The sequence below is a fragment of the Oryzias latipes genome, chromosome 2 (genome assembly GCF_002234675.1).
Source record: "Oryzias latipes chromosome 2, ASM223467v1".
NCBI lineage: Eukaryota > Metazoa > Chordata > Actinopteri > Beloniformes > Adrianichthyidae > Oryzias > Oryzias latipes.
The window spans coordinates 12,125,539-12,186,486 of NC_019860.2; the positions used below are offsets into that span (position 1 = coordinate 12,125,539).

General features: G+C 41.9%; 1 protein-coding gene and 1 long non-coding RNA gene across 2 annotated transcripts; one reads left to right on the plus strand and one right to left on the minus strand.

Annotated features, from left to right (window-relative positions):
* Positions 1–20,197: 20,197 nt before the first annotated feature.
* Positions 20,198–59,537, minus strand: LOC105358171 (gastrula zinc finger protein XlCGF57.1-like). The gene is made up of 2 exons (XM_023964686.1): positions 59,081–59,537; positions 20,198–21,911 (listed from the first exon to the last, which is right to left on the minus strand). Exons 1-2 carry the CDS (start codon positions 59,247–59,249, stop codon positions 20,563–20,565), a joined length of 1,518 nt encoding a protein of 505 aa, XP_023820454.1. The 5' UTR covers positions 59,250–59,537; the 3' UTR covers positions 20,198–20,562.
* Positions 47,490–47,782, plus strand: LOC111949010. Its single transcript, XR_002875029.1, has 2 exons — positions 47,490–47,610; positions 47,738–47,782. It is a non-coding gene; the product is annotated as an uncharacterized LOC111949010 (long non-coding RNA).
* Positions 59,538–60,948: the final 1,411 nt, after the last annotated feature.

Sequence of the window (60,948 nt, forward strand, 5' to 3'; positions counted from 1 at the left end):
TAAAAATCATTTTGTGAGTCAAAAGTGCCAAAATGTGCCAAAATGCATTTTTGCTGGATTTCTAACAGTTTTGACGTTAAAACTTGCAAGGTGACATTGAACTACAAACACAGATCACAAGATGTTCTTTTGAGGGGATTCTGGGCTCAAAATTCCTTGTGTGAGTCAATAGTGCCGAAACTCTGAAATAAAGCATCTTTCTGACTGTTTTAAAAAAGTGTTGTTTTATTTATCAACTTATGACATGTAACTCTCATCAAAGTGTTTTTCTAAGTCAGTTGATGATGCTAATAGCTAAGCCAGCACCTTTAGACATACTAACGTAGTTAACATTAGCATTTTACTTAATGTGTTTTTCTAAAAGTGTTTGGGATGCTAATCGCAATGTTAACATTTTAGCCACATTAGCATACCTAGCAAGAATAGCATTAGAATTTTAGTTAATGTGTTCTAAGAGAGTGGATGATGTTTATCGCAATGCTAGCACTTTTAGCCATATAAGCACAGCTAGTATAAATATTAATAGTATTTTAGTTAATGTGTTCTGAGAGAGAGGATGATGTTAATCGCTATGTAGCACTTTTAGCCACATAAGCATAGCAACGACAATTAGCATAATATGCATTTGCGCAATGTTTTTTTCTGAGAAAGTTGATCATAATCATCGCAACCCATACACTTTTAGCCACATTAACATAGCTAGCATAGTTAGCATGATCAGCATAGCCAGCATAGTTAGCATGATTAGCAATTGGAGCAATGTGTTTTTCTGAGAGAGGTGATGATGCTAATCGCAATTCAAGCACTTTCGCCACATTAGCATAGGTAGAGTAAATAGCATTAGAATTTTAGTAAATATGTTCTGAGAGAGTGGATGATGTTTATCGCAATGCTAGCACTTTAAGCCATATTAGTATAGCTAGCATAAATGGCAATAGCATTTTAGTTAATGTATTCTGAGAGTGGATGATGTTAATCGCTATGCTAGCACTTTTGGCCACATTAACATAGCTAGCATAGTTAGCATGATCAGCATAGCCAGCATAAATAGCATGATTAAGAATTTGAGCAAGGTGTTTTGTTAAGAGAGGTGTGATGCTAATCGCAATGCTAGCACTTTCGCCATATTAATATAGCTAGGATAAATAGCAATAGCATTTTAGTTAATGTGTTCTGAGTGAGTGGATAATTTTTATCGCAATGCTAGCACTTTAAGCCATATTACTATAGCTAGCATAAAAAGCAATAGCATTTTAGTTAATGTGTTCTGAGAAAGGATGATGTTTAATGCTAAGCTAGCCCTTTTAGCCACATTAGCATATCAAGCACAGTTAGCATGTTATGCATTTGGAGGAATGTGTTTTTCTGAGAAAGTTGATCATAATCATCGCAACCCCTGCACTTTTAGCCACATTAACATAGCTAGCATAGTGAGCATGATCAGCATAGCCAGCATAGTTAGCATGATTAGCAATTGGAGCAATGTGTTTTTCTAAGAGAAGTGATGATGCTTATCGCAGTGCTAGCACTTTCGCCATATCAGCATAGCTAGCATAAATAGCAATAGCATTTTAGTTAATGTGTTCTGAGTGAGTGGATGATATTTATAGCAATGCTAGCACTTTAAGCCATATTAGTATAGCTAGCATAAATAGCAATAGCATTTTGGTTAATGTGTTCTGAGAGTGGATGATGTTTAACGCTATGCTAGCACTTTAGGGCACATTTATATAGCTAGCATAGTTAGCATGATCAGCATAGCCAATATAGTTAAAATCATTAACAATTGAAGCAAAGGCTGTGTCCGAATTACCGCCCTAACCACTATATAGTGCACTATATAGTGCGGTCGCCATTTTGTAGTGCTGTCCGAATCTACAGTTCAAAAATCATGTGCACTAGAAATTTCCCCGAATTCTCTACGAAAAACCAGTGTGGATCGATGCAAAGAGTGACAGGAGAGTCTGTTAAGCTTACCTGAGTTTAAAATATTGTTCACAAAATGTAACATCGTCGTTGTTTTTGCAATTTGTTTAATAAATGCATGAACAAAAATGAATTATTTACATGCATTATTTAAATCTGAGCCATTTTTAACAATCTCAAAAGAATTTTCATATAAATATCAAATGTACATATTTACATTTTCGTTTTATGTTAACATTTATTTTTATACATCTTAACAATAATCCTGGTCTTCTAGAGTCATGTATGTCACAGTTGGAGCTGAAAGGAAAGCAGAGATCTGTCCTCGCAGACGGACGCCACTTTACCCGTCCTACTGGTTCCTGGTGTGGCTCAACATCTGTGGCTCCCAGCAGTCCCCTTCCCTGATGCACAGATTGTGCAGAACTGAAATGCAGGCAATGATTTTCATTGCAAAGGTTGGTTTTACTTCCAGTGCCGCCAGAAGTATTGCTCTCCTCCTCATCTTCATAATGCCAAATCCTCTCTCCACCACAGAGCATGCCTTGGCGTGGTGCTGGTTGTAACGGGCCTGAAACGCATTCCTCATGGGTTCCCTGTAGGGTGTCAGCAGCGTGATGGGATGTGCAATGAGGGATACCCACCATCACCCAAAAGGATCCTTCAGGTGGGTAATGTTTTATTTACATAAATTGGGCTTTTTACGTAGAACCTGTGAACTGTGGACTGATCCTTGATTCCCAACAAAAATATCTCTAAATTTGGCATTAGTCACATACAGCCTGCAGTTGAATGGAATAAAAAAGCTTCCTGTTAAAATAACAAGCTGCATTTTCTTTTAGGACCTTTATTCTTATGTGGCAGCCATCAATGCTCCCTACGACCTTTTGGAAGGTGGAAGACTCAGCGAGCTGCTAAAAAACCAGAGTTGACTAATGGCAGTTCATTCCCACTGGATGCTGGGTGACCCTGCTCATCAGCTGGAGGATGCGGTCTGCCGTCCTGTGGACAACGTCGCTCGCAGTGGACCGTGGCATGTCAAAGGCTCTGGTTACCACACCGTAAGATGTGCCACACGCCAGCCAGAAAAAAAAACACAAAGACCTCAGTCTCCTGTACACCCCCCAGAGTGTGAGGAAACCGAAGCTGCTCTACCAGATGCTCAATGGTCCTGCGGGTCAACCGATCTGCGGTTCTGCCGGTCTGGTCTTGCGTGGGACTGACCGTCAGCGTGAAGGGCCACGACAGACACCTTTATGTTGGCAAAGCAGTAGAGACGTGGAAGACCCTGTAAAATAGAAAAATAATTATTTCATTGAGAAAATTAAATCTGATTTTTTTGAATTTTACATTTTATTCTAATGTCTTACATTTTAGTTTATGACGTATTTATAAATGCTGGAAAATCTCGTGTTTTTTTTTTTTTGGCTGGGTTTTTGGATTTTTATATAAATATTTAAAAATTAAAGTATTTTTGTTTTAAACAAGTGATATGGATTGACTCTGAATAAAAAATACTAAACTTTGATCTCACAAGTGTTTCATGTAGTTAGACTATACAGTTCATAGTCCAGTGTTGAAAAATAATGTTAAACTCTTACCCAGCAGACTGTGTAACCTTGAGCACAATTAGAAACAAATGCTTAAATTGAACTAATAAAAAAACTTTAAGTTTAACTCACAAGTTGTTCATGTCTGGCCAGGGCATCCAGAGGAAATCTTCTGAGACGTCTGCTTCTCCTCCTTGCTGTCCTGTAATGCTGCATATCTGCTCGTTTCTGGTTTGATCTCACGAAAAACGGTTGAATCATTGCCAGGAACACGGACAGATTCATATATAAAGCTATTTTCAGTAACGTAGAAGATAAAACTACAGAAAAAAAATGCTTCGTCGCAAGAGCCCGTAAATCGTTCAGCGGCACAAAAATAAATATTGCCATGGACTAATGACTTGAGGGTTTATTTATCAACTAATACATAAAAGCTACACCAATGTGTTTGTAATTTTATTATTTATAAATCAGCCACGTTTTCCATGATCAGAACACAGCAGATTCATAAATAGTCTTCATAAAATGTTTATATTTATTATATTTTTACTTTGACAAATGGGTGGCATTCTCGGCGTTAAATAGAAGTAGTTCCCCTCCAGACCAGGTGGTGGCGGTAATGCGCCACTTTGTTTTCGTGCGGAGCGCCATTTGAAAACACCCGAAAGAGAAAACTAGTGAGCACGGGTGTCCGAATTGCTTTGAAAATTCAGAGAACTATATAGAGAACTATATAGTGCCGCACAATATAGGGTTTTAGTAGTTAGGGGTTAGGGCGGTAATTCGGACACAGCCAATGTGTTTTTCTAAGAGGGGTGATGATGCTTAATGCTAAGCTAGCACTTTTAGCCACATTAGCATATCAAGCACAGTTAGCATATTATGCATTTGGAGCAATGTGTTTTTCTGAGAAAGTTGTTCATAATCATCGCAACCCCTGCACTTTTAGCCACATTAACATAGCTAGCATAGTCAACATGATCAGCATAGCCAGCATAGTTAGCATGATTAAAAATTGAAGCAATGTGTTTTTCTAAGAGAGGTGTGATGCTAATCGCAATGATAGCACTTTCGCCATATTAGTATAGCTAGCATAAATAGCAATAGCATTTTAGTTAATGTGTTCTGAGTGAGTGGATGATGTTTATCGCAATGCTAGCACTTTTAGCCACATTAGCATAGCTAGCACAGTTAGCATAATATGCAGTTGGAGTAATTTGTTTGGAAAAAGTTGATCATGCTGAACGCAATGCTAGCACTTTTAGCCATATTACCATAGCTAGCATAATTAGCATTAGCATTTTAGTTTGTGTTCTGAGAGAGTGGATGATGTTGATCACTATGCTAGCATTATTAGCCATATTAGCATAGCTAGCATAGTTAGCATTAGCATTTTAGTTAATGTGTTCTGAAAGGGTGGATGATATTTATTGCTATGCTGGCACTTTTATTCACATTAGCATAGCTAGCACAGTTAGCATAATATGCATTTGGAGCAATGTTTTTTTATGAGAAAGTTGATCATGCTTATCGCAATGCAAGCACTTTTAGCCACATTAGCATAGCTAGCATAGTTAGTATAATTAGCATAGCTAGCATAGTTAGCATTAGCATTTCAGTTAATATGTTCTGAGAAAGCAGATGTTAATCGCTATGGTAGCACTTTTAGCCACATTAGCATAGCTAACACAGTTAGCATAATCTGCATTTGGAGCAATGTTTTTTTCTGAGGAAGTTGATCATGCTGATCGCAATGCTAGCACTTTTTGCCACATTAGCATAGCTAGCATAGTTAGCATAATTAGTATAGCTAGCATAGGTAGTATGTGTTGTGTTTCTTTGAGAGGGTTGATGTTGATCATAATGCTAGCACTTCTTGCCACATTAGCATAGCTAGCATAGTTAGCACAATTAGCGTTAATTTGGTAGGGCTTTTTTTTTTAAGTGTCTATTTCTATAATCACCCCCCTCCCCCTTTTCATGTTGTTGTTACAGACACCATTGTTACCTGTTTCTTATTGGAAACCTGCAATCCTACCCTGCATCTGCAAAAGGGGAGATTCCCCAACAGTGCACTGGTATAAGTATATATATATATATATATATATATATATAGAAGGAAAAAGAAATCCGTCGCTTTGAGATTTCTTTTTTTTAATTTATTTATTTATTTATTTATTTATTTATTTATTTATTTTAGATTTCTTCTATGTGTGTTCTTAAAGTCGGGAGAATGACCAGAGAATGCGAAAGGAGTTTTTATTGTCCCTAACAAAGAGCTCTAAACAAAATAAAACAGATCGATCTGGGTTCCCAAATCCAAAGCCTGCAAAACGTAAGAAATTACATGCAAATTTACATGCAGCTGCCTGGGAACAACGGAACTTCCTTGAGTGTCGACTTTTGGTCAGGATCTCCTCCCCCTGAAGCATGATGGCGGCCGAATCTCCGCCTCTGGCTGCTCGGATTGGCTGACAGAGAAGCCGACCTACTTCCTTCAGTCCATACTTGGAATCACAGCATCTGTTGTCCGTTCCGCCTGTCTGGTGGGGGGGGGGGGGGGGGGTGTCAGCAATCAACTGAATCCCCATCTGGCCCACCAGCAAATGGACAGGAGATATCCTGCTGATATGTGCGTGATAAGTCCGCTCGATGTTTTACATGCAAAGGTTCCCAGGACTAGAGTCCTTTGATCAGATAGTGAAACTCTGACCAGTTCAATTTCCTAATCTTACAGGAAGATCTGCAGTCTCTTCAAAGGGGTCTACAAGAGAAGGTTTGCCTGCTAGAGCCATAAACCACAAAAGGAATGTCACAGAAGAATAAGCTTTTAGGGTTCAAAGGGAGTTTAAAACACACACCAAGAAATTGAGATTAAAACATCAATATTATAGAAAATAAAACATAACATTTGTTTCTTCAATATATATATATATATATATATATATATATATATATATATATATATATATATATATATATATATATATAAATAAAAGGGTTCAGAGAGTAAATCCTTTCTCTCATATTATATCGCAAAGCCTCCGGACGGGCATTTCAAGGACGGAACTTTCTTGTTCGACGCTCTACACCATCTGTAGTTTCCTGAAACTATCTCCCTAGGCTTTGTTTGCAGCTGCACCATAGCCTCGGGCAAATACAGCAAAAAAGCGACCGTAAAAGTCGAGCGAGGAAAGTGGTGTTTCTTTGTTTTTTTTAATTTAATTTTTATTTAGTTTTTTTTTTTTGGTACCTATAGGTGGACTTTATTTTTGCGAATCAAACTTGTGGCACTAAGTTCGTTTCATTTTTTTTTCTTGAAATGTCATTTTTTCTTTTTTTTTTTACAGTGCTCAGGTCACCAAAGTGCCCGTGGAGCAGGTTAACGAAACCGTCGTATGCAGTACTGAGGGGATCTACCCATTACCCAAACTGTCCTGGTCCACCGAGCATCTGACCAACAGCACTTAAAATGCCAAACCCACCATCCGGCAGACTTCACTGCTGCTCTACAACATCTGTAGCTTTCTGTTGCGTGTTTGCCCGAATGCCCTCTTACATTCACACCCCAAATGGAGACGGGATTTGGTAGTGGTTAGAAATATACAATTTATTAAAAACTTAACACAAGTTCCATAAAAGAGATGTTTACAGTATACTTGGACAGTTGGACTGCGCTTCAACACTGAATGAGGGTGGCTGCCTCCAAGGACTCCTCAACCCCACTGCACTGGTGGGTAGCCAACTAACAATGCCAAGGGACATCGCCAATCCAACCCTCGGCAGGAGTACCTGCTCAGGGCCCAAATACTCAAACACACACCACAAGTGTTGAACCTTTCCTGCGCGATTACTTCTCTTTTCCGACCGTAGTCAGAAACACATGGGAGATTTCCTCTGGGTTCTCTTTTCCGTTCTGAACCCTCAGCCTCCAGAGTGGGTTAAGAAAGACTTCAAAACTTTTGGGGGAGACACCTTATTTTTAATTTACTGTTCTCTGACAGTCCCCTGCTCCGCGCTCAGACCCCCTCTCTCTCCTTACACACACACACACACACACGCAAGCACGCGCGCGCTCACACACACACACCGTCCCCATCATACACGCCCCCCAAAGACATAAACGGCTTCTAGCCTGTTTCATAGCAACGGTGTCCCGCTTCATTAGTTACCGTTTGCGTCCGGACCGGACATAACAGCGGTTTCCAACTACGGTCTGAAGCCTGAGGCTGAAAGGTAACATGCTGACAGCAAAATCAGCGCACAAAAAGCACCTTAATAAGTCATGTGATCTCAGTTGGTGGTGTCCTGAATTGATGTCACTGAGGTACGACTCGCATTTACTGGGGAATATCCGATTTGTCTGCTTACATGGCACATGCAAATGCACGTATCCGATTCGTTTCCGATTTATTTCCACATATGAGAGAGGCCTGTATCCGATCTGAGAAAAACAGAATCCATGCGCTTTTGTCCTGCTTACACGTTCACCGATCATATCCGATCTGTGCCATGTGAGAGGAAAAAAACGGAATTGGGTCACTTGAACCATGCAGTGTAAAGGCGGCCTAAAAGGACACAAAGACAGTTTAAAATGGATAAAACAAGGGTGTCAAGATTAAAAAATTAAAAACAATGACTAATAACAGTAGAAGCAAAACAGCAGTGGCAACTCTGCTGGAAAAAGACAAATAAGATAGTTTTCCCTGGGACAAACACATGTTTACAAACACTTATGTTACCTCTCATGCCCCAGGGTCAGAACTCATGCCACCACCTGTTCATATAAATACAATTTAAAATGTTGCAACCTCAAATGCTGACAAACTTTAGTAAAAGGACTCAAAAGCTTAAAAACTTTGGTAAAAAAAGGTCCACATGTCAAGCTCACCCACCAAAGTCAAACCAGGAAACCACCATCTAGCTGGGACTCCCACAGCTGCTATTTATCAGCCTCATGGGCCAATCACAGCTCAACAGACAGGTGCTGGTCATGAATGGTACACTATGAGGAACAAACTACCACCCACAGCCCTGCCTGTCACACGTGGTGTGAGGCACTTTGATGCTTCTGTGCAGTCAGGTCGCTAAGTAAAGTACTGATTTGGGAGGATCATTGGCTAATATTATTTTGCTTACCAGTAAGCGAAGGCGGCGCGGAGAAGGTGTACAATGGCATCTATTAGGAACAGTGCTACGCCTACGGAAACTGGTTCGATCCGTCCAACGGAGCCTCCTCCATCCAGTTGGACTTTGAACGCACACACCATCGGCGAGTCCTAGGTTCGACTGACAGAGAATGTTACAGCAGACTACGACTACACCCACTCACAAAAAAGACGAGAAAGCGACGAGGGAGGTGGAAGGTGAATTGCTGAGGGGAACACTTGGGCCGCGAAACAACAGCGTGGCACTGAGTTCCGGGTTTCGTTTCGCAGCAGCTCCTGTTACGAAAGTGCACGTTAGAGGTAAGATCTATAGCCCAAGCCCGAGTCAGAACCCGACCCGGCCCGAAATTTGGGGACTAAAATGACAACTCTTTAGGCTCGGGTCGGGCCGGGCTTCTCTCTCGCTGACTTTTTTATTAAATATACATTTTGTTAGCAGCTTAGCTTGTCCCCCCCCTTGTGCTGTGTTTCTTTGGTGTGACTGTGGTTGTCAGGGAGGTGACGCAGCGACGGAAGGAGGCGTTGCCTTGGGGCGCTCAGGGATGACGCAGGTGCGCGGGAGAGGGAAAATGGAGGGGCTGTTTTGCTGCATGTCTGCATGTGAATGAGAACGTGTTTGGAGACGTTGTGCTGTAAAAGTTGATCCGACCAAAGAAAATAAATGGCTACAGGCCTATTCCGAAGCAACGGTGTCCCGCTGAATTTGTTACCGTTTAAGTCCCGACCGGACTGGAGATCATAACAGCGGTTTCCGACTACGGTCCGAAGCCTGATGCTGAAGGTAACAGTATATAAAAATGTAGACTAAAACGATGTGTGGATACTAAACTAAGAATACTTGTTATAAATAAAAAATTTGGTTAAAATAGAGAATGCGCTGTAAGGTAATTGCCATATAACTACTACTAAACAGGAAGCGCAGCTGCAGTATTTCTCCGGGTAATTAGCAAGTGCGCATCAAGATCTCTCTTTCACTCTTTTTGTCTGGCCTCTTATTCTGCATTTATCATGATCATAAAAATATGTAGGTTAATTTAACCTCAAGAAATCTTGGGTTTTTGCCAAAAATACTATGGGATAAATTGAAATTTCGGGTTTGCTTCGAGCTCGGGCCTGCAAATCAAGTAAATTGGTCGGGCTGGGTTGGGCTTTAATGCCTGCGGGCCTGGGTCGGGTCGGGCTGGATTTTCTAGGCCCGATCTTACCTCTAGTGCACGTGGAGCAGGTTCGGAGGGGATCTACTCGGAACCTGAACTGACCTAACAAACTCTGACTTTCTGAATGAACTTGGAACTCCTCTCCCATCTCTCATCCCTCTCACTCAATGTTATAATGATGGGTGATTTTAATGTTCACTTTGACAATAGCCTTCCTCTCACCAGAGACTTCAGCTCATGTTTGGACAGCTTTAACTTCACCCTGCATGTCAGTTCTCCTACTCACTCTAAAGGACATATTTTGGATTTAGTTTGCTGCTCTGGATTAACCCCCACTAACTGCTCTGCTGGGTCATTATCACTATAAAGTGCCTTTGGTGTCCCCATGATTATTACTCTTTCATAAACTAAACTAAGCAGAATAACTAAACTCTGACTTCTTACCATAACTGACCCAAGACTTGCACACAAATCAGTCAAATAATGTGGTTCTTAAATTGTGATTTCTTTAGTTTATGCAATTTTTTTTCTTTGGATGTATGCAATTTTGGTATGTCCCACATGGTGTTTTGCTAACTTCAGGGTGTGTAATAAATGGTTAAATTATGCTAAATTAAAAAAAAAAAATTGGTACACATTTCATGTCACAGCACAGTACTTCAGGCAAATTAGCATTTGGAGCAATGTGTTTTTCTGAGAGAGGTGATGATGCTAATTGCAATGCTAGCAGTTTTTGCCATATTAGCATAGCTAGAATAACTTGCATTAGCATTTTAGTTAATGTGTTCTGAGAGAGTGGATGATGAGAATCGCTATGCTAGCACATTTAGCCACATTAGCATAGCTAACATTTTTAGCATTAGCATTTTAGTTAATGTGTCCTGAGAGAGTGGATGATGTTAATCGCTATTGTAGGAAATAATCTGTCGCTTTGAGATTACTTTCCTTGCGTGTTCAAAAAAGTCGAGGGGAAGAAACCACGGGACTCCACTGGATTAAGTTTAACAAATTTATTCCCTAACAATATTTCTAAAAACAGTAAAACAAAACAAAACAGATCATCTGGGTTCTCAAAGTTTCAGAGCTTGCACAGCGCCAAAATTACCAACGTCTTAACATGCCAGCCTGTTGAGAACAAGGGAATTTCCTCCGTCCAGCTGTTTTAACATGTCGGTTTCAGTCTCCTCCTCTGTAACACAGCATGGCGTCCAGACTCTTCCTCTGGACGCTCGGATTGGCTGGCATGGAGCCTGCCTACCTCCGTCAGTCCATATTTGGAATTACAGCATTTGTTCCTGGCTTCCTGCTTCCAACGTCCAGGGGGGTTATTTCACAGACGGACATCTGTCTGACCACTAACTGTGTCCCCATGGGGGTCCAGCACAGTCGCCTGGATCCTTCTCCGCAGGCAGTCAGTTCCAACTCTTTGTCCTTCTCATGTGAGTTGGCACTTTCAGGGGTTCCCATGATTTGAATTGAACCCTGGAGATAATTTAATTCTGGTACATGTCAGATCTACCGTTAAGCTTCCAGATGGTCTTAGAAGATCAAAGACTGTTTTCTCCTGAGGGGTATGAGTTCGAAGCTGCAGCATCAAAACCTCTTTACATATGCAATTTTCAGGAAGTCCCTTTGAAATTCAAAGGAACCACACACAGTAAACCTGAAGGAAACCTTCAATGAAATAAAGATAAGATAAAAGCCTAGGAGAAATGAGGACCACAAAAATATAAAATTCCTTCACTATGCTAGCACTTTTAGCAACAGTAGAATAGCTAACATTGTTAGCATTTTAGTTAATGTGTTCTGAGAGAGTGGATGATGTTTATCGCTAAGCTAGCACTTTTAGCCACATTAGCATAGCTAGCACAGTTAGCATAATATGCAGTTGGAGTAATTTGTTTGGAAAAAGTTGATCATGCTGAACGCAATGCTAGCACTTTTAGCCAAATTAACATAGGTAGCATAGTTAGCATGCTTAGCATAGTTAGCATGATTAGCATTTTGAGCAATGTGTTTTTCTGAGAGAGTTGATGATGCTTCTCGCAATGCTAGCACTTTTAGCCATATTACCATAGCTAGCATAATTAGCATTAGCATTTTAGTTTGTGTTCTGAGAGAGTGGATGATGTTGATCACTATGCTAGCATTATTAGCCATATTAGCATAGCCAGCATAGTTAGCATTAGCATTTTAGTTAATGTGTTCTGAAATATATATATATATATATATATATATATATATATATATATATATATATATATATATATATATATATATATATATATATATATATATATATTGAAGGAAAAAGAAATCCGTCGCTTTGAGATTTCTTTTTTTTAATTTATTTATTTATTTATTTATTTATTTATTTTAGATTTCTTCTATGTGTGTTCTTAAAGTCGGGAGAATGACCAGAGAATGCGAAAGGAGTTTTTATTGTCCCTAACAAAGAGCTCTAAACAAAATAAAGATAAGATAAGATAAAGATACTTTATTGATCCCAGCTTGGGAAATTCAGTTGTTGCAGCGTCGGCGTTAGGCTCAAGATACAAACTTACACACAATAGATGACAGAGAACCAAAACAATCAATCGGAAAGAAACATCAGTGAATTAGCACAGTCGTATTGCATGCCACCTCAGGAGAGAGAAAATAGACGGACCATAAATGACTTTATCTATTGCACATGGATGACAAGTTATAGAGTCCAATGGAGTGAGGAATGAAAGATCTCCTGAAGCGGTTTGTGTGACAGCGAAGCTGCCTTAGTCTGTTGGAGAAGGAGCTCCTCTGACCGTCCAGTACAGGATGGAGAGGATGCTCAGGATTATCCATGATGGATACCAGTTTATTTAAAGTCCTCCTCTCCATCACAGATTCAAACGTGTCCATTTTGCAACCAATTACAGAGCCCGCTCTTCGGATCAGTTTGTTCAGTCTATTGTTGTCCCTAGCAGATATGCTGCCCCCCCAGCAGACCACCGAGAAGAACAGAGTGCTGGCCACAACAGACTGGTAGAATATTTCAAGCATCTTGCTGCACACGTTGAAGGACCTCAGTCTCCTCAGGAAATGGAGTCTGCTGCTGGCCTTCTTATACACAGAAACAGATCGATCTGGGTTCCCAAATCCAAAGCCTGCAAAACGTAAGAAATTACATGCAAATTTACATGCAGCTGCCTGGGAACAACGGAACTTCCTTGAGTGTAGACTTTTGGTCAGGATCTCCTCCCCCTGAAGCATGATGGCGGCCGAATCTCCGCCTCTGGCTGCTCGGATTGGCTGACAGAGAAGCCGACCTACTTCCTTCAGTCCATACTTGGAATCACAGCATCTGTTGTCCGTTCCGCCTGTCTGGTGGTGGTGGTGGGGGGGGGGGGGGTCAGCAATCAACTGAATCCCCATCTGGCCCACCAGCAAATGGACAGGAGATATCCTGCTGATATGTGCGTGATAAGTCCGCTCGATGTTTTACATGAAAAGGTTCCCAGGACTAGAGTCCTTTGATCAGATAGTGAAACTCTGACCAGTTCAATTTCCTAATCTTACAGGAAGATCTGCAGTCTCTTCAAAGGGGTCTACAAGAGAAGGTTTGCCTGCTAGAGCCATAAACCACAAAAGGAATGTCACAGAAGAATAAGCTTTTAGGGTTCAAAGGGAGTTTAAAACACACACCAAGAAATTGAGATTAAAACATCAATATTATAGAAAATAAAACATAACATTTATTTCTTCAATATATATATATATATATATATATATAAGAGGCTGTTTTGCTGCATGTCTGCATGTGAATGAGAACGTGTTTGGAGACGTTGTGCTGTAAGAGTTGATCCGACCAAAGAAAATAAATGGCTACAGGCCTATTCCGAAGCAACGGTGTCCCGCTGAATTTGTTACCGTTTAAGTCCCGACCGGACTGGAGATCATAACAGCGGTTTCCGACTACGGTCCAAAGCCTGATGCTGAAGGTAACAGTTTATAAAAATGTAGACTAAAACGATGTGTGGATACTAAACTAAGAATACTTGTTATAAATAAAAAATTTGGTTAAAACAGAGAAGGCGCTGTAAGGTTATTGCCATATAACTACTACTAAACAGGAAGCGCAGCTGCAGTATTTCTCCGGGTAATTAGCAAGTGCGCATCAAGATCTCTCTTTCACTCTTTTTGTCTGGCCTCTTATTCTGCATTTATCATGATCATAAAAATATGTAGGTTAATTTAACCTCAAGAAATCTTGGGTTTTTGCCAAAAATACTATGGGATAAATTGAAATTTCGGGTTTGCTTCGAGCTCGGGCCTGCAAATCAAGTAAATTGGTCGGGCTGGGTTGGGCTTTAATGCCTGCGGGCCTGGGTCGGGTCGGGCTGGATTTTCTAGGCCCGATCTTACCTCTAGTGCACGTGGAGCAGGTTCGGAGGGGATCTACTCGGAACCTGAACTGACCTAACAAACTCTGACTTTCTGAATGAACTTGGAACTCCTCTCCCATCTCTCATCCCTCTCACTCAATGTTATAATGATGGGTGATTTTAATGTTCACTTTGACAATAGCCTTCCTCTCACCAGAGACTTCAGCTCATGTTTGGACAGCTTTAACTTCACCCTGCATGTCAGTTCTCCTACTCACTCTAAAGGACATATTTTGGATTTAGTTTGCTGCTCTGGATTAACCCCCACTAACTGCTCTGCTGGGTCATTATCACTATAAAGTGCCTTTGGTGTCCCCATGATTATTACTCTTTCATAAACTAAACTAAGCAGAATAACTAAACTCTGACTTCTTACCATAACTGACCCAAGACTTGCACACAAATCAGTCAAATAATGTGGTTCTTAAATTGTGATTTCTTTAGTTTATGCAATTTTTTTTCTTTGGATGTATGCAATTTTGGAATGTCCCACATGGTGTTTTGCTAACTTCAGGGTGTGTAATAAATGGTTAATTTATGCAAAATTAAAAAAAAAATTGGTACACATTTCATGTCACAGCACAGTACTTCAGGCAAATTTTATTTTCATAATGCTATTGAAGATTTTGCGCTCGTCCCTGACATTGCTGTCCACCCTGTCATTTTGGGATAACTGTCTCTCTAAAAAAAAACTGCAAATGTTTTAGGTGACACCACAACCAGCATTTTGTGTTTCTTCACTGGAGACTGAAACAGTGGCTAGTTGCAGAGTAAATATTTACACTTTTGTAAATGTCATGGTGAAAAGTCATTTCATATAAAAGCCTTTCCTAAATTTAAAATATATACATTAAAAAGTACACAGTCTACTTGCTAACTGAATCATGTTGCTAAGTGAAGATCCACAATGTGCTCAATAAATGCTAACATTAACCAAAAATGTCCAACCTGTCATTGTCCACCCTCAGAAAACCTTCTTTGACAGGGTGGACATGGTTCATGACAGGAAAGACATTTTGATAGTTTATGGCAACAAACTAATAATGTTACATATTACAACAGCTCCTACTGACATTTTATTACTTAAATTTCCCCTTGTGAGATTAATAAAATATAATTGAATTGAATTGAATAACAATAAATAACAGTTTATATCAGTAAAGGTTGCTAACGATACATTGAAGAAGTTGCATATGAGATTTGTCTCTCAGCATATTGGCCACATTTCAGACACCTCCTTTCTCAGACCCTTTTGGGTAGTATCACAGTGAAAAGGGAGACAACAACTAGAGAGTATGAGTTCGCCACAGATTTCCAGGAGAGGCTACTCCATTTTAGGCGCCATGTTTTCAACATTAATGGCAGTGTGATGCCTAAAGGAAGCTCAGGAGCAGCTTGCAGCACAATAACTCCCTCTTGCATATAGATTTTAGAGAAAATTACTCATGAAAGTACAGTGAAGAAATACAATCTGTGCATTTTCGAGGTTCACATAAGCAGGCCAGTCTGGACACTGGAGTGCTCTACATCACTGGTGAACAAGCACCACATATCTTCTGCTTCATATCAACCTCCAGAAGACATGACCCTGTCGCCATCTGGGCTCACCTTGATTCAGTTCTGAAGATACTGAGAGAACCTCACCCACTAGCTAGCATAACTTCATTTTTACAGCGATAGGCCTGCAACACAGCATCAACAAAAGGGAAATTTCTTCTACCTCTCAACAGAACCCTACAAGTATGGGTTCAAACAAATAACATGGAATTTCTTTGAGGCTAGTGATGGCAAGGGTTAGATGGTGTGGATGGAGCCCTCAAGAGGTCAGCAGACCGGATTGTAGCCCATGGAGGAGACATTCCTGATGCCCAAAGCTTGTATGAAAAGCTGAAAAGCCTGGAGACATCTGTTGAGCTGCTCTATGTCCCAGAGAGTGATGTGAATCCAAGACTGAGGTACCTGCAATAGCTGCCATAAAAGACTGCTTGGAGATGTGTCTCAGTGATATTGTTCTTGTTGTTTTTTTCAAAATGAATGTTTGACTGGCTGCACGGTGGCGCAGTGGTTAGCGCTCTTGCCTCACAGCAAGAAGGCCCCTGGTTCAAGTCCCAGCTGGGGGACGTGAAAAACAACATGAATGGGGGACCTTTCTGTGTGGAGTTTGCATGTTCTCCCCGTGTATGCGTGGGTTCTCTCCAGGGTCTCCGGCTTCCTCCCACCGTCCAAAAACATGCTTAATAGGTTGATTGGCAACTCTAAATTGACCATAGGTATGACTGTGAGAGTGAATGGGTGCGTGATTGTGGATATTCTACCCTGCGAAAGACTGGTGCCCTGTCCAGAGCGTCCCCTGCCTTCGCCCATAAGTGGCCAGGATAGGCTCCGGCAGCCCCGTGATGCTGAAAGGGAAAAACGGTATAGAAAGTGAATGAATGAATGTTTGACTTTCACTGTGCACATTGATGTTCAGAGGTTATCTCAATAATACCACATGAATGGCTAATTTTTGGTGTTTTTCGACATAAAGGAAGAGTGGATCACCTGATAATTTCCCCCTACATGGGAAAGGGACTTCTGGTAGTAATTTTCTTTCATTAATTGCATAATGAGGTAATTTAACGACCTTTTAAAAATGTGTCCACCCTGTCATAGCCATTGTCCATCCATGCCGTGCTACTGTCCACCCTGTCAATTTTCTATTCAAAGAAAATAAACAATTTGTTTCTACAAAATAGCAAAACTATGTGTGATTTCTTTATTAATACATATGGGCCAAGTGGTTTTGGTTGAAACTTTCACCAGATATCTTTGTTCTTAGATTTTATTTAGAAAAGAAAGTACAATTCTTGCTGATTTTGTATGGTAACAATATTGTTTGCCCTAATTTCATTACTATCTAAATACTTTTCTTATTAGCTAATACACAGTTTTGACAAAGGGACCAAGTAGCTTTCTGAAAATATAAATTTTATACCCATGATCTAATTACAATGTATTTAATCTACTCTGAAATCGTCCATGACATTTTTTACTGTTTGTGCGTGCATTGTCTGCTTGCAGTTAATTTATAAAAAGAGTGGGAGCTTGACCAACATGCATTTCTGACAGCACGGCATCCACCTAACACAATAAATGTGAAGTTAAATGGGAAATCCCATATTTTTTGGTGGGATATTGGGAAGTCTCAAAGGCACCTTATGGTGATATTGACCCTGCTGATGAAATTCATGTAACTGATCATTTTCTTGTGTCTTTTAACATCTCCATCACTTTATCTGTCACTAAACCCTCCCGTCTCATTTCTTTTTGTAATGTTAAAAACATCAATATTATTGCACTTTCCTCACTCGTACCTGTTGAACTCGTCTCCTCTTACAACAACCTTCTTTCTGATTCTCTCAACTATCTTGCTCCTGTCAAAACTCACCCTGTCTCCTCCAAATCTGCTTCCTGGTTCACCCCTGAGCTCCGTCACATGAAAGCCAAAGGTCGCCAGCTAGAGCGACTCTTTAACCCTTGTGCTATCCTAGGCACGTTTACGTTGGGTCATCTAGACCCAACGCTCAGTGCGCTGAACCTTTTTTCTTCAATGATTTGTGAACTTCACTGGTGTCCATGGATAACATGAAATCTTTCCACTTTTATCCACCTTTGTCATGGTAGGGAGAACACATCAATGCAAGGGTGGGGTCATCTAAGATAGCACAAGGGTTAAAGTCAGGGTAAGTTAACCTTGCTTTCTGGAATACCCCTCTGCTTCAGTCTCAGCTCCTCCTAGTGATAGGAATTCCACTTCAGCTGCTTGTCAGTTTTTCTGCTGATTCCGCCAAGTTGTGGACTGTGACTGCTTTCACAACGTGCTAATGGTGAATGAGGGACACCTGTGTGGGAGGGCGTGGTCACACACAGAGCAGGGAGGTTGTTATTTTCTTACAGAAAACCAGTGCGCGGCCTGCGGGGGGCAGATAGAGGACTATTGGAATCAGAGTGTGGAGTTCCTGACGCTGGGGCTCAACCTGCAGAACAGAGAGAGGACGTTTGGAGCCAGCGTGTGGAGTCTGTGACGCTCGGGCATGGCCTGCTGTCTGAGCCAGAGGCGCGTGGTCCGTGACACTTGGGCGCATTCTGCCAGGTGCAGGCAGGAGGAGAGCTTGGAGCCAAAGGTGCGCAATCAACGACACGGAGGCAGCAAAGCACCGCCATCACTGGTCTTCATTGCGTGACCCCGAAAGGGACTAAACGGAATAGAAAATGAAAATGAATGAAGAAAAAAAAAAAAGAGTTCATTGTATTGAAATGTTTATTTTTGATTTGAAAGAAAATGTATAAATTCTTGTCTTAGAAAATAACTATCTTTTTAGAATAAATATAAATAAAGGATATTTTCGGCACACATGTCCAACTCTTATTTCAATATTAACTTCTACCTCCTTCTAACCCTTGTGCTATCCTAGGCACTTTAACATTGGGAGTTGGGTCATCTAGACCCACTAGACAGTGCACAGAACCTTTTTTCTTCAATGATTTGTGATCGTTACTGGTGTCCATGGATTACATGAAATCTTTTCAGCTTTATCCACATTTGTCATGGTAGGGAGAACACGTCAAATTAAGGGTGGGGTCATCTAAGATAGCATAAGGGTTAATTAAATTATTGCATCCAGGGCTCCAGACTGCGAGCAATTGGTCGCATTTTGCGACCAAAATTTGAGAGTGTGCGACTGAATTTTACATCCAGTCGCACATGTGCGACCAGTAAATATGAAGGTTTAATGTTACTGCAGCCCGGCAGTTTGTATGAATGACACTTTTTCATTGTCGTGCACGGAGCTGACCAACCAATCACAGTGGGGTATATGACTCTTGGGGGCGTGACAGTGACGGGGTTTGAAAGCAGGACACCTGACAGCCCCCTCCCTCCCCGGACCACATGAAGGAGTTCCTTACTTTCCTTTTGAACGTATCTTTTCGCTCGTAATTTTCTAAATACATGCAGTCCATGCTGAACTTTTCTCTGGGCCGCACAGACCCGGAGGAAGGTTTAGGTTTTGGTTACGGCGCATCAAACGGGTTACGGCAGCACACCGCTCCCGCGGGAGTCGGGTCATCTGAGGAGAATAAATGTCCCACACCTACATGCGTGACAGCCAACGGGGCTTGAACTTTAAACACGTGCGGGCAAAAACAACATTAGTTTTAGACACACTGAAAATACGTGGGGAAAATGCAACGATAGACGTGTTTGAGATGAACCGGCACCTCGCCTGGATCGTTGGGGACACCAGGCGGGGGGGGGGGGGGGGGGGGGGGGGGGGGGGCTGTGAGATGAAGGCGAATCTGCAGCAAGACTGAAGGACAACAGTTGGAGTTGTCCTTAATATTCAATTTAGTTTTAATATTATTCTCCCCCTTAGTATGATCTGTGTTATTATATATTTTATGATTATTTTAATGTTTTGTGATGTATGTAGCCTTTTTTAATGAATTGGTATTTTAAATTATTTTAATTAATCACTCCACTACAAAAACCATCAGGACACATGTCCCATAATGCATTGTTTTGTAGTCTCTAGTTTCCAGCTGTGTCCGGGTAGGTTTGCCCCTTGCTCCCACCCCTTTCTCGCGATATTTTTGTGATGATTGACAGTTGATGTTGGAGCAAAAACAAACATATATGTCTCACACCAGGTGATCTGCGCAGCGTTGAGTCCACCTGGGTGATCTCAAACACGCTTGTTGTGCATCTTGGCTGCACCTATTTGGTTTCACAAAGATAAATTTCCATCAGTTTTCTTTACTTATTTGTACTGTCATGACAGCGATGGTCCTGTCAGTTTACCTTCTTGTTGCATCTTCAAAAGTGCAGAATAAAATGTGACACTGCATTTGAAACAGCACATTGTAATTTCTGCATCTATTATTAAAGTATTTATTAGTAATACAGTGGAAATTAGTAGATTTGGTTAGAATGTTGATTTACGGTATGCGCCCCTAAATTTTCTGGTTGCGCCCCTAAATTTTTCAGTTAGGGGCCACTGTGCTCCTAGTGAAAAAAGTTAGTCTGGAGCCCTGGCATCAATGTGTAGTTTATCATCATGTGGCTTTGTGTACATGAAATAAAAGCTCAAGTTGTTTTCATAGTTGATTTCAGCTCATCATGTATGCTGGGTCTGGTGTCTTAACTTCTTGACAGCAGTTCATAGAGTTTTAATAGGTTCAGGAAAGTTAGTAAAGGAGCCTTTGGCAGAAAGATGCTACATCCTGTTGAAAAATAAAATCTACATCTCAACATAGCTTGTCAGCAGAGGAAGTGCTTCAGAATCTATTGCCTTCTACTAACTCAGACTGAAACAATTACATCACTGACAAGAGACTTCTCCCCTTTATGAGTTTTTATGTGTTTTTTTAGATGAAATCTTTGACTAAACCTTTTGTTACATTCTTTACAAGAAAAAGGCTTCTCTCCTGTATGAGTTCTCATGTGTGTTTTGAGATTAGATACACTACTAAAAGTTTTATCACATTCTTCACAAGAAAATGGCTTCTCTCCTGTATGAGTTCTTATGTGTTTTTTGAGACTAGATTTTTGACTAAAACTTGTATCACATTCTTCACAAGAAAAAGGCTTCTCACCTGTGTGAGTTCTCATGTGTATTTTAAGATTATAAATTCGATTAAACCTTGTATCACATTCTTTACAAGAAAAAGGTTTGTCTCCTGTGTGAGTTCTCATGTGTGATTTGAGACTAGATGTTCGACTAAAACTTGTTTCACATTCTCCACAAGAAAAAGGCTTCTCTCCTGTGTGGGTGCCAATGTGTCTTTTCAGATCAAATCTTTGACTAAAACTTGCATCACATTCTTTACAAGAAAAAGACTTCTCTCCTGTGTGAGTTCGCATGTGTCTTTTTTGACTAGCTCTTTGACTAAAACATGTATTACATTCCTTACAAGGAAAAGGTTTCTCTCCTGTGTGAGTTCTCATGTGAAGTCTGAACTGAGATGACCAACTAAAACCTTTACCACATTCTTTACAGACATAAGGTCCTTCATCAGAATTAGTTCTCATGTAGACAGACAAATTACTAACTATTCTCGAACTTTTACCAGACTTTTTATAGGAAAGTCTCTTCTTGCACGGGGGTTGTATGCATTGCTTATTCAAAGTCTCCTTGAGTTTTTTACTAACATCTGAGTCACGCTGATTATCTGACATGTGAGAGCTGTCCACATTTTTGTCATGACTTTTGTCTTTTTTATTCCTCTGATCTCTGTTCAGTGAGTCTGTCTCTCCATCTGTTGCTGATGATTCTTCATCCCGACTTCCTTCTTGATCCTGGTTATTACTTACAAAGCTTTGCTGACTGTTTAGACCTGCTGTATTGTGCTCATTTTCCTCATAGGTAGGAGTCTCCATCAAGTCATCAGTCTCCTGCTTCAGATTAAGCTGCTCTTCATCCCGATTGATGCAGAGCCATTCTTGCTCCTGTTTCAACTGTGGAGGGAGACCTTCTTGCTCCACGTCCATCTGTCGAGGTGCTGGTTCCCCCCATTCCTCTTCAAAGGGTGGAAGGTCTAGATCCTCCTGTTCCTCTTTAATCTGTGGAGGTTCTTGTTCCTTCTGTTCCACTCTGGGGTTCTGCTGGTTGCAGAGATCTACCTTTTCACTCACATAATAATGGGGGAGGACTGCAAGGACACAAACACAAAAATTAGGCATTTTATACTTTTTAAGAACTTTGTATTTCCTCATTAACAATAAAAATCTAAAACACATTCAGAAGTCATAAAGTTTAAATCTTTAATCAAAAAAATTGAATTTTTGTTCTCATTCAAAGTTACAACATTAAAAGGCATCATCTGGAACTGGAGGACACTATAGGTGGGTGTGCCTTTACTCTGTACCCTGGGAACAGTGGGGGGACTGTTTACTGGCAGGACTTGGGCCTGCGCTCTCTGGGCCCTATAATGGTACTTCCAACTCTGGCTGGTGTCAGATTGCTAAAGGAAGCAGATTCCCTTCATCTGTTTCTGTGCGTGGGTCTCTGTAGGTTCCTGGCTGCTACTACCAATTCGCTTTCTTTTGGGACTTAACGTAGGGGTAAGCATTTTATTTATTTATCCTATTTCTCTTCTATGTCTGTCTTTCTTTAGTCATCCTCCAACGTGTTTAACCCTTCTATTCTCGTACTTGTGTCCCCCATCACCACTGTCCTAATTTCCCTCTCTTTTGTCTGGTCCAAAAAGAAATGTTAATAAATATACTTTAAAATTATGTTTGATATATTGCGAGACCCAAAGAAAACGAGTGTTGTGATTCAACCTGGTGGTACCTGACTTACCAACCTCTTTGGTTGGTAGATCTACGATCTACACCTCAGAAAATTCTTTATTATTCATTATCCCCCATTTGTCTAACACAAGAGACACATTATCAGCCAATAATGGACAATATGAAGTCATGCCGATAATTCTGATAAAACAAATCCTAGATAAAATGGACCGATAACTAAAATCTTTAACTGTCGTCGCTTCCTCACTTACCACTCTGTATTTACTTGTGCCGGCAAGGTGTCTGCTTACCCCGCCCATTCTGCAAGCTTCTGTCGCATGCAAGTGACGTCACCTCTCAGCCCCTGCACCAGAAAGCTCTGTCTGCAACATGGTGCAGCACTCAACCATATGGGATTATTTCACCGTGTCTGAGAGCAACGACTCGCTTGCTATTTGCAAAATTTGTTCGATAGGAGTGCCACGAGGAGTGAAAAAAAGGTCAAGCTTTAACACCACAAATTTGATAAGCCATTTAAAAATTCACCAACGCGATCTGTGGAAAGAATATGAGGCTGCCGTTGCTAGCGCCAGCGCTCCTACAGGGAAAAAAAACAAACGGAAAGCCTCTGGGTAGATGACAATTGACAAAGCATTTGACAAGTGGAAAAAATTAAACAAGAATTACCAACGAGCTAAGGAGATAACAGTTAAAATTATGAACTTAATAGCATGTGCTGACAAGCCATTCTCTTTCGTGGAGAAGTTAAGTTTTCGGCAGCTGATAAACTATTTGGAGCCACGTTAAGAAATACCCAGCCGTCGTTTGACACCTGTTTACCTGAGTTGTTGCGACACACATTCATTCTTTACTAAATGATAAAAGCGCAAAATATGTCAGTCTTACAACGGCCATCTGATGTTAGCCAGGTTAGCATGCTTAGCATGACTGCTCAATGGCTAGTTGAACATTACAACATTCACACAGCCACAATCCACACAAAGGAACTTTCTGGATCCCACACTGCCCAAGCGATGCGCAGCGCTTTGAAAACATACTTCAGCACTGGAACATAGGAAAAGAGACTGTATGTTGTGCTGCGGGACAATCCACGCAATGTGATCAAAGCTATGGAGTTGTGTGGAGTGGCTAGCTTGGGATGCATGGCTCATACTTTACAGCGCACAGTGAATGAAGCTTTGCCAAGGCAAAGGAGTGTGTCAAACTGTATTGCAGTAGGGCAAAAAGAAGTTGGCCACTTCAGGCATTCACAAGTAGCCACTTCAACTTTAGCATAACACCTGCTCGACTCCAGCAAGATGTACCCACTCGGTGGAAAAGCTCATTTTACATGCTCAGGAGCCTATTGCAGAAAAAGAAAGCACTTGCAGTGTATGGAATTGATAATAACTTACCTGCAACACTGAGCCCAGTGCAATGGAGCCTGATTGAGAACATGCTTACAATTCTGGATCCCTGTTAACAGCTGACAAAAAACATCAGCAAAGCCAACGCTACAACCGCTGATGTGATTCCTGACAATCTCTTTGCCGAAAATTCCTTTTCAATTTATCCTAGGTGTGTGCCAATTTTGTTGAGGTTTCGGGTATGTGGCAGGGGTCAAATTTTCGATCAACGGATCTGTTAGAAACGAGAAACGTAATGAAGAAAAACAAAGCAGAAACACTATAGAGGTTTTTGCGGTTAGGATTTCCTCTGTATTTCAATGGAGCCTCTCTTTTACTATAGGCTGGTCATGTCTTTTTGGCTTCATACCCTTCCTTTGGGGGCTTTTTGGGGCAGTTTTGTGTTTTTGTCGTCATTTCTGCGATTACAACTTGGATGTTTTTGCGGTGATGTTGCGTGTGTTTGTGTGTTTTTTGTTGCGTTACACAACTGTCATGTCGTTTTGTGCTTTGGGCAACGTTTGATGTGATTTTTTGGCGTTATGACGCGTTTTTTTAACGTTTTGAAACATTTTAAGGGCCAGATGGTTAGCATTAACTGAGAAGGAGGAAGATCTGTTAAAAGATTTCCCTGAAACTCTGTGGTCTAAAGGACCCACAGATGTAGGTTTAATTAAAGGTGCTTTACCAGTTCAGATTAGACCAAAAACAGAATATAGACCATGTGTTCGACAGTACCCCTTTAAAACCAGATGCACAAAAAGGTATTAAACCAGTAATTAAAGATTTAATAGGTGCAGGAGTAATTATAAGTTGCAATAACTCCCCATGTAACACTCCTATATTTCCAGTGAAAAAACAGGCGCCCTCCACTGGTTGGAGGATGGTACAAGACTTACAGGCGGTGAACAATGCAGTTATTCAAAGAGTGTGCCAGACCCCTATACATTACTGAACTTGGAACTATAGGATGCAGCCGTCTTCACAGTTGTAGATATCAGTAATGCATTCTTTTCTGTGCCTGTCCACAAGGACAGCCAGTACTGGTTTGCGTTCACATATGACGGACAAAGGTACACTTACACCAGACTCCCCCAAGATTATTGCGAAAGCCTTACTATTTATTCTCAAATAATGATAGCGAGCATGGCAAAATCCCAACCTCCAGGGGGAAGTCAAATACTAATTTATGTGGATGATGGTCTGATATCATCACCAGACAAAAAAAACTTATATGAATGATTCAGTGGCACTGTTAAAACATTTAGCTGATGAAGGCCACAAAGTCAGTAAAAATAAATTACAGCTGTGCAGGGAACAGGTAAAATATCTTGGTCATATTTAAGCGCAGCAGGACGCACAATTATGGAAGAACGGAAAACTCCAATTCTGCAAGCACCAAAACCTCTCATGAAAAAGCAAATTCTGTCATTTTTAGGCCTGACAAATTATTGCAGGAACTGGGTACCAAACTATGCTGAAATAACGGCTCCCCTTCAAAGGTTGATGTATGAAGAAAATGAAAAATGAATCCCCCTGCAAACTGGACACAAGAAGCAGACACGGCCTTTTGTGATATAAAACGGGTTCTGGTGTCCAGCACAGCCTTAGCGTTACCTGATTATAGTAAACCCTTTGTACAAATGGTAGACTGCAAAGGTAATTTCATGACCTCAGTTTTAGTCCAACAACATGGAGACAAAATGAAACCAGTAGCTTATTTCTCTTCAAAATTAGTGTGGCATGTGTATTGCCGCATTGCGTTAGGACAGCAATTGCGGCATCAATGACAGTAGAAGTAAGTGCAACAATAGTACTATTCCACCCACTGACCCTTAACGTTTCACATGCAGTTTTAGCATTACTTTTACAGACGAACTTAACTTTTTTGTCGCCTGCGTGACTCTTATCCTGCATGGCCACAGTACTGTTCTAACCGCACCTCACGATAGAATGTTGCACCCCCTTGGACCCTGCTAAGTTGTTGCCACTTCCTTATGATGGAAGTGTGCATGATTGCCGAGAATTAGCAGAAAAAACAGCACAGAGCAGACATGACCTAATAGATCGACCACTGACGAAAGGTGAAATACTTTATGTAGGTGGTACTTCAAAGAAAAATGTGGAGATTGACAATGAAATACTTAAAGACAGGCAACAACAGAGTTGGGAACCTGAAAAAGAGCACTGGAAAAAAACATAACGCTAAACTCCTAAATGGTATATATGTATGACCAGACAACAAACCTATTTTAAATATATAAAAAAATCTTTATAAATGGGCAGCTATATTGACCAATGGGGTGACCCATGTGTCAACGGGAGGAATGATGGAACAGGTAAACATACGTTGGATTTAATTCTTATTCAACCAAATTTTATAGGAGCATGTAAGCACAATGCTCAGGGAAATCTTAGACCAAAACAAGGGAAGTTTCCAACTCCCCAATATCTGTTTCAGGTTATAAACATGGACTTGATAGAATTAAAAGGAAAAAAATACTGTCTGGTCATAATAGATGTATTCTTAAAATGGATTGAATTGTTCCCAACAAAACATCCTGGTGCAATAACAGTAGCCAAAGCATTATGAAAAGATATATTAACTCTGTATGGTATACCTGGGAAAAAAATAAATAAATAATAATTATTATTTATAGTGACAATGGGTCTCATTTTGTTAATCGAATCATAAAAAGGATAGGAACTATGTTTCACATTAACACAATAACAAAGAAGGATGCCCACTCCATCAGCCCTTTAATTAAGTGCTTGGAGGAATTACAAATTTGGATGGCTCTTAAATTTTCTCTCCCTCAATGAGGAAAAGACAGAGGTGATTGATTTGGTCCCAGTGTCAACAGTGAGTCACACCCCATTTCTCTGAGCTCTCTCACTCAATCTGTTACATCTACTGTCACAAACTTAGGAGTGAAGATGGACAATTGTTTTAATTTGGACAAGCAGATCAGTTCGGTGGTGAGATCCAGCTTCTTTCCGTTAAGGCAGCTTGCTAAAGTCAAATCGTTTTTTATCAAGAGAGCACTTTGAGACAGTAATCCACGTCTTTGTTACAACTCGGCTAGATTACTGTAACTCTCTTTACTTTGGTGCCCCTCACTCATCTTTGTCCCGTCTCCAACTGGTGCAGAACGCTGCTGAACGCTTGCTAACTGGAATGTGGAAGAGAGAGCATATATCACCAGTTCTGGCCACCTGTCCATTTTAGAGTTGGTTTTAAAATTCTTTTATTTGTTTTTAAGTAATTAAATGGTTTGGCTCCACCCTACCTCTCTGAGCTGCTACAGCTGCCTTCTCCTTCCAGCTCACTTAGATCAGCTGAAAAGCTGCTCCAGGATGTGCAAAGGACACAGCGGAAACTCAGAGGGGATAGAGCATTTGCCGTTGCTGGCCCCAGCTTGTGGAATGCACTCCCTATGCAGATTAGGAATGCCCGTTTGTTGAATGATTTTAAATTCAAATTAAAAACCCACTTTTTCTCCCTGGCATTTAACTCGGTGTGAGTTGATGTTTTTATTGGTTTTATTTATTTCATTGGTTTTATTTATTTTTAGTTAATTTATTGATTTTATGCTGTTTTAGTTTGTTGTTTTGTTTTATTCTGCGTTGTTAAGCCCTTTGGTCATCTCCTGATGTTTTAAGAGCGCTTTATAAATAAAGTTGACTTCACTTTACATTGACTTAAAGAATCCCTGTCCCTACCGCCCGCAGAGTGCTGGGTTAGTAGAAAGACTGAATGGTACAATTAAGAATGGGCTGAAGAAATGTATTGATGAAACTGGACTCAGTGCCCAGATTTAGTGAAACTGTACATAAAGTAACAATAAAGTAACACACACCGGGACGAATATTCGCCAGGCGTTATTCGCCAGCGTTTTTCGTCACGTTTTTTGTGTTCACACCCAGGCGATTTTCGCTGACGATGAGCCGAGCGAACATGCAGTTTCATTCCCTGAAATTACATGGCGCTTAATGTAAACAGAAATACTCCTGTACACAAGGTGGCGCTGCGCAACTTTGCGCTTCTTAAAGTCGCTTTTCACTCAGAAGAAGAGAGCAAGTATTTATGCACTTGTCAGAATCATACAAAGAAAACGTGAATATTTCAAGCACCAGTAGCTCCAACTGGTGCTTGGTTCGGGGATATTTTAGAATGTCCGTCATTATTTCTTCGCGGCAGTGTAGACGCTACTTGGCGTCTATCTTCTTCGCTGGTATGTGTGCTCAGCAAGGCAGTTTTGTGTTTGAGCGCCCCCAAGTTGTGTTTTACTGTAACTTCAGATGCTCCAGACACATGTACAAAAGCGCCATTCTCATTGGTCAAATAGATTTCGACGCGGCGCGTCAGACCAAAAAAACAAACCCGAGGCATTTTTTAAGAAGTGACGCTTTGACGCGTGGCGTTTTTTCACGTCGGTGTGCACACTCACATTGGTGCCCTTTGTTTAGTCACGAGGGGTTAAACGTCGGCGAAAATCGCGTGCGAAATTCGTCCCGGTGTGAACAGGCCTTTACCAGTACCATAAGGCCTAACACCTTATGAGACCCTTTTTGAAAGACCTTACAGGTTACCACAGTTTGAAAACCAATGGGAGACTAATGAAGAAGCATACCTGGCTGACTATATGAGGGCAATTTTAGAGAAACAAAGAGAAATCTTGACTGATGAAAAACCTTTTGCCCCTCAGCAGGAAAACCAGCTTTTAGAACCAGGGGCCTCATTTATAAAACTTTGCGTAGGATTTGCGTCAGAAATGGCGTACGGATGAAACATAGGACGTGCGTACGCAAAGAAATATTCGGATTTATAAAACCGTGCGCACGCACATCCTACGCATCTTTCCCTTAATAAATCACAACCGATTCTAAATGCAGCGCAGCTTTTTGCGGCTTCATGACACGCCCATATTTGTCCATAAATAGTCCGTGAAACGCCCACAAATGAATATTCATTGATTGCGGAACCATGGCAAACACCGAGAGGAAATCAAAAAAACGTAACTTCACTCAATGTGAAGTAAAAGTTATCGTTGGCGAGGTGGAAAAGAGGAGAAAAGTGTTGTTTGGAGGGCACAGTGTGGACATTACTAATGCCAAAAAGGCACGTGAGCGGCAAACGGTGGCGGACGCCGTAAATGCTGTAGCCTCACAACCATTCGAGGTTGTGAGGCTACAGCGCTCCATCGGGGGGGGGGGGGGGGGGGGGGGGGGGGGGAGAGAGACGACGACGACACCGGAGCGCCAGATGCATGCGCCGGGGGGACCGGAGCGCCAGATGCACCGGGTGACACGCGTGGTTCCTCCGAGTGCTCCTCTGTAACGCCGGGCCCAAAAGCCCGCAGAGGTCCAACAGGACGGCTGGAGGAAGTCAGAACCGGCTCATAAGCCACTCGTCCTCATTTGCCAGCACGTCTTCTTGCTGTCTAAAAATGCGTTCACTCCGAATTCTTCCATTTGCCACATCTTCTAAGAGCGTAAGATCAGCCATTGTGCGTCATTACGCATTGTGATGGGGCATTTTATGAGCTACAGATGGATGTCGGTAATAATCCACGTGGAAATGGGAAATTGATCTGCGCAAATGTAATTTCTTGTTGCTTTCTGAATGGTTGAGACATACGCCATACATTGTTTTATCAAAAATAAAACAAACTAAAGGCATATGCATGAATACCATACTTCCATAGCTTATGAAGAAATGTTTTAATATGAAAACAACTTTCCCCAGTGGATAATTAGTACGTCCGTCCGCACGCCCACACCTTTGTCTGCTCCTCCAGACGGACACACTGACGAGAATATCAGTTTTGTACATTATTTTGTTCTGTTAACTATATTATTTATGAGGATGAATTGCACAACATGCCAATATTGCAGAACATATTTCACTTTTCTTTTTCCAAATAAGTGTTCATTTGAATTTCTGTTGTAATTTTCGTTAGATTGTTTTGTTTGTTTCACTGCTGATCGGTCCAACGGGTGTTCGTGTAGGCTGTTAATTGTAAGTCTTGCTTTGTGAAGTCTTCATGTTATTTCTGAGAGGCAGGATTGTCATTTTCACTTTCACGTGTTTCTTCCATCTGCCGACGGCGTCGCCGTTTCTCATTTCACCCGTTTTTGTGCGTACGCCTGGGTCAGAGCTTGCGTGGAGGACCGCACATTTTCCCGTCAAGTTTGCTTTTTATAAATCTCAACTATTGCGTAGAGAGTGGCGTACGCCTTCTTTTGTGCGTACGCAACGTTTATAAATGAGGCCCCAGGTGATTGGGTGCTGATGGGAAGCATCAAGGAAAAACACTGGTATTCACCCAGGTGGGAGGGGCCATACCAGGCACTGATGACCACTCCTACTACAATCAAATTCACTGAAAGATCCACTTGGATTCACCTGATATATTGTATATATTATAAAAAGGTCATCTCGACTGGAAACTCCAAGGTGGAAGGTGAGCTAAAGTCTGATAATAGGGTGGACTCAGACGTTTAGAGTCTGGGTAGACCCGAAAGTCAGTGAAGCCCCCTGTAAACCCACCGACCCATTTAGACGAAAGAAAAAAACAAAACAAAAAACAGTTGGTCGAGATGGTAAACCAAGGTTTTCAAATTTGTGTGAATTGTATTGTTGTTGTGATTGTAACCATTGTAATAGCGTGACTTATCTGGCAGTACTGGCGCCCCCCTGGGTATGAAAATGGAACAACCCTTTCAACTGAGAGGAGGACTGCAAGTCCACCCACTCATGTTTGCCCAAAAAGACGAATGGCTAAAGAAAACCCACTAAACCCAGAGAATGCTACTACTATTTTTAACTTACAACTCTCGAAACCGAATTCTGTTACCTTTTTCTGTGTATCCTATATCGGTTGATGTTTTGGTTGCTAAAATGTCTAGTACTTATCCTCACAGATGGAGACCTCACCATAAGCGAGAAGTGTGGCTGACAGAAACTGACCCTACTGACATAGACGCCATAGGGGTTCCTCGTGGAGTACCAGATGAATGTATATTGATTAATCAGCTGGGAATCTTCACTCTTTTGGTGGTGTACGATTGACAAAAGCGTGGACGGGATCAACTACATCCACTACAACGTACAAAAAATTGGGTAACTGGACACGAAAAGGGTTTGAAGCTGTGCATGAACAGCTTTCTGTTACATCTATTATGGCACTCCAGAACAGGATCGCCCTCGACATGCTGATGGCTGAAAAGGGTGGCGTGTGCACCATGTTCAGTGAACATTGTTGCACGTTCATTCCTAACAACACTGCTGCAGACAGCAGTCTCACCAAGGCCATAGAGGGCCTTCGCACTCTCAATGGTGGAATGAAGGACCATTCTGGTGTTGATACCACCTTGTGGGACTCCTGGCTGGGTGTGTTTGGGAAGTACAGCTTACTGTTAGCTTCCACTTTGGTGTCCAAGCTATATTTATGGCCATCTTGACCTTGTGTTGATGCTGTTGTATTCCTTGCCTGCGTTCTTTGTGCAATCGTCTCATCTCCACAGCTATTACACCTGGAGAGACCCAGCTGCGTCCCCTCTGTGTAAGTGTCTCCAAGACACACCTAGACAGCCTCTAAACCTAAATCCAATAGGAGTGGGCCAAAATATATCGATATGTATCGAATTACATAAATGCCAAAAATTGAAAGGGCGTAAAGACAACTAAGCGGGCGTATTTAGAAACTGAGTGAGTGAACCTTAAAACTGTGATGGCGCAATTCTAACCAAGCGACCCCGTTTTTTACAACTGAACGGCTGAAATCCTAACTGAGCAGTGATCCTGCTCGGTCAGTTCTCTTTTGCGCCCTCACCTGGATTTACGCTCAGTGTTAAGGGGGCGTTTTTGTCACTTGGGGGCGGTATTCAGTGGTGTGTTTGTCACATAGGGGCAGGAACCTTTCTGGTTGATCTGATTGGCTGAAATTTGCATGCCAAGCAGTGGGGCGGGACTTTAATTTTGGGGCTTTAATAGAAATCGAACAGCGGCTGTAGCGTGGATTAAAAGCATTAAAACGGTAACAAATGCAGTGAATTTCACATGAGAAAAACATACAGAACAGAAAAACCCGCTGCACTTTCTTACCTTAGTTTTGGGTCGTTGGTTAATGTTTTAATCCACGTTACATCCGCGTTTTTTTTTCTATGATTGCCTCTAACAGGGGGGGACAAACAAGTTTGACACAAAGAGCCGACATCTCTAACTCTGATAGTCAAAGAGCCACACCACACACTGACCTGCCAGACAGACACACAATTAAAGCCATGTTATTTCCCATAACCCCTCCTCTCCTTAAAATACAACAGCACTGGATTAAACAGCGCCGTTTCAGTTCTCAGTGTTTTTTCTGTATTTAACATTAACACACATACCGGTGAAACGTGCATGCTGGTGTGTGTTTAAAAAAGGCAGCGAGCGCAAAACTGAGTTGGTTGTGATTTATTTTTTCAGTCATCAATCAGCATTTATAATCCATCAAAGTCCTCATCTTCTGTATCTAAAACAGCTGGACTACATCTCTATCAAACATGCCAGCTTCCCTTTCCTCATCATCAGAGTCCGTCTCTTTGCTATACGGATCCAAAGAACAGTGAAAGCAGACACCTCAGGCCAAGTTTAAGTCCTGCAGTCCCAAATTAACTTGCCGGCGCTGCGTCCCGGTGAGGGGGGAGGAGGATGGCTCTTTTCACGGTCATCTGCTGGAAGTTGCAGCGCTCAGCCTCGAGTCGATCTTCCAACACAGGCCTTTCCTTTTCCGCGGAAACTCAGCTGCTGCTGCGTGTTCTTGTCTTGTCGGAGTTGGTTTTCCAGCGTCCTCACTTCCGAACCATGGATTCATTATTTTAAATTCTCTGGCAGTTGAGGTTCGATAAGTTAGAAAGATCTTCACAGATTCGGATTTCCTGCTTCAATAACTCTTCTGATCAACGTTCAAATGTGTCAACAAGTATCTCAATCCTTTTGCATTAACACAGAGAGTGAACCACAAATGCATTTCTGAAGAAAAAAGATCGTTTTTTGCCTTTTAATCAGAATTGTTCGCTTTAAGCTGTGAATGCAGACATGCAGCAGCCGGCTGCCAAGGGACCGTCAACAAAGTGCAACCTCTGTGAACTGTGAAACACCACTGTATAAAAATCAATAATCTTACAAAAAAATCATAAAATGATCATAAAGCATATTATTGTTACAATACATATTTTGTAGGAAAGTCCATCTTCATTTTATCTTGTTGCATATACTTTTTCAAACTTTAATAAATATGAATCATGACTAAAGTTATCAGTAACTTGACATGACCTTATTGTCATACTAAAATAAAGAATGTCAATAGTTCACTTTGTTTATTTATAGGAATTTTTCATATTTACAAATGGATCAGATGTGGTCAAAAATCCTCAATAGCTCTGAAGATGCCAGAATTTTTTTTTTTGCATAATCTTTATTTTAGTAGGAAGATATAACATAATAAAATAAAATAAGGTCATGATTAGTCAGTACAGGAAGTTTTGTGTCAGTAACTACAGCATGTGACATAATCTTTGTTGCAGTAGGACAATAAGGTCATGATTAGTCAGTACAGGAGGTTTGGTGACAGAAGCTTTAGTATCTTCAGAGCTATGGTGCATTTATGTTATGATTCATGTCTCTATAAAATTTTAACTTTAACTTTCTAACAAAATTTAGTATAATAAATAATAATGTAGCATGACTATGCTGACGAGTCTTCATTACCAGTTCATATAAATATAGACATTTATTCACTTTTTAAAAGTTCACTGATTTTTACACAATGGTGTTTCACAGAGGTTGCACTTTTTTGACGCTCCCTTGGCAGCCGGCTCGCTGCTCTGTTTGCATTCACAGCTTGAAACGAACAATTCTGATTAAAAGGCAATAAAAACGAACTTTTTTCTTTAAAAATGCTTTTGTAGTTCACTCTCTGTGTTAATACAACATTAGTGAGATACTTGCTGACACATTTAAACGTTTATCAGAAGAGTTATTGAAGCAGGAAGTCCGAATCTGTGAAGATCTAATTTAACCGAACTGCAGCTGCTCTATTCCCGTGGTCCTCCGCGTAGCTGATAGCTGCAGTTTAAACTATGCCTCATAATCGTGTCTCTTTGCATTTCCAGGGTTTCCAAACAAAGTTGTTCTGCATTATTCACATATCTGCTCCTTTGTACTATGGGGGGGGGGGTCTTCTTTCACGGCCTTATGGTTGTGAAAGTACTGAATATAGAAAATATGATAAAAGGCAGAGAGCCGCACGCAGCTCAAGAGCCGCCTGTTAACCCCCCCCCCGCACTGAAAAATGAAGGTCCCGCCCCTCTGCCTCGCAGATAGGCCATGCAAATTTCAGCCAATCAGATCAACCAGAAAGGTTCCTGCCCCAAAAGTGACAAAAACGCCCCCTTAACACTGAGCGTAAATCCACATGAGCGCGCAAAAAGGAATTGACCGCGCAAGATCACTTCAGGGTTAGAATTGCGCCTGCGCGGTTTTAAGGTTCACTCACTCAGTTCCTAAATACGCCTGCTTAGTTGTCTTTACGCCCTTTCAGTTTATGGCAGATTTGTAATTCCATAATATGGTGATATATCGTGATATTTAGTCCCGTGATTGATTCTCGATGCATTTTGATCAAGTATTTGATCAAGTATTTTTATCTACACTTGAAGACTCTGTAAAACGTTATATTAATAATCCTTTGGTAAGACGATTCTTCTTTTTTTTTCTGCTTTAAACTTGTTCTGTACAACAACTGAGCAAACAGATTAGACCTGTAGGCCTTTTGTGTTGGACAGGTTCTACTATCACAAAAAGAGGTTATGTATCTTTGAAAAGCCAGAGTGTAAATTTGTATAAACTCCTTTTTGTTTTTTTTATTTATTTGTTACATTTAGTGTGTGTGGGGATGGAGAGGGGAAGAATGTGAGGGGGTGGGGGTGGGGGTGGAAGAGAATAAAAGGAAGAGAGATGGAGAATGTGGGGGATACAAGCACTGATTTGAATAAGTTATTATATTAAGCTGTGTAACAATTATACCAGATCTGCTGGAAAGACAAACATTACATCCAAAGGTGATATTCTGACAAGAAAATAGGCAAAAGATATCTGTCCATCAATACACTGTGGGTTATTAGCCAGGCGTAGTCCTGCAGGACAGGCGCGCTTAGCCGTACCAGGCGGCAACCATGTGGACCACGGGGCGCGGGCCAAGGATGAAGCCAGGGCCCCGAGAACCCATGAGCCACCCACCACACAGCCGACGCCCCATCTCCGCAAGCCAGGCCCGGCACCCAACTCAAGCAACCCAGAGATCACCGTGGAACCACAGCTCCACCCCCCCACACCCCCCCACTACTCTACAACCCTCCTCACCCGCCATATTATCCGACCCCTCCTCCCATACCCCTCCTAATGCCCTCCCCACTCTGCAATGCGGAGGGAGAGCCGCAGAGGATCCCGGTGAGCCAGCCCCCAGCTCTGCCCCACCCATGCACTCTCGCACAGATGCCCCCCACCCCCCGTCGCCACACAGCAACCCCTTCTGGCCGATCGACCCCCCAGCCCCGCACGCCGGACCACCACTGCAGCCGACAGGATACCCACAAGCCTGGCCGCCCTGAGAGGACCAGGCGGGCGAAGACCAGCCGCCCCTCACCGACCCGACCGATGTATGGTGGTGTGGGTGAACTGTGTGTGTAAAAAAGACTTGACTGACAGGTAGATTGGCCAATCGTACATCCTCTGATGCATACGTCACTGCACATGCTTGTTTAAAAACACTGAGCGCAAACTCTCTGTCATGAGAAAGTCTCTTCTGTCCTGCAGCACGTCAAGTCCCCGGCAGAAGACCACTCCGGACAACCGAAGTGTTTATTGAAGCCGCCCCGCGTGTCCTCCTGCTATCAGCTCTGCAGTTCTCGCCCGATAAATACGAGCTCATTAAGGAAGCTGTTTTTTACGTGGCACGCGCTTCGAACGGAGCCAGCAGCGCCTTTGAAATGCCATGATGCTCCCCGCATTGCACAGTTTACAGCAGAGCATGACAAATGATAGTCGCTGCTTTCTGTCTTTGTGATAAAACGCCTAATCTGTTAATACAAAAGTATCTTTGTGTAGTCGTACTGTGTAGTTCTTAATTATCAGTGTATAAAGAACAATGTTCAAATAAACATGTTACTAATAAACATAACTAACAAACATTTACTAATAGTGTTTTTATATATATATATATATATCTTCTTCCACTTTCGGCTTCTCCCATCAGGGGTCGCCACAGCGAACGAGTCGCATGGTAGATTTGGCAATGTTTTACGCCGGATGCCCTTCCTGACGCAACCTTCTCAAACCGGGCTTGGAACCGGCAGAGGTAGAGAAGGGAACAGGGAGCAGCCCGGAGTCGAACCCTGGTTTCACGAACGGAAGGCGCCGCAAACCAGCACGAGCTAAACCGGCTCCATATATATATATATATATATATATATATATATATATATATATATATATATATATATATATATATATACACACACACACATACATACATACATACATATTTTATAGGTAGATCTTCAAGGCATTGTCGATTCAAAAGTAGCTCACACGGCAAAAAAGTGTGAGCACCCCTGCACTAAGCCTTAAACTGAATGTCAAAGAATCAAAGGCAACTCCAAATACTAGGGGTGCTCCGATCAGGATTTTTAGGGCCGATCACCGATCCCCGATTGCTGGAAGCTGTATCACCCGATACTGATACCGATCACCGATTACAGGGTCTATTTGAAGCCTTCTATTTATCATGTAGCATAATTTTTTAAACAATATTTAACAACAATGCACATTAAGTATTACAATTAAGAGAAGACAACGCATCATGAATTGACAACTGTGTATTTATTTGGAAGCAACATTTCCAACAAATTAACTTAGCAGCATGTGTTTGGTTATTAGGAACAACTTAGGACTTGACTAATACAACTTTCCTGGAGAATATATAAATAAAATAAGATAAGACATAACATCTGAGTCTTTAAATTTAGCTTTAGGCTACTTTTAAAACTGCAACAAAAAAGGCTATAGCCAAAATATTGTTTTAAGTCAGTCAGACATTGGTTATTGAAATATTTACGCCCTGGCAGAGTGCAACATGAATCTAAATAGGACATGAGTCGCTGGAACCCTTCGTCTTCCACAACAGACAGAGGCTGGTGATCTAGGCAAATGAATTCCATTATTTTGTCTGATATCTCTTTATGCTTCTTACTGTCCCTGCTGTAGGGTTGCTTTCTTTGAAATGTCTCTGTTACTGACAGCTGAGTGAGTGGCGCTTAAGTTGCTGAACTGTCTCGCTCTCTCTTTGCGCTAGCTAACTTTGAAAACTGCTCATATTCCTTTACGTTACTAACCTTCAAATGTCTGATGAGGTTGGTGGTGTTAAAATGTTTTGCGTGCTTTCCGCCTCATGGGATTTGCTTGGTACACACGTTGCAGATTGCTAATGTATTATCTTTTTCGCACACCACGTAGAATTGCCAGACCGGTGAAGCCATTTTTAGCAGCGCGTAAAAAAATCGTCTCGCGAGTTTTGCGTCATCTGATCGGCTTTTCTGGATCGGCCTTTATAGAGACGGCCGATCAAACATCCAAAAGCTATAATCGGCCGATTATGATCGGCGACCGATCAATCGGAGCACCCTTACCAAATACCTGAATCTCAGACTCAAATGCAGTATAATGTCAAAGTACTTAATTTTGTTTCTCTTTACAACACTGTAAGCAGTAAGTATATTTCTAGTCAAAAGCTAAATGATCTCAGTAATTTAGTTTTATTTAATTTTTCAATTATTTAATTTAATTAAATAACTTAAGTAACTAAAAAGTAAATGTAACTTTGCAACTTTAAACAAGTTACTCTGCAAATCTGAACAACTAAACTCAACTTTATTTATATAGCACTTTCATACAACAGTAGTTGAGACAAAGTGCTGAACACAATAGTAAGAGACAAACATTAAAACATGTTAAGGGGGGAAGAAACACAGAGGGAGATAAAACTATAGAAAACAGTAAACAGTTAGAAAAACAGTGGTCTCATACTGGGTTAAAAGCCAGGGCATAAAAAAGGGGTTCTAAACGGGTTTTAAAAATGGACAGTGAAGGGGCTTCTCTAATGGCCAGCGGCAAAGTATTTCACAGCTTTGGAGCGGCTACAGCAGAAGCTCTGTCCCCTCTGAGCTTCCGTCTGGACCTCGGTACCTCCAGAAGCATCTGATCATCTGATCTAAGGGCACCGGGCCAGCGAATAGGGAGAAAGAACCTCAGAGAGGTACAGCGGGGCAAGACCGTGTAAAGATTTAAAAACAAGTAAAAGAATCTTAAAATGAATTCTAAAATGCACAGGCAGCCAGTGAAGCGATGGTAGGATCGGCGTGATGTGGTCTCTCTTGCGTGCTCCAACCATAAGACGAGCAGCTGCATTTTGAACACGGAGACGCAAGAGAGACGACTGGCTGAGTCCAAGATAAAGAGAGTTGCAGTAATCCAGCCGGGACGTAATGAAAGCATGGATTACTGTTTCAAAGTGTACAGGTGTTAAAAAAGGTTTTACCTTAGCCAGTTGACGAAGGCTTAAAAAGATTAACGTCACTACAGAGCTTATCTGTTGGTCCATCCTAAAATTACTCTCCAATTTAACACCCAAGTTAGAAACAGTTGATTTTAAGAAACCCGTCAGGGAGCCCAGATCAAATCGGGGACGGTCCACTAAAATCATTCCGTCCAAAAATTACAACTTCTGTTTTCTTTTCATTAAAACTCAAGAAACTTAGGGACAACCAGTCCTTAATGTCATGGAGACATGACAGGAGCTGCGTCACAGAGAGATTATCCTTTTTAAGCGGCAGATAAATCTGACTGTCGTCAGCGTACAGATGAAAGGAAATGCTGTGTTTTCTTAAAATGGACCCTAAAGGTAACAGATATAAAGAAAACAAAAGAGGTCCCAAAACCGATCCTTGTGGGACCCCATAGGAAACCCGAGCTGTGGTGGTTTCATAACCACCTAAACTGACACACATGGTTCTTTCCGCCAGGTAAGATTTGAACCAGTCCAGTGCAGTACCTTGAATCCCCACCAGGTTCTGAAGCCTAGAAATTAAAGTGCTATGGTCTACGGCAGAGGTGGGCACTGAGGGCCGCAGTCCTGCATGTTTTCCAGCATACCCTGCTCTGGCATGTTCTGATTGGCTGGACACACCTGAACCAGGTAATCAGCCATGAGTAGGGCAAGATTATTGGCTGGACACACCTGAACCAGGTAATCAGCCATGAGTAGGGCAAGAGTATCTGGAAATCATGCAGACACACCGGCCCTCGAGGCCTGGAATTGCCCACCCGTGGTCTACGGTGTCGAATGCTGCAGTTAGGTCCAGCAGACCTAGAACAACATAATCTCCAGCATCATTGGCCAAGAGAATGTCGTTGCTGACTCTTAGCAGTGCCGACTCCATACAGTGCAGGGGTCTGAACCCAGACTGGAAGACTTCAGGAATTTTATGTTGGTTTAAGAAATCCTTCAGCTGTGAGTAGACCACTTTCTCCAAGAGTTTAGAGATATAAGGCATCTTGGAGATGGGTCTAAAATTGGCCAGTACAGCACTGTCCAGGCTGGGTTTTTTAAGTATCGGCTGAACCGTTGCATGTTTAAAGGTGGAGGGGACGACACCAGCAGCCAGACTGCTGTTGATAATAGAAAGGACCGTCTGTGCAACACTGGGGAAGACCTCCTTGAAAAACTTAGGAGGGATGGAGTCTAGGGGAGAACCTGATGGCTTGCTTTGACTGACTAATTCTTTTAAAAATTGAAGAGACGCTGGCTCAAATTCTCTAAATAAAGCTGGGGAGAGAACACAGGTCGAAGGGTCGGAGGAAGGTAGAGTAATGCCAGCCCTTATATTTGATACCTTATTGTTAAAAAACTGTAAAAACATATTGCACAGGTCAGTGGAAGCTTCTAAGGAACCCGCCTGTGGAGGATTAAGATGATAGACTCTTATCATTTTAAAAAGCACCCGTGGGTTATGCTGATTAAGAACAATAATATTAGCCAAGTACTCTTGTTTAGCAAGTTTTACAGTGCCCTGGTAAAAGTGCCAACAATTCTTCAAGATTTGTAGTGAGATCTGCAGTTTGTCCTTCCTCCACCTGCATTCAGCTTTTCTACAGGCCCTCCGAGCTGCCCGGGTTCTCTCATTGAACCAGGGCTCAGGTTTAGGACGGGGCTTTAGTGTCTTTAGAGGAGCCACAGAATCCAGGATGCTGATGCAGGAGGAATTGAACTAGGAACTCAGCTCAAGAACATCAGCAGCAGAGGGAGGGACAACGAGGTGGTTAAAAGCAGAGGAAAACTGACCAGGAGTGGAAGAGTTAAAAATCCTGCGGCGCTGAGGAGGGGCGGTAGATTTAACAGCAGTGCGTGAAAGTCCAGCTTCAAAAACTACAGGCATGTTGTCTAAAACAGCTATGTCACAGATCTCAATGTTAAAAACAGGTAGTCCATGGGAGAAGACGAGATCCAGTACGTGTCCTTGTTCATGAGTGGTTCCAGACACCCACTGAACAAGATTAAAAGAGTCAATGATCTCTAAAAAGTCCTTCACCAAAAGCTTTTCAGGGCAACACACATGAATATTAAAATCCCCAACAATAAGAACACGATCGTAAAGTGGCATCATTTCAGCCAAAAAGTCAGAAAATTCCTTCAGAAAATCTTTGTTGTACTTGGGAGGTCTGTAAACGACAGCGCACAGCACCGGGTCGGACCTCCCCACCTCAAAAGAAGTCCTCTCAAAGCTGGGCTATGATGATAGCACACAGTGTCGTTTACACTTAAAATCGTTTGTAAAGACAGACACATAGGGCTGTGACAGTGTGGGATTTTTTATCACCATCGCTGTGATGAAGCAGCAAGAGTCATGGTGTCTGTCGGGACTCTTGATGCCCCCCCCACCCCAAATCCTGCGGCGCACGTCGCGCACTCAATAACGCATGCAGCTTGCAATGGAAATGAATACAATGGAAATTAATGAGAACGCAGTATATTTATTATCAAACTTACAAATAACAGTAACAACAACTAAATAAATAACTTAACTAAATATACAGGTAAACATTAGCAACCTTTGAGAACAAAAAAATGGAACAAAAATGAGCAGCTGCTGCTGCTTTTATTTGCCAATCTTCATGTTTCGTGACAGGAACACCAACATGTTAACCTTGTCAGGCTTGAGAGAAGACCTTAACAGGGTAACGATGTTGCCAGCCGCACTAAACACACGCTCCGATGGCGTGCTTGTTGCACAGTCAGTCAAGTATTTCCTTGCAAATCTTTTATAGCAGAATCGAGCCTGATTATCCCGCCACCAGGCAAGCGGATCAGAGTGCAGATCCAGGGCCTCCTCCTGCAAATACTTCGTTACTTCACGGACTCTTTTTGGAACCGGATTGGAGGATTGTGCTCTTCTCTTTCCAAGCAGGTCCGCAAGTTTCTTTTTTTTCGGAGGAGAAGGTGACGCACTTTCTCCTTCTCCCTCTCCAGCCACAGCAGCACTCATTGCAGCCTCTCCACCCCCGATATCACGCCGGTCCTCGGGCATTGCCAGCATCTCCTCCAGGAGCGCATTTTTAGTGTCATGTTGAGGGTTGATGTCCGCCTTGTGCATGGGGCAATAAATGACGCCTTTTCCAACAGTTGCTGTGATGCAGGTGCAGTATATTTGTCTTTCAAGACTTCAATCATCTTCTGTTTTATGTTGCGCGTCAACTCCGTGTCTTCATTGGTTGGCAGCAAAATATCCTCAGTTAATAATTGCAGGACTGGTAAAACAGAGGACGCTGTAACGGTCTTCTCGGAAGACTGCGCATCTGTAAAATCTGCTACCTTTTTCAGCGCTGCATTGATGGATTCTAGCACTTCGATGTCCTGCCACGTCGGAATCAAATGTTGGCTGCGCCGGTCATCCATCAAAACCCGCTTAATGGCTGGGATTTGCTTCAGAATGCGCGGAACCATTTTCTGTTTTGTGCCCCACCTTGTAGGACAATCCTATGAAAACATTAAAACAGTTGTAATGCCCGATAAATGATTAGGCTAAGTTTTTTGTCCTGTGCAATAAAATATATTCTTTTATACACCGTGACCGTGCCGCTGTCTACAGTCCTCATAAACATATTAACAATAATTAGAAATAGCATTTCTTTATAGATTACTTTTTTGTTATACTTTTGAGTTTAAAATGAATTATACAGCAGGTTTTATCACCGTTTGCAACCCTTTATTACGTAAATTGTTCAAAGTTTCAACACGTTGCGTCTGGACGAGTGCGTTTTTTTTCACAATCATTGAGTGTGTTACCTGAAAGAAAAAAAAAACTTCTAAGAAAGTAGATTCAAAGTTTAGCGCACAACTCACCAGAACTAAGCCGTGTTAGGGCAGGTTGTGCTCCACTTGCTCTTTCTGGAGCTTTTTCTTCTTCTGCCAGCTCTGGGAGAAAGCAGTCACCAAATTTCTGCAGACACCCATCGCTCGGGCAGTGCAGTCCTTTTCTGACTTCATCGAATTGGTGACGGCTAAATGTAGATTATGTCCAAAGCAATTTAGCCATGTCCAGCCAAGCTTCCGGACGGCAGCCACAATATTTGCTCCATTGTCCGTTGTAATGGAGATCAGTTTCCTCTCATCCAGGGACTACTCTTGGAAGGAGGATCTGAAGGCTTCTGCCAGGTTGTCAGCTGTGTGGCTTTCTGGCGTGAACACAGTCTCCAGGCACTTTGATTTTAGTTCCCAGTTTGCGCTCTGATAATGCATGGTCAGGCTCATGTATGGCATGTTGTTTACGCTTGACCACATATCAGCTGTCACTGAGAAATAATCGAGTATTTTTTTTTCTTTTTCAAAATTGTTTTTATTGGATTTTAGAGCAGCAATATTAAACACATGATAACAACAATGATTACACTTTTTTTCCCTCCCCCCATTGAAACCTAGAACAAAAGGGAAAAAAAACAAAAAAAAAACAGAAAGGCGATACATAATCGAGTATTTTAACTCCTGTTTCACGCTGTCCTTCACTGACAGATACTTTTCAGGGATCGCTGTTTGAGAAAAGTCCCCTGGTCAGGAAGTACATATTGCTTGTCAAATTCATGTAACATGGCTTTGAACGCTGGCTTCTCAGCGGTACGAAATGGCACCATTTCCTCAACCAAGTAACGAGTGACACTGTCAGTCAGTGCTCGCCACCGATTACTGCCAATTTGGTACTTCACTCCTCTTGCAAAGGCCTCGGAGACTCCCAACTGTCGCTGCTGGCCTGAGGTAGATGGTCTGCTGCTGGTGCTCCCAAGTCCGGCAAACGCCACAGGATGGTTGATTTGCAGATGGGATCTTAAATTTGTCGTATTTCCTCTGGAGACGGAAACTTCTGTACGACATATTGCCTTGTCCAAATTCACCGGCTGTCCCTTGTCAGCCAAGGTGTGTCCAAATATCCGACACAGTATTGGATTTAGAGACTAAATTCATTGCCATTATTATTCTCGAGCGCACGAGCGATATATGGCGTATACCAAATGAAGCTACCGGTAGACATACTTGCTATCAAAATCTAACTAAGTCCAACTGTCTCAGTTACGCTATTTGTTTTTTATGCCTGTGTTTGTGCATTTAATTTAAAATTATCTGTAAACAGTACAAATACTAAAACATGGCAAGCAGTTAATTAAAATCAGACACTCATTAAAAAAGCCCCCCATAATATGTGTAATGGGCTGTCTCTCCCTTGCGCTGGAGGACGCAGGCTTTTTCCACACAGGACAAGAGGACTCGTATATAAAAATTAAATTATCAGCAAAGAGGAATGTGGTTAATGTTTTTATTATAGATCAAATCATGCACCATATGCGTACTAAAAAAAACAACAACAAAAAAAAACGTGCGGTGATGCGGTTATCGTCACAGCCCTACAGACGCAGTCCCTCCTCCCCGACCAGACATCCGCGGTGAGCTAAAGTATGAAAATCCAGCAGGTAAAAGATCCACAAGAACACTGTCCTCACCGGGAGATATCCAGGTCTCGGTAATAGAGAGGAAATCGAGGCAGCGGGAAAGGAGGAAATCCCTCAAAATAAAAGTTTTGTTCACCAGCGATCTGGCGTTTACCAGGCCGAATCTGGAAGCAGCGGCAGCCTGTAGGTTGTGGGACGGAAGCGACCGGGAGAGCTACGACAGGTTCCCGGGATTTACCCCATGCCGGTGGGGGCGAGGAGAGCAGGAGCGGCGGGGATGGTCTCCTCCATCGAAGCCAGCAACAGGAATAATGCAGACGTCAGGTGGATCCAGGGAGCGCCAGGACAGCATGGAGCGGGGAAATAATCCAAAGCCTGTTCGGGAAGAGGACGGGAGCACGCCCAGATGCCCTTCAGCTTCACAAGGCGGCCCCCGCGCTTGCCGCGTTTCCAATGACGCTTCTGCCGCAGGAAGAGGGCCGACGCCCTGAGCAGGTAAGCTGGGATGCCCGAAGGCAGAGGAGGTAGTGTTTGGCAACCATACAACTTGGAAAAACTTAGATCAGAGTTGGTAAATTGATGATCCAAAAGAAACTGACGATATACCGTATGTATCTTCCGTGTGTAAAAATATTTTGTGCTGAAAAACTTCGCTTTTGTATAAAACTTCAAGTAACCCAGAAACATGTCATCACCTAACGGACAAACGTCGAGCAGTGACTTGAACGCGGTAAACAGCAGGACGTGACCGTACAGAACAAATGAAGTGCGTGGAGGGGATGGGGGATTGGGGGGTGGAATCCACGGCACACGTCTGTGCAGAACCGGGGCCTGTGATCCGTATGGATCATGGATCATCCGCGCAGCCTAGTAGCTTCTCCTGGGATTCGGTGTCAGACCGTAAAACCTCATCACCCGCGAACCTCATCACCCGCGGGACGTCATCACTGCGGACCCACACTTTATTTATTTGAACTTACAGAGGACTCGTATGGTGTGTGATTTGAACTATAAACATATTCATCTTTGCTAATTATTGTGTATTCTCGTGCGGTTATGGACAAATGTTGGACACCCTGGGCACTATGTCAATTAGGTTTCTTTTAGGTTCTACGTGTTGGGCGGCCGCGGCGTCACTCCCTCCCGATTCCCCCGCTGGAGCGGCAGACGTTACCCCCCACGCCGTGGGGCCTGTGTAGCGCGGGCAGCACGGGGGTCCACCGGCAGCTGCGCCCGAACCGCACAGGGTCCGAACGTCGGCTCCCCTCTCGCTAAGGGCGCCGGAGGAGGGAAAGGAGAGGCGAGGAGCCTGCGGGGCGAGGGTGGAGCGCAGGCGTCCCGATGTCTCTGCACTTCTGTCAAAAGTAGCAGGAAAATATACGTCTGGATGCGCTACGAGCTCTCCATGGGAGTGTGAATTCAGTGCGGCAGGAAACATCGTCAGCCCGTTAAGATCCTCAGTGATAGCTGACACGGTTATCATGTTGGTGTTCTGGTCACGTAACATGAAGACAGACAAATAAAAGCAGCAGCAGCACGATTCACTAAAGCAGCCAAACAGACAAACACGTGTTCACTTTTTTTTTGCACTTTAAAAAAGGTTGTTAATGTTTAGCCTATGTTGAACCTTTCCTGCGGTGACTTTTCTTTTTCTGACAGTGGTCGGAAAACGTTGGCGGATCTTCCTTTGGGGTTATAAGCTACATACGTTCTTGAGTTTGCCACTCGGCCGCTGGGGGGTTTTGTGTTGGGCAGGTGCCTGTATTCTAGAGCATTGGCCAGAACAGCAATGTTACTGTAACCCAGGGGTCGGGAACCTATGGCTCGCGAGCCATATATGGCTCTTTTGATGGTCACATGTGGCTCGCAGACAAATCTTTATAGTTTTTTTTTTCATTAGACCAGTCCTTCTCGGGCGCGATGCGATGCCAGAGGCGCGCAGTAGTAGCAGTGCTTAGAGAGAGAAATCTACGCCAGCGCTATCAGTTACTATTATCTATTATTTCACAGAGTTTGTACCAGCTGGAAACCTGTGAATTGCCGTGCCTAAAACTGCGCGCTCCCGTCTCTGAGAAAGAGCGCGCAGATGCGGGGAAAGGATGTGTGAGGGAGAAAGCAGAGGGTGGGGGTGAGGTGTTGTGGGGACAGGCTGCAGGTGAATCGCGCTGGGATTGTAAAAACGTAAAACCCGCTGCCCGTCACTCACTGCGGCGTGTGAGTGTGTGTTTGGCTCCCCGTCTGCATGTGATCAGTCTGTCTCACATCTACAGAACATTCAGACCTAAGATCACGTTTCAAGTCTCAACGCCTGAACGAAGCAGAAACTCACCACGTATCAACCAGACTAGACCATCAGCAGAACTACCACGAGAAATACTCATCATTTATTAGCAACAGAATAACAATGTTATTAAAAAGAATCCACAGACTTATTGTACTTTAAAAATGTTGAAATTAAATCAAATGCACACATTCATTTGTATATTTAGTTTTAAACAAATTGTCGCGGACTGAGTTGGATGGCTGTTGGGCCGCGTTAAAAGTTCTGGAGTTCATTGAACGCGTCAAGCAGAGATCTGATTGGCCCTCAGTTCTGTCGCTCAGCCTGTTGTTAGGTAGTTTGGACCAATGGGGTTCAGCTATGGGCCGAATAAGGGAAATGGGAGGGGCTGCAGCGGTAGCAGGGGAATATAAAGTTGGGAGAAGCGCTCTCGTGTCGGCAGGAGAGATTCAGGAGTTGCTGAATTTATTGAACGGCGTTTGTTGCGGTCTGCAGTAACCAGAATAAAGAACTTTAAAAGAGGTTAAGTCTCCGTGCCTCAGTGTGGGGAAGGGACACTACATTATTGTATGGCTCTATCGAAATTACATTTCAAAATATGTGGCATTTATGGCTCTCTTGGCCAAAAAGGTTCCCGACCCCTGCTGTAACCTAACAGACTTCTTCTTTCTTTCAGATTCTTGTCCATCACAAACACAAGAACCTCGGAGAGCAGCTCCAGTGGAAGGTCAGGGCAGATGACAAGTATGTTTCTTTCTCACTATCGTTTTAGGAAAATTGACAAGAACTCCAGTCAGTCATAAAATATTGTCTTTTTTTTAGCTTCAGAACACCGCACAATGAGGAGATGACGGCAGCAGTGAAAGATGTGGAACCAAATTGGAGTTTCCACCAAGTTAGAAGTAAGCACCAACATGAAGTTGGATTTACACAACTCGCCATAAGTTAGAGATAATGTAAGAGACTCAATGTCAATAATCAGTGTTACTTTCTTTTCAGAGATTTTTTGAATAGGATTGCAATTGTATTAATGTGATAGACGGCTCATTTAGTGTTTCCATGTTTTAAGACCAAATACTAAGTTACAATAACGATATAGCATTGACAATGGATAATTAAGATAAGCCACTGTGACAGTTTACATGGCACATTTTAAATATTCCACTTTGGAAACATGTTTGCAATATGTTGACCTCATCTTCTGTACATTTCATATTTCCATCGACTAGGACCTTGCAATCGAGCTATTGACAGTCTCAAGTGCAAAGAGAGAGAATGGAGATAGAAGCAAGGAGGAGGTCAAAAGGAGGACCAGTCAGCATGATCAGGTGAGTTGTCCTATTTGTGACCTTGTTTCATTTACTCAGGTCATGCATGGTCCAGTTGAACTGTCTGTGTGTGTGTATGTTGTTTCCTCTGATTAAAATAATATTTTCCTTTCCTGTTGGTCCACAGCTCTTCAAAAAGAGGGTCAAAATTGCTGAGAAGATTCTCAATCAAGAGGATCTGTCATATATAAAAAGAGCCAATGCAAACTATGTCAGCGACGAGGAAAGTGACGAGGACAAACCATCTTATTATCAAGCCTCGCCAAAGTGGCGCTCCACTAGGCTAACCAGGGTAATGCTGAAATGCCATAAAGCCTGGGATGAAAACTAGAGGAGTGGAATCGAGCCAAAATTACGCATGAGACACTCAACTGGCTTTACTGAAGGAAACCCACCACCAGTCAAGAGCTGCTATCTGGCAGAAGAGAAAAAAAGGATGCAGGTTTGATTCAATGAAGTTCATTGTGTCTATAAGTTCTATTAAGCACTTAAATTGTTTTTTTTTATCAGACACTGGGTTTGTTTTGTGTAAAACCTACCGACATGTTTCGGCGGAATGCCTTCCACCTTCGTCAGGGTCGTCATCAGATGGTGGCGTGTGACGTCTTTAAAAACAGCTGATTTGTGACTGAGGCGGAGTCACCTGTCAAACTTTGACAAGTGACTCCGCCCCTTGATGTCCGTCTTTCTCTGGAGGATGTTGCTCCAGGTGTGAGAGAGCAGGAAAGCCCCCTCATCCCGGTTCATGGAAGAACACAGCTGGAGCGGGAACTGCAGGACTTCACACAGCGACACTCGCTTGACAAAGAAACAGAGGAAAACCTGAGAGGACATCTACGCAACGTGCACAGCAGTGAGTACGAAAAAACAAAAACACGCCACATAGAAAAACTTGAAAAACTAATAGCCAAAGCAGGAAAAAAGCAAGAACTAAAAAATACCATAAATGATAAATGGATTTCCAACCCATCAAAACACACACTATCCGAAGCTGAACGCAGTGTATTATCACACGGATTAAACTACGCCATAACCCCAAAACAGATCCCGCATGAGGAGTTCATCGTAGCCACCGAATTAGCATGTGAAAAAATACAGGACCCAGGAGAAAAAGCAGCACTACGCAATGAAATAGCAGGCATTCTCAAAACCGCAAAACTACCACCTAGTAACATAACCAAAGAAGAAATGGCAGCCATCCACAATCTGAAAAACAATAGAGAAATCACAATACTACCAGCAGACAAAGGCAGAACCACAGTCATCATGGACACAGAACAATATGAAAAACAAATGAATGAGATGCTTCAAGACCGGAACACCTATGAGGTCCTGAAAAGAGACCCCACAGAAGCAAAGAAGAGAAAACTCAAGACTGTACTCAAACAGTTACAGGAGGAAAAGAAAATAGACAAACAAACCTATAACCATCTCATACCAACAGCCAGCATCATCCCCCGGATCTATGGCACTCCAAAAATACACAAACCTGGAGCACCACTAAGGCCCATAATAGACAGCATGGGATCAGTAACATACAACCTATCCAAATTCATCGCAGATATTTTGAAACCCCTCCTAGGAAACACAGATTACCATTGTGAAAATGCAAAACAGCTGGCAGAAGAACTCAAAAACACAAAGATGGAAGCAAACGAGATATTCATTTCACATGACGTAATATCATTATTCACCAGGACTCCAGTAGAAGCCACACTACAAATAGTGCAGGAACAGTTAACAGCAGACAAATCACTAAGGAAACGCACAAACCTTACAGTTAATGACATTACACAACTCCTCCAGTTAATTACTACATCCACGTATTTCCAATACCGCAACACAATTTACAGACAAAAAGAAGGCTTTCCCATGGGCGACCCACTATCAGCCACAATGTGCAGCTTTTTCATGGAGGACCTGGAAAAGAGAGCAATAACATCCGCACCAGAGCACTGCCGTCCAACCTTGTGGAAACGCTACGTCGACGACATTCTGGAAAAGATCAAAGCAGGACACACGCAGGAGATCACAGACCATTTGAACACGATGGACGATACGGGACAAATCAAATTCACACATGAAGAGGAAAAAGACAACTCCATCAACTTCCTGGACATCAACATCAGACACATGGAAAACAAAGACATAAAAATAAAAATACACAGGAAACCAACTCACACAGACCAATATTTATTATGGACCACTCACAAAATATCTGTCGTAAGAACCTTGTTTGAGCGTGCAGAGCTGGTAACGGACGGGGAGGACAAAACGGAGGAGAAGAAACACATAAAAAATGCACTAACCAGGTGTCAATATCCTCAATGGGCCATAAAAAAGGGACAAACACAGGTGGAGCAGAGGAAATGCAAGGAAGTAGAGAAGGAAAAACTGAGGAAAAAAACAGAAAACAAAGGAATGGTTACATTGCCATACATCAGAGGAATCACAGAACGCATCCAAAGAGCCATGAAAAAGCATCACATCAGCACCCCAGTGAAACCGTATAAAAAACTCAGGCAACTACTGGTTCACCCAAAAGATAAGATTGAACAAAATAAAAAATGCAATGTCATTTATGAAATCCCATGTCACACCTGCAATAAAACATACATCGGAGAAACAGGACGCTCCTTCATCACAAGAAAAACAGAACATCAAAAAGAATGCGAAAAGGAAACAAACAAAATACTAACAAGAGCCAGACGACAACAGGCAGTTCAAAAAAACATGAAATCAGCCATAACGGATCACTGCAAACAAGAAAACCATATCATGGACTGGGAAAAGGCCAAAGTCCTCCGCACCGAAGACAACAGACACCGCAGATGGATCATGGAGGCGGTGGAGATCAGAAAACGAGCCCACACTTCCATGAACCGGGATGAGGGGGCTTTCCTGCTCTCTCACACCTGGAGCAACATCCTCCAGAGAAAGACGGACATCAAGGGGCGGAGTCACTTGTCAAAGTTTGACAGGTGACTCCGCCTCAGTCACAAATCAGCTGTTTTTAAAGACGTCACACGCCACCATCTGATGACGACCCTGACGAAGGTGGAAGGCATTCCGCCGAAACATGTCGGTAGGTTTTACACAAAGAAAAACCCAGTGTCTGATAAAAAAAAACAATTTAAGTGCTTAAAGGATGCAGGTTTGTTTGTGGTTTTTGACTTATTTATTTATTTTGTAATAAAATATTTTTGAGTAATACCGGTTTTCTGTTACCTTTTATTTCTTATATATTTTTGAGATGACTGGTATCTTGAAATATCCTGACTTACATCACTAGTGTTTGTTCTTCAGATATGTCTGCTGGCCATATGTTCCAAATCCTAACTTCAGATATGACTAGTATAAGGACATCAGATATCAACAGATGACATGGATAGAATCTGGAAATATCCTGACCTTGGATATCACTAGTGACGCATCTGATATCTGGAGAGAATCTCATCTCCAGATTCTATCAGAATAAAAGTGTCCCATACTCGGAGTTGATATGCTCAGGACATGAACTTAGAAACAGTCATGTCCGGAGAGTATCCACTGTAGATATCACCAGATATGGGGTATTTCTGAGGATATCCAGACAAATATATGTCCTGATTCTGGGGGCTTTTGCGCAGTGTGTATGCTTGGTATGTCATCAACAGGTGCTCAAAGAATACAACATTCAGCACCACGTCATTTAGTGTATTTTTGGTCACTATTGATGAAAGCATCAATACAGATATTGCACAACTGTGCATATTTATTAGAGGTGCTGAAGAGACCGTCACAGCAGAGTTTCTTGAGTTGAGCGACACAACAGCTGATGACATAGTTAGCTCTCTAGTTACTGTGCTGGATAATGTTGGAGTGAATTGGTCACATGTCAGTCTGGTCACTGATGGCGCCCAATCAAAGGTCAGGAAGAAGGCAGGTGTTACCACAAAATTCTGGCAGCAAACCAGGAAAAGATTCTTCGACTTTTCCTTGTGTTTTGCTCACTTGAATGACAGTAAATTAGTTGCTGCACAGGATCTGAATCATGACATTGACGGCCGGGTGAAGTTTAAGGAGAGAAAGGAGGTTAACTCAAAACTCTTATGTTTACAAATGTGATGGCTAGACCTCCAGGACCACAGAGTCCTGCGTGATGTTCACGGAGAATTTTATTAACAAGGACTGGGAAATGAAGTAGTATGTCCTACAAACCTGAGCTATGCACAGATCCCAATTCAATTCAATTCCTTTTATTTATCTTTCCCAATATCACAACAATAGTCATATCAATGGGCTTTTTAATAAACATGAAATCATGAAGAACATAAAGTCATATAATTTAATAAGTTAATAACGAAACAGAACTAAACAGACGATGCTAAACTACTGGTAGGCATCCCTGCCCTTAGACCCCCTCTTCTCCTCAAAGCAGCGGTAGACGAGTGGCGTCTTGAAGCTAAAAAGCCTGTGGTTCTAAAGAAATACACAAACATATAAAACATAAATCACATGCAGCTGTTCCCCAAATGCTTTGTTCACAACATGTTGAGGTTAGGGTTAGTTTTTTCTTAGCTCTGCTTTCTTAGCTCTGCTTCCTGTCTTATTGTTAAGGTTCTCGCTGCTGTCTTAGTCTGAGTTTGATTTACCTTGACACAATCTCCCCTTGATCGTTTGCACCAGTGTCCTGTCAGTCCTGTTAGAATATATATACATGTCTTTTCACTGCCTTCCTCTGGTGCTGGTACATACTGTCTGCTTCCCTGTCAGCATGTTTACTCCACCACTTGGTTCTTTGGTTTTCCCTGCTTGGCTGCGCCTTTTTTATCCAAATAAATCCCTTGTCCTTGGAACTGCCTGCCTCCGATCTCTGCATTTGGGTCCTTCACCAACCCCTCCACGCAACACAGGAACATGTGTGAAAAATATAAACTGGAAACCCCGAAGTCAAAATTGGAAACCCCCTGAAAGTGGTAAAGAATGAGAGAGCAAAGGTCCTTTGAATAACTTCAGAGAGAAAGTTCACCTCTTACCTAGGGCTGTGACGATAACCGCAACACCGCACTTTATTTTTACGTTTTACATATGGTGCGTGATTAAACTATAATAAACACATTAAACGCATTCATCTTTGCTGATAATTTCCTTTTTCTCCTAGTCCTGTGTTCAGACTTTCCTTCTTTCTTTCAGACTGTTGTCTCCTTTTCTCCCACCGCGCCTGTCACTCTCTCTCGTAGGCGCGCGCTCTCACTGTCTGCTTCTGCGCTGCACGTGGCACACGGCTCCCTTTACTCACACAGGCGGGCGCTTTCAGGAGCACACATCCTCATTCTATAACAGAAGTTTCCGTCTGACGAGGAAATACGACAAATTTACTGCGTTTTAATTATTAATTTCCATTGTATTCATTTCCATTACAAGTTGCGTGCGTTCTTGAGTGCGCGACACGGCCGGAGGGGGGGGGGGGGGGGTATTACTGTTCTCCTTCACTCCGTAACACCAGAGAGCACAGGTGAAACTCGCGTGCAGCTCCAGATCGGTCCACTGCAGAAGAATCAACACACACCCCCAACACACGTGTGCGCGCCTTCCTCCTATTCCTACACAAGATGCTCCGCGCTCACACACACAGTCAATCTACAACACCTTTAGTTAGTTCACAAGTTAGATAGGTAGTTGTTAGTTGTTACTGTTATTTGTTAATAAAGAATAGTACGTTGTAATTATATTTATTTCCGATGCGGCCGCCGGGGGATTTTTTTTGGTGGGGGGCTGCAGTTAACCGTGACACCGCGCCCCCTGGTGGTTCATCACTGCGGTGATCAAAAATTCGACACTGTCACAGCTCTACTGTGTTCGGAAATCGAATTAAAAAAAATAAAATCTCCTATCTTAGTTTTTAGTTTTTTATTTATTTTAGGCCATGTCGCCCAGCCCTACAGTGCAGTGATAAAGAACATTTAAGCTATGTGACCGGAACTTCTTTTTTAGGCGTGAATTATCCCTTTTTAATGCACACCCAGCAGCCAATCAGAATCAAAAATTCACCCGGACTGTGGTATAAACACGCTAGAACAATTTTTATACACGATAAAACAACGCTTTTCACACCCGTCATGTGACAAGATGGCGTAAATTACCTGTTACTTTTAAAACGTGAGTTTTAAAAAAGTGTTTTTCTTTCTGTGCACGGCCAAAACTCTGTTCTTTAACATCATTTTTCTTTTGCCATATATGTCTGGAGCCAGTTGTGCTTCAGTCTCCCTCACGCACACAGTGATTCACCTCACTGTTCTTGGCCTGACTAAACTCACAAAGCACTCTTCAGTGCTCGTTTGGTTTTCTTCCGATAGCTTTTATCTTGGTTTATTTAATTTACAGGATCAACAAAGATGCGGAGAGGAACCGAAGCATTAAGAAGGTAACGAGTGCAGAGCTCCTGTTAACACCGCGGTCAAGTGAGCCGACATCTGTGGAAGTGCGGTCGCGCTAGCCGTCACTGACTTTTTGCATGCGCGTTTACATCATAGTTTACGGTGCAAACGGCCAGCAAGCTGAAAAGACGGTAAAAAGCGCTAAAATCCCCCTTGTCACAGTTACTCATTATCAAATAACATGTACTGTGCTCAGAAATCAATGAGAGATATTGCAGCTGTATATTGTCATTTGATGTACAGATTTATTCATTTATATTGCACGTCTGACCATTCTATAATGAACTACTAAGAATAATGTGTTTGTTTGAAATATATGCAATCAGACAGATTCTAAAAGTGAGTTTGAACACTAACAAGAGTGTTTTGTGTGTTGTTGAGCATGACATTGAATGGAATGAAACAGAAATAAAGATTCTCCACGTAAAAGGGCACATATGGTCCTGTAATATGAATTCATTCTAAAGTGGCTTCTGTCTAAGATTACACAAAACTTTCAATGGATTACTGTTGTTAATGATGTTCATAATCATCACAGCAAGTTTGAAGAAAATTTACTGTATAAATTAGAGATATTGTCATAGTCTCATTCAGTCAGCATATAACATGGAAACCACCCAAAATGCCACTGTATTAAAAGATTACACAAAAGTTTCACTGGATTATTGTTGGTAAGAATCTTCACTAATATCACAAAGGTCTCCAGACTAACTTTTTTCACTAGGAGCACTGTGGCCCCCAACTGAAAATCTTAGGGGCACAACCAGATAATTTAGGGGCGCATGCCGTAAATCAACATGCTAACCAAATCTACTAATTTCCACTGTATTACTAATAAATACTTTAATAATAGATGCAGAAATTACAATGTGCTGTTTCTAATTCAGTGTCACATTTTATGCTGCACTTTTGAAGATGCAACAAGAAGGTAAACTGACAGCACCATCCCTGTCCTCACAGTACAAATGGTAAGCAAAATACCATACATTTAGAATAAAAAATAGTGCTTAGTAACAAAGTGATTACCGTAGTAACCTTCCGGTCATTTCACAGTTACAAACAATACTTAACTGTATGTAAACATTAGGGGCACTGGCCAATAACATTCCACTAGAACATGTAGGTCTAACCAACTTGAGCCTTTACTCACTTCCCCTTCGAGCAGATTTTCCTGTGTTCCTCTAGGACAGGGGTGTCAAACTCATTTTGGTTCGGGGGCCACATTCAACCCGTTTGATCTCAAGTGGGCCGGAGCAGTAGTGTAAATGCAAAATAACAGCTTTATTCTTGTTTTTTTTACCCCACTGGAAAACATGCCTCAACCAACATGGTAGCCTAATCATTTCGTATTACACATTCATTCACAGAGGCCAATGGATGTTAAATAAAATTAATTTCACTTTAAAAAATATTGGTTTATTTAATTTTATACAGCCTGAATATTTTAAATCTGACACTGAAGCAATCCTGATAATAAATTCAAGAGGGGCTACAGAAAAAAATGAAACATCTTTCTAAAATGTAAACATCCAAACAATGCCAACATTACACTAAATTAAACTTGTAAACATTTGTGAACATAAGAGTTTGGAGTTAACCTCTCTCCTGAAACTCCACAAGACCGTCAATATCAGGATTCAAATCCTGTGCAGAAACACATTTACTGTCATTCAATTGTGGAAAACACAATGAAATGTCCATTATTATTATCATTCATTATTATAAGAATGTTTTCCTGGTTTCTGCCTGAAATTTGTGGCAACACCTGCCTTCTTCTTGACCTTTGATGGAGCGCCACCAGTGACCAAAATTACTTTATGTGACCAGTTCACTTCAACATTGTCCAGCACAGTAACTAGAGAGCTGACTATGTCATCAGCTGTTGTTGTGTTAATCAACTCCAGAAACTCCACTGTGAGTCAGTAAATCTGGACTGAACTTGGATTTATTGAGATTTAAGGTGGAGAAGTCAGAGAGGATGTGCTCCCAATTTTGAGTCTGTGTTGAATGTTTTTTTTTAAAGTTCACTCTTTAAAACACAAATCAGTAAAGGAGAAACAAAATTCAGAAACCAGCCGTGCATGAGAATCGTTTGGTCGGGGTTGAACGCCGCCGCGCGCCTAACCGTAACCATAACCTTAATCTTCCTCTGGGTCTGCGTGGCCCAGAGAAAAGTTCAGCACTGACTGCATGCATTTAGAAAATTACAAGCAAAAAGATACGTTCTAAAGAGGAAAGTAAGGAACTCCTCAATGTGGACCCCTGCTGTAGACTCTGGCACTGGTACACTAGCCGCAGGTCGGAAGAACAAATCAATAGTTCGCTTGCTCATAGCTCAGACGCACATATCAGGTTGTGATGATATTTGTCTCTGTTTCCTTCCCACAGATGTTTACACGCGATCGATTGTCTCTAGGCCCTTCCCCCTCAACACATTTTAGCCACTTACAGTGACCATTCCTTCTTCTTTTCACACGCATTGGCCGCTAAAACGTAATTTCTCTAAATTTCTGCAGTCAATATTCTTCAAACTTGCTGAGATGATCATGAACATCATTAACAACAATAATCCAGTGAAATTTTTGTGTAATCTTTTAATAAAGTGGCATTTTGGGTGGTTTCAATGTTATATGCTGACTGAATGAGACAGCCTGAATGAGACTATAATATCAATATCTCTAATTTTATACAGTAAATCTTCAAAATTGCTGTGACAGGGCTCCAGACTGCGACTAAATGCGACCAAAATTTGAGCGTGCGCGACTGAATTTTACATCCAGTCGCACATGTGCGACCAGTAAATTTGCTTCCCCCACCCTCTGTATTTTTTATACATTAAATGTGGAAGGGGCACGTCAATGATCGATGAAATGAGCAATAAGACGCGAGCGCACACGCACGCAAACACATACTCATGAGACGCGAGCACACACTAGCGTTTCATTGAGTGATGCCTGAGGCGGCCAATGCGTGTGAGAAGAAGGAATGGTCACTGCAAGTGGCTAAATGCGTGGAGGGGGGAGGGGCCTAGAGACAATCAAGTGCGTGTAAACATCTGTGGGAAGGAAACTGAGACAAATATCATCACAACCTGATATGTGCATCTGAGCTATGAACAAGCGAACTATTGATTCGTTCTTCCGACCTGCGGCTAGTGTACCAGTGCCAGAGTCTACAGCAGGGGTCACATTAAGGAGTTCCTTACTTTCCTCTTTAGAACGCATCTTTTCGCTCGTAATTTTCTAAATGCATGCAGTCAGTGCTGAACTTTTCTCTGGGCCGCACAGACCCAGAGGAAGGTTAAGGTTATGGTTACGGTTAGGCGCGCAGCGGCGTTCAACCCCGACCAAACGATTCTCATGCACGGTTGTTACGGCAGCACATCGCTCCCGCGGGGGTCGGGTCAGCTGAGGTGAATAAATGTCCCACACCTACATGAGTGACAGCTAACGGGGCTTTAACATTAAACACGTGCAAGCGACAGGCGACAGCACGATTTAGTCTTAGACGCACTTAATACACGTGGGGAAAATACAACGATAGACGTGTTTGAGATCAAACAGCGCTGCGCCTGGATCATTAGCAAGACCAGGCCGGGTGGGAATGAAGGCGACTCTGCAGCGCTTACTCAACTACAAAAACCATCAGGACACATGTCCCATAATGCATTGTTTTGTAGTCATCAGTGCAGCTTTCAGTCAGTGCAGTACTAAATTTCCAGCTGTGTTCGCTCAGGTTGCTGCCTTGCTCCCACCCCTTTCTGGTGATATTTTTGTGATGATTGACAGGTGATGTTGGAGCAAAAACATTCGTCACACACCAGGTGATCTGCGCAGCGTTTCGTCCACCTGGGTGATCTCAAACACGCTTAATGTGCATCTGGGCAGCACATATTTGGTGTCACCAAGATACATTTCCATCCTATTTTTTTTTTAGCTTTTCTCTGATCTCAGGTATCAGTAACAATTGTTCTGATCTCCAGTGAACAGCGGCTGTTCTCTAACGAACCACAGTTTGAATTCAGTATAAAAATATAGGAGTGGATGACCGGCTGCTCTACAATAAATTGTGACCCGGGTTTAAATGTGCAAAAAGTCATAACAAAGAAAATCCAAAAGTGGTTTCTGAATTTTGTTTCTCCTTTACTGATTTGTGTTTTAAAGAGTGATTTTTAAAAGAAAAACATTCAACACAGACTCAAAATTGGGAGCACATCCTCTCTGACTTCTCCACCTTAAATTTCAATTAATCCAAGTTCAGTCTAGATTTACTGACAATCATCTTCATCCACACTGAGGGTCTCAGCTGTTTGGGAGGAAGTGCTGCCAAGAGTACAGCAGTAAGAAGAAGACAAGAGAAGAACCATTGATGGATTTACAGAACTGTAGAATTGGAGTCTTCTTTTGTGTTTAATAGTTAAAACTCAACAGTGTTAACTGAACCTTGTTAATAAGGATGTTTAAATGAGAAAACAGCAGATATAGAAGACTGAATAAAACAAGAGTTGATGCCAAGGAAGCTGTGCAAACATGGTTCAGGCAGGATAAAAGCTCTAGGAGGCCAAATTACAAGGGCTGGCCTTCTGAACCTCCTTGAGCAGGGGTGTCAAACATACGGCCCGCGGGCTGTATCCGGCCCGCCAGGTGGTTTAGTCCGGCCCACAAATGAAGAGTAAAAATAATAAGTTTATTTAAAAAAAGAAAGCAAGTTTCTAGTCCATTCCTGTGGTGAGTTATGATTTTTAAAGAAATAACCGAAATGCGCAATTCCGCCAATAGGGGGAGCAAACGAAAAGCTAAACAGGTGAAATAACATAACTCTGCATGTGCCAAAAAAGAAACCTAACAGCTCTGTGTCTGGGTAGGCAGTAGTTTGGTTCCCCGTGAGCCTCACCACTGAAGGATGATCAGTAGTGACACACTAATGACCAAAACGTTGTCAAAAAGAAAAAAAAAGTTGAACTGAAGTCCTGAGCTTTCCAGGAAAATGGAAAGCGTTTTATTTGTTCACGGACTAGGAAGACTTTATCTCCGTTGTTGAAGAGAACATACCTATGGCGTGCAGTTGAAGCTGTGGTTTCCTGGTGATATCCAGTCTGCGCTGACGACAGAGCTCCTCCTCGTACTGGGTGATGGTTTCTTCACAGTGTCTGAAGATTTCTTCAGCAACAGCAGCTAGTCGCTCGCTGATAAACTCTCTCAGAGACTCAAGTGAAGACATCGTTACTGCAGCTGCTCCATAAACTCAAATTTACACACCGACGTCCTCTTCACTGCAGCTCCAATCATCTGCTAGTCTCACAATCAGCCACTTCACATTTCTCACCTAGTCCTTTTCACTCATTTACAACAATCCTGACTGTTGTAGCTCGACTCACATATTGATATTTGTGTCAAAGAACCTCACGAACGGCCTACTACAACACCGCTATCTTCTATACACATGCTAACGCTGCTAGCTGCCGCCTTCTCGACACGGCATCAATTTCCCCCCAACCGGAAGTGTCGTTCAGTGGTGATTCAAGTAGACGGCAAATCACGTGACTGATGGAAACCAGACCTCATTACGACACATAACTTGTCTCGCGCTTCTACATCGGCACCCAGGCTTATTTTTCTGCAAAATGTACACATTTCAATTCCCCCTGACACATTCAGATTATTTTTGTATTATGTTGTTTGTCAATAAAATATAAAAAACAAACAAAAAAGCGGCACCCAGGCTTTTGTTTTGTTCTTTGTTTTTGTGAAGAGCTGTGCCTTGCATCATTGTGTGGTTGTTTCTGCGAGATTTTTTTTTAATGATTATATTAAAAAAATAAAAAAAATAAAACGTTACCCAGGCTTTTTAACTTGCCGAAACATTGTTACCATTTTGGGTTCATTGTTGTGATGGGAATCCCGGCTTTTCTTAGAGATTCGGCTGTTTGGATGGCTCCCTTCAGCTTCTTTTGGCTCCCGAACAACTCTTTAGGTTGTTTTGTTGCTTTATTTAATTTATCAACAACATAAGATTTTGCACAAAATGAATAACAAATGTAAAAAGTGTTTCAAATGTTTTATCTATTCCTTGCAGATAAAATGTTCAAAATAGGCGGTTAAATACAAAATCAGCCATTTACAATTCAACTTTTAAGTACTTGCATTTTTTGTAAAAGTACTTGCTTTTAAACAAATTTGATGCGAATCAACACAAAACACTGAAACTACAATCAGAATAAAAGTTAAAATGTTAAAGCCAAAAAGGACTTTTATTCATTCTAAAGGTTGGCATTAAGAAATATCAAAAGTCTCAGCTTTGGGTAGCTGGTCTGGATTCTCTGTATTGATTTTTCCTGTTCTGTAGAAGATTCCCTCAGATTTATGGAAGCGATTCTTTAGCATAATTAAGTATAAAAGTCAAAACCAGAAATGCTTTTTCATTTTCAAAATGAAGCTGCATTTTTGACTTAAAATTAAAATGAAAAAGCAATCCACCAAAATGCTTTTTCAGTTTCTTCTTCAACACGGCTTATTCTGTCACTTAATTAAAATAATAAAGAAAATGGTATTTGACATTTCATTTTCAAAAAGTTCTCTAGTAAATGTGTAGCAAAATTCCTTTAGAAATATCTAATTTGATCATTAAAATGGATTAACAGAAATGCTTTTTAATTGTCAAAATGTAACTGCATCAAATGACTCAAAATTAAAATGAAAAATCAAGACTTCAAAATGCTTTTTCATTTTCTACTTAAAAACTGCTTATTCTGTCATAATTAAAACAAAAATGCAAAGACTGGATTGCATTTTCATTTTAACATCCACCCTGCGAACACTATCGCAATATTCAATTCAAAAAAGCATTTCCAGCGAGGCGGCGCGGCGAAGACGTCAGTGCTTTCTCCGTGTGTCCATCTGGTAAGAGACACAGACATGCT

What these genes read in the sequence shown, in the direction of transcription:
- LOC105358171 (XM_023964686.1), bottom strand. Translation starts at nt 59,249, where the DNA reads ATGTCTTCACTTGAGTCTCTGAGAGAGTTTATCAGCGAGCGACTAGCT. An exon ending in GCTTCAACTGCACGCCATAG is followed by an intron (nt 21,912 to 59,080) that starts GTATGTTCTCTT and finishes GTGTCCTTGCAG; the next exon opens with TCCTCCCCCATTATTATGTG.